Source organism: Camellia sinensis, chromosome 3, assembly GCF_055761805.1.
Source record: "Camellia sinensis isolate YWXY chromosome 3, ASM5576180v1, whole genome shotgun sequence".
NCBI lineage: Eukaryota > Viridiplantae > Streptophyta > Magnoliopsida > Ericales > Theaceae > Camellia > Camellia sinensis.
The window spans coordinates 51,967,966-52,040,054 of NC_138963.1; the positions used below are offsets into that span (position 1 = coordinate 51,967,966).

The following is a 72,089-nucleotide window of genomic DNA, read 5'->3' on the forward strand; positions in this document are numbered from 1 at the left end:
AGAAAAGAAATTTGTGACTACCAGGAACATGCACATTATAACACGTGCCCACTTCTGGTAGTAATCACATTGCTATTTTATCAGGTGATATATGTTTGGTAGAACATAGATGCTTTTTGATACAGTTGATACTTGCCCTTTGAATAACAAATTTTCAATTTATAGGGTAGGCCAGTCATGTGGCTTGAACTAGTTTTTTAATAATTGCCTACTTGTTAGTCAATCTGTTATTATGCAAATAAATGAGTTATACACTTGTCATTGTAATACTTTGCAAACTTACTCTTTTTATTGATGTGTACAAAAATAGTTAAAGAAATAGAAAGATGAACAAAAATTGGATGGATTTGTCAAATCGGATGTCAGTTGATTATGTAAATAGGATTGATAACTTCTTGAGATTTGCGTACAACAATGAAGATGAAAGTTCATCGATTAGTTGTCTGTGTCGATTTTGTAATAATTGATACAATTTTTCATGAGAGGTTGTAAAGGAACATCTTATTTCTAATGGGTTTGTAAAAAAGTACAAAGTGGATTCATCATGGGGAATCCTATGTTCAATTACATGGTAACCAAGAAAATCAAACATTAATGGTGAATTCAACAGCTAGAGATGATGTGGTTGGGATGGTACAAGAGGCCCTGGAAATTCCACATATGGGTGTTGAGAATGATGAATCAACTGCAAGTGATCCAGCCCAAGCAGGGCAAGTGATCCAAGCCATGTAAAAGAAGATGATCCGGTTCGGATAGGGGCAAATGACGAAACTTTGAAATATTTTAAACTTTTGAAAGATGCACAAACTGATCTGTACCCAGGATGTCACAAATTTACTTCACTATTATTCATTGCTCGAATTTTGCATACGAAGGTGCTCAATCAATAAACCGACAAGTCCGTTGGCATGTTACTTAAGCTTTTGAATGAGGCTTTTCTTTCAGGCACAAAACTTCCAAGTTCATATTTTCAAGCTCAAGAGGTTAATACATATTTGGGTTTCATGTATGAGACTTTTGATGTTTGCCCCAATAGTCACTACAAGAAATTTCACTTTTGGCGACTAAAATTTTAGTTGCCAATCACTTTTGCCGACTAATATATTTGGTCGCCCGTTTGGTCGCCAATAGATCGTCGGGGAAACAATCGGTGACTAAATTTTTTTTGGTAGCCAAAAGTGACCTATTGGCGACTAAAACTTTGGTCGCCATATATTTTTTTAAAATTATTAAATATATATATTTTTACTTTTAGCGACTAAATTATTTAGTAGCCAATTGAGCATGTATTTTTGACGACAAAAATTTTGGTAGCCAAAAGTTTCACTTTTTGAGAATTGGTTACTAAACATTTAATAGCCAAAAGTTTCCTTTTTACAATTGGCGACTAAAAGTTTAGTAGCCAAAAATTTCACTTTTTCACAACTGGTAACTAAAATTTTAGTAGCCAAAAGCCAACCTGTAATATTTGTTTAGTCGCCAAAATGTCTCATTTAGTTTTCATAATTTGTTCTGTAATATTTTTTGCGCCACCTAAAACCTGTCCATATACAAAATTATTCATCCATTCATTCATTCATTCAATTCTCAACCATTTAATAAAAATATTTTTCCACAACTTATAGCATTCAATTTCCAACCATATACAAAATTTAACTATTAAAATCCATTCAAATGCCTTATTTCAACAAAATGTAATAAGCAGCAGGGACGGAATTACGGAGGGACTGTCAGGGGCCACGGCCCCCGCTTAAAAAAAAAATTTATTTATATATATATATATCTTTTATTAATAGTAAAATGGCCCTGCTTTGTTTTGTGGGATGGGCTAGGCTCAATCTCTTCGTTAGATGGCCAGGGAGGGCCATATGCCTTCTTTAAAAAAAAAAAAAAAATGAAAGCCTGAATAGAAATAGAAAAAGACAAAAAGAAGAAAGAAAGAAAACCTAATTCCTATGACCTGTTTTACGCCGTGACACCGTCTCAATTTATTGAAAGCAACCACAGGATTTTTTTTTTGAGTTAAATCAACTTGGGATATATATATAAAAAAAAAAGTCTTGCTTCTGCTATTAATCTTCTCATTATTATAGGTATGTGATTCATATTCTTTTTTATTGTTGTTTTCAATTTGTAATAGTTTTATTATCTTTTTTTTAATGTCATATTGATACAATTGTAATTTTTTTTAATTTTACATATTAAGAAAAAAAAATGAATTAGGACGTATGATTTCAACTACTAGGGGTTTTTTTGATCATATTTGGGCAAATTTAATTTTATTCAGATTAAGTGTTATAAATTCAAAATTAAAATGAATTGAGACTTGTATAAAATTTATGTGTTGAATCTGAATTCTAAATTTTTAAATTTATATGAAATTTGTTTTAATTACATTTGTTATTCTAGGCACAAAGATTTTCTATGTCCTGTGATATATATATATATATATATATATATATATATATATATATATATATATATATATATATATATATATATTACATTAGCAATTGGTTTTAATTTCTAATAGAATATTAACCATGTATGCAATGAATTCTATTTTGATTTGTAGATTATTATGGGAAAGCCATGTACAATTGATAGATTTTTTAAAAGAAAAAATGCATGTTCCTCAAAAGTCAATGCTGACAATACATCATTGCCAACTTCCAATGTTGATATCCCTGAAAATCCTCCCACAAAATCTCAAAAGATTGATGTTAAAGAAATTGATATTGGTTCATTGGAGCGAGATCCTGGATTACGTATACAGATTTGGGATTATCATGTTAATCAATGTGATGAAATTCGACAAGCTTATATTAAGGCTGGTCCATACCAACCTATACTTTCAAAGTATCCGAAATCTGGATCAACAACTCATCTTCGTAGCTTTCAACCGTCATGGTTCAAACTATTTCCGTCATGGTTGGAATATTCACCTGCAAAAGATGCAACTTTTTGTTTACCATGCTTTCTTTTTTATAAACCATGTGGATCTGGATATTATGGGCAGCAAGCATTCACTATTGATGGATTTCAGAATTGGAAAAAAGTTAGGGATGGAGCAAAATGTGCTTTTTTAAATCATATAGGAAAAGATCCTAATTCTTTTCACAATATTGCCGAGAGATCATGTGAAGACTTGATGAATCAATTTCAACATATACAAAAGGTATTGGACAATTTCACTTCTAAACAAATTGTAGATAATCGACTAAGATTGAAGGTCTCAATTGATACAATCCGATTGCTTGCTGTAGACGCGCCCGCGAGAGGCCTTCGTGCTACTACAGTTCGGACTCGATTTTGTTTGCGGTTCTAAGTCTGAACCAAAGAGTCCAAATCTGGCAAATCGTTTTGAGAAACATATTTTTTGAAAAGAAGTGCCAAACATGGACTGCTTTGCCAGATATAGAGTCGCCACCTAAATATTTTAAAATGGGGGAATTTAGGAAACCCTGACTCGGTGCCGAAGGCCACATGTCCGTCATCACCAGAGTTAGCTCGGCTCGGGAGCTAGGGTATGATTGGGGAAGGTCAGCTATGAGCACCCCCTCTCGCCCGATCCGAAGATCGGCCTCTACTAACCGTGATATCCGTTTTTGAAAACGTTATGTGTTCTTAAACCAATTATTAGCCTAGAATTACTATGTTATACGCACAGCAAACAAATATAGATTAGATTGCCTAATTTGGAAATAAGCACTGCATATCCGTTTGTTTTGAAAAACGCTTTGGAATTTGCTACTCACAAGTAGGCTAAAACACGGATTTTAACGAGTGTTTCCAACTCAGACAATCCAACCTTCACCCACAGGCATTCAAACAATTTATCACATAAGCATCTAGCCACATGGTAAGTATGCTGTCATGATAGCATTCACACGCATGAGATATGCTAAAGCATAAATGCTTACCGAGTACTCCGAGCCAAAACAATAAACTAGTTAGCCAACATGCATGGTCCTAGTTCATGTCAAATTGACTAATGCAACACATGCAGGATGCAATTAGAATAGACTCGGCTAACCTAAACATGGCATGCGAAATTGCATAAGTAGCATGTATTCAAGTTAGATCTGAAATACTAATGCAGTTAGCATGATGCGCCGAGCTCGGTGCATGTAATGCTGATGAATGATGCACGCATGCATAGCATAAGGTATGCTAAATTAAGCATGTCCTATTACTAACCATCAAAGCAGGTAAATAAAAGGGAAGAAAGACGTGGGGTTGGAAGACATACACACACTCACGCACACTTATTACATAATTGCCCTCACTTAGAGGGTCCAAATAAATATTACAGTCCGAATAATAAACGCATAAATTATTATAGAATTTCTAATTAACTAACAGAATGGATGCAAAAAGAAAAGGTGGCCACAGCCCCCGCCTTGGGATGCGCGAATGATGCATGCTCGAACCCGGCTCGCTCGGAAAGTCCGTACCATACCACTGCCGCCTCTGTTGACACTGCCCTGCTTCTCTGAAAATTGCCAAAGTCTTGGAACAGGTCCCCTAAACACTGTGGAACACCATCGGCTGAAGGAAATGTCCACCGGCCATTGCAAATATCCATCGGCTGTTTATGAAGTTATCGGCTCAAGAAGGATTGCCGGTCGACACTAAACACTGCCGGTCGGCAGAAACTTCCCTTGAAGAAACTTTGAAGAACAGATGTACCAGCCACCTTTTACTGATCAAAATCAGTCCAAAACCTCAAGAATCAACCCTCAAAGCTTCTCAATCTCGGAGCAAGGTGTAATGGTGTGTGTATTAGTGCAAAAGTAAGGTAAAAATGCACTTTTGGGCTACCAAACACACACTAAGGGAGGAGAGAGAGGGAAATATGGAGAGAGATGATATATCTAGCAGATATATGTATATAAGCTCTGGTTTTTAGGTTTAAAATTTTCAACCTTTTACAATGAAGGAGGAGGGCTCTATATATAGCCTAAGCAAATGGTTCTTGGCTTCTCCAAGAAGCCAAGTGAAAGGGGCAAAGGGTGCAAAGGAGTCTAGGCTTCTTGGAGAAGCTAAAACAGCTGGCCAAGCTTCTCCAAGAAGCTTAGCCAAAGGTTCATCCTTCTAGAAGGAACCAAGGGTTTCAAAGGCTCATACCAGCCAAAACTGCACGGGGAGGAGTGATGGTGCATTCCAGCTGGCACAGCTGGCATGCACCATGCCTCAAGGGTGCAAAGGAGTCATACCGGCCAGCAAAAGATGTCACCGGCAAAATAAAGTGCCAATCGGCAGTATACTATGCCGACCGGTCATTGATTTTAAGAAACCATGGCCGGTGGCACCCCTAAACAGCCGGTGATGCTAGGGGAAGGCCGGTGGAATGTGGGGATGGCCAACAAGCCATTCTCCTCCCTTCAAGGCAAAAACACAAGTGTTTGGTGTCAAAGCCAAACACGGAACAGTCAGGTCGAGAGATCCTGAGGCGAGGCGCGCGGCCAAGACTTCCGGGAACTCAAGACGTACACAAACATGGATAATCACCGAGTGTTCAAACGGTGACGTCCAAGTGTTGAGGACGGTAAAAAATGGGGTGTCTACAGTTGCCCCTCTTTAACAGAACTCGAAAGTCATAACAATGACGGGAGTGAATGTCAAAGCCCAGAGACGACCCATTTTTGACAAGGCCGAAGACTCAGACAAATATACAAGGCAAACAAGGTATGCGCCCAAAGGCAGGGACAAGATGCAAGACAATGCACAGAGCCGGACATAACTTATGATCATGCAAAGAAAACTGTAACGAAGCATACATGCGACAGTTTTAAGCTAGCATACTGTAGACACCCCATTTTTGACCGACCTTAAGACTCAGACGTCGCCAGTTGAGCACTTGGTGATATTGCATGTTGTGCTTGTTCAGAAGTCTCAGAGTCGCGGCTGCGAGCCCTGCCTCCGGACTTCCGAACCCTCTTCTGTGCCTTGCCTCGGTTTGCGAACCAGACTCGGTTTTCTCGATTTCTTTTCCTAAGGAAAGGGAGAGGTCCAGTAGACCATCTCTCAGTGGACGTGGGCTACATTTTGTGGCCGCAGGCCATTTTGCCCATTTCGGAGTCCGATTTCCGATTTTTCGGGACCGTTGGCCGTGTGCCTCGGTTCGGGACCGCTTAACCATCTCCGTTTACTCTAAATTTTGGCATACATCTTATTTTCTCCCCTTTAAGGGACACTGGGGTCTGAGAAACCCACTTCGTGGCCGAACGCTACTTTCGGTGCTTAACAGCCCATTTTCGGGACCCCGAACTGCGTGTTTTGGCCCCCGAGCATTCGTTTTGCATCGGTTTTTGTTCATTTTTGGCAGGTACCTCTGTTTTATCACCGGGAAGGACGTAGAAGGGTGGGAGGCCAGCAATTATCTTGGCAACCAGTTATGTTCCATTTTCGCCCTCCGACACCCGTTTTTCGCACTTCCGGGCCAATGTTGAACACCTTGGAGCCATTTTCTTCAAACCCAAACCACATATTTGTGATGCACACACATGGGAGGACCCTAAAATTTCATGGCCGGCCACTAATGTTTCTTGACCCTTTTGAACCCCTCCTTCCGAGCCAATGTTGAACACCCTTGGGCCACTTTTTTGAACTTTGAACCACATATTTGTGATGTACACACATAGGAGGACCCTAAAAGTTTATGGCCGGCCATTAATTTCATTTGAACCTTTTGAACCCCTCCTCAAAATGGCTTGTTCTCTCTCCTGTTTTAGAGTTTCCAAATTCGAACCACAGGGTTGTGAAGAGGGGACCTGGGAGGCCACCAATATATGGTGGCCGGCCACTAAAGCCACTTGGCCTTTTTGACCCTTGGCCGGCCGGCTAGGGGGGGTGGCCGGCCGGCCACATCCAAGTCCAATAATGGGCCGGCCATGTTCCTCTCTCTGCACACTTTACAGCTGTACAGCTGTTTCCCTCAGAAAATATCTATATCCGGGGGATATTTTATGGGGGAACAAGAGCCTCAATTCCCTCCACTTTGGCCTAGGGTCTTCTCTCCCTCTCTTGCATAGATTGCTGGCCTCCCAACTCAAGAAAGAGGGTTAGAAGGATTGGTTGGAGCATATACATACATATCACCCCATTTCCTTCAAGTTTTGGGCTCCATTTCTTCATCATCTTCAAGCTCTACCATCACCACTCCATTTCAGCAGCAAGGGGAGGAACTCCAGCAGCTTAGAGTCATCAAAATTGGTCCAAGGAGCAACAAAAGCATTGGTCTTCAAGGGTGAGTAGCATTCCCCCCCCCCTTTTTGGTCCATTTCTTGCACCATTTATAAGCTATACATGCTTATTGATTTGAGCTCCGACCAAAACTGAAAAGGTCATTTTTTTGAGCTCATTTTCTTGTTTCATTAAGGGCTCAACCCGGTTTGAGCCCTCCATATTGCACTTGCTTCAATATCCTCCTTGAATGCCATTTTCTTGCATGCTTTGGCAGCCTATCATGCTTCTGTTTTTGGTCTTTTTACAGGCCTAGAAATAGTCTTATTTTGACCTTATTAAGGGTCTTTGGCTGTTTGGTGAATATTTTGTAGACTTTGTGTTATAGCCTCTTTTGAGCCTCATTTTTGCATTGCATTTCTAGCATGTTTTTATATTGTTTTGGATTTTTTACAGTTCTGTAAATGTGCATATTTTTGGTCCCTCTTCAATGTTGTAGAAGGGAATTTTTCAGTTTGGGCTTTTCATATACCACTTACCTCTTTGGCCACCTTTTGGCCCTTTTTCTTGCATGGGAGTGCAGCCATACTTGTGTTTGTTTTTGAGGTTTTTACGGTTCTGTAAAGTGGCTTATTTTTGGCCCCTCTTCAATGTTGTTGAAGGGCCCTAACCTGTTTGAGGACAGCAGCTGTGAGTTGCTTCTTAATCCTATGTTTAGGGCCATTTCTTGCATGCTAGTTTTGCACTATTTTTGCTTGCTATTTGGCCATGTTTTGAACTGGAAAAATGCTTATCTTGGGATTTCCTTGCTTCTGTATTTTCATTGCATGTCCATATTGTGCATGTTTGGTATAGCTGTAGGCCATTTCGGGTGCCAAAATTCATATTTCGGGACTATTCCATGCATCGGGTGTGTTTTCGCCTCATTTCGGGGCTGTTTTCCCCCACTTTTCATTGCTGAAAATCCATTAGCATGTTTGCATATCGTTTTAGCCATATTGCATTGCGTATGCCATTGCCTCGGTTTGCGTGCCCGTGTGCACGCATTTCGAGGCACTTCATTTTCATCTATCGGCCTCTTATGTGAGTGCGGCTGAGGTTCTCTCATGTTATTATAAGTCCATGTTGCATTCTATATGTCATTTCCATGCCATTGCATTACGTATGCCATTGCCTCGGTTTGCGTGCCCGTGTGCACGCATTTCGAGGCACTTCATTTTCATCTATTGGCCTCCTATGTGAGTGTGGCTGAGGCTCTCTCATGTTAGTATAAGTCCATGTTGCATTCTATATGCCATTTCCATGCCATTGCATTGCATATACCATTGCCTCGGTTTGCGTGCCCGTGTGCACGCATTTTGAGGCACTTCATTTTCATCCATTGGCCTCCTATGTGAGTGTGGCTGAGGCTCTCTCATGTTGGTAAAAGCCCATATCACATTTCCATGTCATTTACATTGCGTATGCCATTGCCTCGGTTTGCGTGCCCGTGTGCACGCATTTCGAGGCACTTCATTTTCATCCATTGGCATCCTATGTGAGTGTGGCTGAGGCTCTCTCATGTTGGTATAAGCCCATATCACATTTTCATGTCATTTATATTGCGTATGCCATTGCCTCGGTTTGCGTGCCCGTGTGCATGCATTTCGAGACACTTCATTTTCTTCCATCGGCCTCTTATGTGAGTGTGGCTGAGGCTCTCTCATGTTAGTATAAGTCCATGTTGCATTCTATATGCCATTTCCATGCCATTGCATTGCATATACCATTGCCTCGGTTTGCGTGCCCGTGTGCACGCATTTCGAGGCACTTCATTTTCATCTATCGGCCTCTTATGTGAGTGTGGCTGAGGCTCTCTCATGTTAGTGTAAGCCCATATCATATTTCCATGTCATTTGCATTGCGTATGTCATTTTCTCGGTTTGCGTGCCCGTGTGCACGCACTTCGAGACATCTCATTTTCATAGCATTGTGCATACTAGGCTGTATCTTTGTTGCATTCATGCATGTCATGCATATTGCATCGTGTTCAGGATAGGAGTTAGCCTGGGCACGGGAAACGAGGTACGTTCCGTACTCCGAGTGACGGAACGTGTCTCAATTCCCTCAGCCACCGACACTCCGGATTATCTATGATGGAGTTAGGTTCTTGTTGTGTTTACATATGCATTCATTCTATATTGAGTTGCACATTTCGACCCCTCTGCCATCATGCATTGATATGCGTGATTGGTGGCACGAGGATCGAGGCATGCATATATCTATGAAAATACATTGCTATGCCCCTTTCCTGCTCTCTGTTGCAGCAAATGAAGAATCAGCAAACTTCCGGAGTTTGGCGCGCTTTCTAAGAAAAATCACAAAACAGAGGCTAATTGGGGCATCTCAGTGGATTTCCGCGCAAGGCAGCCCAGACATGCATCATTCATCAGAAGCAAGGCAGTCCCTGGCTTGCACGCCAGTTTTACAGCTTTCTTAGTTAATTTGCTAAATTAATTAGGAATTTGTATATTATTTGGACTGTAATATTTGGACTGTAATATTCTTTTATTTGGGATTGTATATTTATTTGGACCCTCTGCGCGAGGGCAATACTGTAATAAGTGTGCGTGTGTGTGTTGTATGTCTTCCAACCCCACGTCTTTCTCCCTTTTATTTATCCACTTATGATGGTTAGATTAGGGCATGTTTCAATTAGCATATAGTATGACAGCATGTTTGCATCATTCATTTGTTTTGCATGCACCGGGCTCGGCGCATCATACTAACTGCATCAGTATTTCAATTCCAAATTGAGTACATGTTAGTTGTAGCATTCCATATGCCATGTTTAGAATAGCCGAGCCTGCTATAGTTGCATTTTTGCATGTGTTGCATTAGGCATTTCTGTATACTTAGGATTCATGCATGATTTCTAATGTAGTCTCTGTTTTTGGCTTGGAGTACTTGGTGAGCTTTATGCTTTAGCATCCTTGCATGCGTGTGAGTGCTGCCATGAATAGCATGCTTACCATGAGGCTATTTGCTTATGTGATATAACTGCCTGAATGCCTGTGGGTGAAGGTTGGGTTATTTGGATTGGAACAAATCATCAAATGTGTGTTTTAAGCCCACTAGATAGTGGCAAAAATCATGTTTTCTAAGCCCACCTGAGGGTGGCAAATCCACGTCTTAGCCTACTTGCGAGTAGCACCATCAAACCATTTTCAAACAAACAAACATGAAAAGTTTTGTTCCAATTCAAGCGATCCAGTCTATTCTTATATGCTGTGTGCATCACATAGTAACCTAGGCTAATAACCGGAATAAGAACACACAAAGTTTTCAAAAATAGATATCATGGTTAGTAGAGGCCAGTCTCTGACCGGGCGAGCGGGGGTGCTCACGAAGTGACCTTCCCCAATCATACCCAAGTTCCCGAGCCGAGGCAACTTTGGTGATGACGGACACGTGGCCTTAGGCAAACGAGTCAGGGTTTCCTAAATTTCCCATTAAAAAACATTTAGGTGGCGACTCTGTATCTGGCAAAGCAGTCCATGTTTGGCACTTCTTTCAAAAATCTGTTTTTTCTCAAAACGATTTGCCGGATTTGGACTCTTTGGTTCAGACTTAGAACCGTGACAAATTTGAGAGTCCTGAGCTGTAGTGACCCCAATATGAACGGAACGGGAGCTCGTTCCTCCCGGGGCGTTCGGGGACGTCTACACATACACCAAACTACACTACAATGTAGAAAGGATGTAAGAGAATTAAGCAATTCTCGATACGTCTCACTCGGAGGATACAATACCTGTGCGGCTCATCTGGTTGCACCAGCCTCAAATGAACCGTACATACGATATCGTGTCTGCAAAGAAAACAAACTTAACAGGTACGATATTGTTAGCAACATGCATAATAGTGTGCTCGAAATGCGTGACAACGCAAAGCGAATGGGAAACATAACAATGCTGTGAAGGCACAGATGTATAAGTGGAGCGCGCGGTCTACGCGGGCAACGAAATTGATTACAAGGATGCGGTCTACACAAGCAATGAAATTGATTACAAACATGCGGTCTACGCAAGCAGGACATGCGGTCTACGCAGGTAATGAAATTGAATGCCAACATACGGTCTACGCAAGTAAAACATGCGGTCTACGCAAGTAATGAAATTGGACAATCATGCGGTCTACGCAAGCAAAATATGCGGTCTACGCAAGTAACGAAATTGAATAAACATGCGGTCTACGCAAGTAAAACATGCAGTCTACACAAGTAATGAATCTGAATCATAAGAATACGGTCCACGCAAGCAGAACAGGCGGTCTACGCAAGTAATGAAATTGATTACAAACATGCGGTCTACGCAAGTAACGTAACTAACATGCAGTCTACGCAAGCAAAACATGCGGTCTACGCAAGTAATGAAATTAACATGCGGTCTACGCAAGTAATGAAATTAATTACAAACATGCGGTCTACGCAAGTAACGTAACTAACATGCGGCCTACGCAAGCAAAACATGCGGTCTACGCAAGTAATGAAATTAACATGCGGTCTACGCAAGTAATGAAAGTAATTACAAACATGCGGTCTACGCAAGTAATGTAATTAACATGCGGTCTATGCAAGCAAAACATGCGGTCTACGCAGGTAATGAAATTAACATGCGGTCTATGCAAGTAATGAAATTAATTACAAACATGCGGTCTACGCAAGTAATGTAATTAACATGCGGTCTACGCAAGCAAAACATGCGGTCTACACAGGTAATGAAATTAACATGCGGTCTACGCAAGTAATGAAATTAATTATAAACATGCGGTCTACGCAAGTAACGTAATTAACATGCGGTCTACACAAGCAAAACATGCGGTCTACGCAGGTAATGAAATTGAATGCCAACATGCGGTCTACGCAAGCAAAACATACGGTCTACGCAGGTAATGAAATTAACATGCGGTCTACGCAAGCAAAGTGTATAAAGAGAAACTTGAACATATGTGAGTGAAAACATATCATTCATAATGCAGGGATGTAAAATACTGTAACACAGCATAATCGAAACGGTTTGTGGGAATCCTCAAGACATGAAAAGGATACGGGAAGGGACGTTCTTCGTACGTATCGAGCATCGTTCGCAGAAGTTGTGGCCTGAGGTCAACTCGAAGGTCCATGTTTCAAAAGTGTGCTTCCCCGCATGGTCTCAAGTAATGAAGGTGCCAAGCCATGTAGTTGACCCGAACAAAGGCGCGGAAGGTGCGTTGACCGTAAGGGGAGTTTTACTGGTATCAATTCCGACACTTTGCTACCCTGTCATTCTATGTTTTACTTTCCTTTTTACTGGTAGTTTAAGCACATTGCACTGCCTCGGGCAGGTTTTATTCTTTCTCAAAATTACACATTTTTCAAAGCACGTGACGGGAATGAAACAACCATTTTGTTCAAAAGATGTTGCATTTGTAAACTTTCTATGCATCGGATCGCAAGGTATCACACCACAATGTGAACGAAATTGAATCTATTTTGAACACCGAGTATGTGCATCGTAATAATCAGGTAGTGAATCGACTTACAACTCGATAAGCAAAACAAAGGCATGATATAACCAAACAAGTGTGAGTACAACTCGATAAACAAATCAAAAACTCAAAGAGAGTGAAATACAACTCGATAAGCAAATGTACAATAACCTGATAAGCAGACAGGTGTGACTTCGCAAAAATCGATCACCGAGGGGAGATTGGAGGTGGTAGAGTTCCCCAATCTCTAGCATAAACAGCTCAGGGAACCAGGAGGAAGCCCATCGGCCAGGGGTAGAGGCCATCGGCCACAAGGAATGGCCATCGGCCATAAATTTGTTCGGTCGGCAAAATATACTGGCCGGTCGGCAGAATACTTGGCTGGCCGGCTATGAATGAGGGAATCGCCAGAATGTTGACACCTGTCCTCCACCCAACCTTATCTCCTACAAAAGACCCCAGCTTCGTAGTTTTTCTCAATTCTACACTGATTTGCTCTAATGGAAGAGTTTCTTGCTCAAAATCTCACAACTTGGATTGTTAGCTTGGATGTCTCGGAAAAGTTGAATTTCTGGGGTTTCGGCATACATGCACTATTCACTTTGGGTCGTACCCCATTGCACCTCCCGTTTCTCCATGCCGCGGCAAGGTTTTGGAATCCGGTGACGCATGTCTTTAGCTTCACTGGGCAAGAGATATGTCCTACCTTTGAAGATTTCCGAGCCTTAATGGAGTCCGAGCGCGACGAGGAGCTCCTGTCCCAACTTAATTTTGGCCATACCCAATCCTTAGGGCGAATGTGTGGACTCAGCATGCGTGACGCTCGGTCTCTGATTTGTGATGGGATGCTGGATATTCCGAGTTTGATCTATCGGTTTTCTGATGCTAGTGATCGCAACAACCATCACTGGCAAGGCTTCTGGCGCCATGCCCTCTGTTTGTGCATGCTATCTCATTTTCTATTTGTCTCAGGCTCTGGAGGGTCTAATGTCCGGCTGACCGAGGTTGCCCAAGGCTTGAAGGAGGGCAAGAGCTGTATTGCCATGATTCTGGCTGAGACGTTGATGGGCTTAGACACCTTTTATCGTCGTGAGACGACCAGATTAGCGGGGAGTCCACTACTACTACAGGTAACGTTTCCCACCCAATCTTACATATGCATTGCTCACATCACTCGGCCCTCAAGCTCGGTCTTTTCTCACAAAACCCTATTCTCGCTTTTTTCTCCTCGTACATCTCTCTATTCTTTATTCTCTCATTTTTCATCCCTCCCCAAGTATGGTTGATGGACAAACTGCAGGTTGTGGACTCTTGCCCAGCATATTCAGCTCGCGGCTACTTCTTCCGACACCGTCTAGTCAATGCCCTGGATGAGGGATGGTGGTTCGCTTGGATGTGTCGCTTGTCCGCAGAACATATTGCTTGGCGGTGTCCTTGGCTGAGCCTTCCGGCAATGAGTTACAACATGTCCCGGCAGACTGGGATTCAATTGATTGGCCTCACTCACTGTGTATTCTACTTCCCATTTCGGATTCGACGCCAATTCGGCCATGATCAGACCTGCCCGCCAGAGGGGATAGAGTATCCTGTTGCGTTTCCAGCCCGAGGCGCACAGCTTGCTCGGCAGGCCATCGCGTGGAGGACGAGAGAACTCCTAACCCCTGCTCCCACTTTCAGTTATACTTTGTCTGACGAATGCGTGGATTGGCTCAATGAAGAGGCACAGATTGGGCCCAGCTTGGCATCAGAGGCTTCGACCAACTCTGGGAGGGGGCGCAGGAGCACCTGACTTGACTATGCCCCGGATTTATTGCTTTATTAGTACTTTCAAGTTTTCTTTATGAATGTAATCAAAAGCAACTTCGATTGTATGCAAGAGCAGGAGAACTCTGTTTTGAAATCAATGAAATTGAAGGTTGTGGTACTGAAAATTTTTCGCTTTGGTCCAAAAGTGGTCTTAGTTGTAAAAAGATTAATTTGAACAAAGTCAACTTTTATTAAAACTTTTCAGAATCATTTTCGATATGGATCAGAACTGGACACACCTGAGATCTGTCACTGAGATACACAACCCCAGATCCCTGCAACTGGAAAGTTGCCCCTAGTCTGAAGAGTACCGCGGAACTGCATGGCAACGGAAAGTTGCCCCTAGTCTGAGTAGCACTGCGCTGGAGATCATAACCGAACCTTTGAAAGCTGAATAGACAAAGGTGACCAAGATGATCAAATGGACAAAGTTGATCGGGGAAAAGGGTTATGGCTGAACTTCAGGATGAAGCTGCCTACGCATCCCAAAGATGGGAATCAAGCCTTACGTAGTTCAGGCTTAGGTTCACTCGAGTATTTTTACTCTCCTTTTGCGCTCTAACTTTTGCCAAAGCCGCCTTTTGCGGGTTTTCAGCCTTGCGAGCTCAGTTTTTATATTTTCCAATTTTTTGTGCTCTAACTTTTGCCTAGGTCGCCCTTTCGGGTTTTCGGCCTAGCGAGCCTCTCAAGGGTAATATTTCTTCAACTTGTCCATGTTGATCGGTTGGGAGAATTCCAGGCCATCTAGGTCCATCAGAACCACAGCTCCACCTAACCAGATAGTTTTGATGATGTAGGGGCCGGTCCAATTAGGTCTGAACTTGCCCCTTGGGTCGTGGATGGGAGCTCGGTTGTCCTTGAGCACCAAATCCCTTTCCTTTAGGTTCCTGGACTTAACCTTCTTGCTGAAAGCCTAGGCAATTCTGCGCTGATAACTTTGAACATGGTAGAGTGCTTTCAGTCTTCTCTCATCAAAGAGCATGAGTTCCTCAAACCTGCTCTGCTGCCAATCTGCTTCGGCTATTTGACACTCAGCCAATACTCGTAAGGACGGAACCTCAATTTCGATAGGTAGAACGGCCTCCATCCCATAAACTAATGAATACGGAGTCGCTCCGGTAGAAGTTCTAATTGAAGTCCTGTAGCCCCACAGAGCAAACGGCAGCTTATCTGGCCAATCCCGGTAGGTTTCCACCATCTTTTGCAGTATATGCTTGATGTTCTTGTTGGCGGCCTCAACCGCTCCGTTGGTCTGCGGCTGGTATGTGGATGACTTATGAAAAGCCACATTGTATTTTTCCAACAAGTCTATTACTTCCTTCTTGAAGTGGGAACCGTTATTTGAAATTATCTCGTTTGGGACCCCGTAGCGACAGATGATGTTGTTTCTGATAAATTTCGCGACGTGTGAAGCCTTCAACACCGCATAAGATTGGGCCTCGACCCACTTCGTAAAGAAATCTATCGCTACCAGGATAAACTCATGCCCATTCGATCCCTTCGGGGTAACAGCTCCGATCACATCGATTCCCTAAACTGAAAACGGCCATGGGGGCGTCATGTTGTACAGCTTTGATGGCGGGATGTTCATGCGGTTTGCATGGATCTGGCATTTGTGGCATCGCCGAACAAAGCCGATACAATCCTCTTCCATGGTGGACTAGTAGTAGCCCTGTCTGAGGATCTTTCTGGCCAGTATCACTCCGTTCATATGTGCCCCGCATTCTCCTCCGTGGATGGCCTCCATCAGGCGCTTCGACTCTTCAGCTTCTACACAGAGCTTGTGCATTCCCAGATGACCTCTCTTATACAGCTTACCCCCACAGATGATGAACTGAATAGCCATTCTTCTGATTGCCCTTTTATCCTTGGCATTTGCCCGTAGTGGATATGCCTCCTTCTCCAAGAAGTTCCAAATGTCATAATACCAGGGGTTTTCGTCTTGGACTTCGTCTATGGCAGCGATTGATTCATACGCCGGCACAAACTTCTGATCAATAATGACTGGACGCATCCGGACTCCGGATGAGATGTCTATCATGGAAGATAGAGTTGCTAGTGAATCTGCGAACCTGTTGTTCTCTCTTACTAGGTGGGTGAATTTTAGTTTCTCAAACCGAGGAATTAACAAATCCAAGGTCTGGTGATAAATTATCATTTTTTCCTCTTTGACTTTCCAGTCTCCTTTTGCTTGAGATACAACAAGGTTCGAGTCCCCAATGACGTCCAACCGTCTCACCCCTAGTTCTAGGGCTGCTTCTAGGCTAGCAATACATGCCTCATATTCTGCTTCGTTGTTCGAGACTTTGAACCGGAGCTTGAATGCTAAGGGGATACGGGAATCGTCAGGCGCTATCAGCAACACTCCTATCCCATACCCGTACTGGTTTGACGCTCCGTCAAAGTACATCGTCCAAGTTTCATCTTCGATGTGCAGAATGGCTTCATCTGGGAATAGGTACTCAACCGCTTCATCCCCCTCAACCGGGTGGTCCGCAAGGAACTCCGCTACCGCTCTTCCTTTTACTGACTTGCGTGTTACATACTTCAAATAAAATTCAGAAAGCAACAGCAGCCAACGAGCTAGCCTACCCGTAAGTGCTGGTTTCTCGAAAAGATATTTGATGGGATCCAAGCGTGAAACCAACATTACTAAGTGAGCTAACAGGTAGTGCCGCAGCTTCCAGGTAGCCCATACCAAGGCCAAACAAGCCTTCTCTAGCGGAGTGTAGCGGGTTTTGTAATTCAGCACCTTCTTGCTCAGATAGTAGATGGCCCTTTCCACTTTATCCTCTGACTCTTGTGCGAGCATGCAGCCCATGGTAGTCTCAGTTACTGAAAGGTACAATATCAACGGTTTCCCCGGCTCTGGTGGTGACAACACGGGCGGGTTCTGTAAATATTCTTTGATCTGTTCGAAAGCTGCTTGACATCGGCCGTCCCATTGGAATTTCTTTCCTTTCTTCAGGAGACCAAAAAGTGGTTCACAAGTCAAGGTTAGTTTTGAGATAAACCGTCTTATGAATTGCACTTTACCTAGGAAGCCTCGCACCTCCTTTTCAGTCATTGGTGGTGGCATTTCTAAGATGGCCTTGATTTTGGAAGGGTCGACTTCGATGCCCCTTTGTGTAATCAGAAACCCTAGCATTTTTCCCGCTGTAACACCGAATGTACACTTCTGAGGATTCAACCGCAGCCGAAACTCTCTGATCCTTTGAAAGAACTTTTGTAAAGCAGTATAGTGGCCCTCTCTTTCTTTGGACTTGACAATCATGTCGTCCACGTACACCTCAACCTCTTTATGGATCATATCATGCAATATTGTGGTTGCTGCCCGTTGATAAGTAGCTCCAGCATTCTTCAACCCAAATGGCATCACTCTGTAGCAATATGTACCCCACGGGGTAGTGAATGCAGTCTTCTCCCGGTCTTCGGGTGCCATTACTATCTGATTATAGCCTGAGAAGCCATCTATAAACGAAAGCAAGACATGCCCCGCCGTGAAATCTACTAATTCATCAATGTGTGGCAAGGGAAAGTCGTCATTCGGACCGGCCCTGTTCAAATCTCTGAAGTCTACACATACCCGAATTCTGCCATTCTTCTTCGGCACCGGGACAATGTTGGCCAACCAAGTCGGGTATTCGGATACCAGCAGGAAGCCTGCATCGATTTGCTTGGTGACCTCTTCCTTGATCTTAATGGACCAATCAGGGTGGATCCTTCTGAGCTTCTGTTTGATCGGTCGGGCCTCGGGGTCAAGAGGGATCCGGTGCTGTACAATCTCAGGATCGATTCCAGGCATGTCTTCATAGGACCACGCGAAAACATCTTTGAAATCCTTTAATAAAGTGACTAGGCGCTCGCGTTCCTCTGAAGACAACGTGGACCCGATCTGGACTAGCTGCGGGTCCTTCTCAGTACCAACGTTCACAGTAGTGATTTCATCCATTAAGGGTTTAACAAATCTTTCCTGCTCTTGATCAATCAATCATTGCAAAACCGGAAGAATTTCTTCCTCGTCGTTTTCATCAAAATTTTGAAAATCCTGATTTAAGCAATAAATCAAAGGCACAGAAAAATACTCAGAAACCACATTCACATCATTCTCATTAAATACTTCCGAGCCGTCCGATTCTTTTGTTACAACAGACTCAAAAGAAAAATAAAATGACGACCTAGACAGGACTGTGGCATCCGGGTTATCACCCATAGGAATACCAGACTCAGACTCAGTCGAGTTGGAACCTGATTCCGACTCACAGGACTCGGTGGAATCAGATTCCGGCTCACTACCTGACCCGGTGCTGCTGGACAAAAATCCTTCCTCGTACTGCCAAATGAGAGAAGGTGCGATGGATGCATCCAAAATAGTTGATGGTAGGCCCGCAGCCGTTGCATTCCCGATCATGCATACCGAGGAGTTATCCCCCAAGCACTTCTGTTCGATCGGAGGATCTGAAAGTAGACATGCCAGTGCTACCCCCATTTCGTTTTCAGCGTCCTCAGACTGCACTTCCTTACTTTGTTCAGTCTCAGCCGACAGATCTGCCCGCCCTTCGGCGATGTCATTCTCAGGTAGCTGCAGGTCAAAGAAAATCTCAAAACCTGGCACGCGCTTCTTCTCCGCGTTCAGCCATGGTTCTGGGAAGCCACAAAATGGAAAGTCCTTCCCCTCCCGGACGAAGCGTCCGTTTAAGGTACCCTGAATGGGCCTATGCATCAACTCAAAAGGCTTCCCAGCCTTCTTTGCTCTGGCTCTTCCGGCCATTTCCTTTCCTTTCCTTATCCAGTCCTCTTTGGTGGGTAGATAACCCAACCCAAAGGTATGAGGGTTGTGTGGCACTTCGGCCAATGCTGCGACGCCCTTCCGGCCGCTCTTGCCCAATCCCATCTCGGGGATGTGTTGGAGCTTGTTCATGAGATAGACTGTCTGAGCACTGATATATACCCCTTCATTAGCAGCCATGATGTCCTGTACAGCCCGAGCCTCAGCCAAGGTAAAACCCGATATGAACACATCTTCCATACCGTGGTCAATTTCTAGAACAGGCGTAGATACTTCCGGCGGCGGATGAATCGATGAATTTCCGAAAACGATGGCTACTCCCTTTCCATAGGGGTATTTCACCATTTGATGTAGGGTGGAGGAGACTGCCTTTACCTGATGTAGCCACGGCTGCCCTAAAAGCAGGTTGAAAGTTGCAGGAACCTCCAAGACATGGAAATCTATCTTATGCTGTCCCGGCCCAACCTTTGTTTGAATCTTAACTGTTCCCATTACTTCCCAGCTTGTGTTGTCATACGCCCGAATCACCTGGGCCGTTGGCACAAAATTCGCGATTTTCAAACCGATCGCATAGGCTGTCCTTGCCGGGCAGACGTTGATGGCGGACCCTGTGTCGACAAGCACCACGGGTATCCATTTATCTCTGCACTCCACAGAGATGTAGAGTGGCTTGTTATGGTTCGCACCCTCAGGTGGCAGTTCTTTGTCAGAAAAGGTCAACATCGGGGTAGTCCCTCCCGAAAAAACTAGGCCCACCAGCTGTTCAGGCGTGGTGTCTATAGAAAGCTTGGCTTTATCCATGGCTGAAAGGACAGCCTGTCTATGTACTCGAGAAGCCATAAGCAGTCCCCAGATGGAGATGTCTGCTTGTATCTTCTTCAATTGCCTCAATACGGCCTCATCCTCGAGTTGCTTTTCCTTTTGCTTTTCTGCCTCCTTATCTTTTCCAGACGCCTCTGGTTGATCTAGGTGTGGAGGCTTGAAGTACCGTCCACTTCTAGTCATGTGATCGACTTCACCGATATACCAGGTATCATCTGGTTGGTTACTCCCCCAATCCTCGTCTGTGTGGGCAAGACATAGATCATCGTCCTCCCACCACATTCCATCTGCAGCTGACAGGCACCTGTCCGGTTCTGGCATGACTGTTCCGATACTTGCAGTACCTTCTATTCCTATGCTCACGGCATTTCCCGTTTCTGTACTTGCGGCGGTCTCAACCCCCACGTGGGCTTTTGCCTTCCTGATTCTCTTAGAATCTTCGAATCTTTCCTGTCCTGACTGTGTCAATGCGGTTAATTGTTCAATAATCCCTGTACTCAAAATGCTCCAATCCCGAGCGAAATTCTTGACACCGGCGTTCTCCGGCGATGTACTCTGTTCTTCGACCTTCCCGGCGATGTACTCTGTTACTGACATTCCTACCCCTGCCGGGCCTTGTCCTGACTGAAACTCTCCTACCACATCTGGCTGATCGTCCAACCATCCTGTGGCCTTTGTTGATTCCTCATAATCGAACCAGTTGACGGCTGAGTCTCCTGGATCTTGGTTACTGTAAAACTGGAGCTTGGCGAGGTCCTCTTCCACAGCCGTTAGATCATCCGTTTCCTGTCCTGGACTGTCCCCTTGGATCGCACACAGCTCTCCTCCTGCTGGAAATTCCACATCTGGTCTATTCTGGCCTATTGGCGAAATGTAGTCACTTGGACTATAAGCATTCCCAACATCACTCCCAGAATTCGCAGATTCTGGCTCAACAACCCCCTTCTCCTTCGGAATCTTCTCTTTCCTGCTCTCGGTAGTCACCACCGCTGGCTTGGGTTGGGTTATGGAGACATCCATCATGCACAAATCGGTGCAATCGGGAAGGAAAACCTCCGTCTTAGGCAGATAGGAAGGTGTGATATAAATACTAGGATCGTAGGACACGACCCCAGTGTGGATGAAATTGATTCTTTTGGGTGGTGGAGCTTGGTTATGTGTGGGGAGAGGATTTGTAGTAACGTTGGGTTTCTCAGGAGGCAAAATCACCCCATTATCAATGAGATCTTGAATCTCATGACGTAATCGGAAACACAGGTCAGTGTCATGACCATGCTGTTGGTGAAATGCACAATACTTAGCTGGATTGTGGGCAGCGGGGAGTCTTTCCGGTAAGGGCCGCGGCTCTAGGGCCTTCAGATGCCCTTTTCTAATTAGAACCCCCAAAGCTTTGCACAGGGGCATATAAAGCGGAACGAAGGTTCTGGTGTTTTTGGGAGGGTATTTGGCTGTTTGTGGGTTGCTTCCGGACGCACCGGAGAATGGTGCGGCTGCCATAGTTCTCGAGGGAGGGTTGGTGGTGACCATACTCACTTCGGAGGTCCTGGTAGTTGTAGCGCCACTCGGGCCTGCATTAGTATTACGATTGAAAGTTCTACGGGGTTGCTCCCGATCATTATCAATCAAGCCTTGCTTTAAGGCATCTTCAATCTGTACCCCCATTTCATGCAGATCAGAAAAGGTAGGGAAAGGGAGTACAATCATCTTTTGCATTAACTTCGGCTGAAGATTGCGCACAATCATCCGAATCTGGTCTTTGTCTGTGGGCCTTAAGGTCATCATCGAAGCCTTAGCCCGCCATCTGGTTACGAATTCTGAGAAGCTTTCTTTGGGTTCCTGCCTCGTTGTCTCGAGATCCCGGGTCGTGATCTCGATTTGCGTATTGTATGAGTACTGCAAGATGAAGGCCTTAGCCATCTCGTTCCAACTTCTCTTGACATCATCCTCCAATTTGGCATACCATATGGCTGCTACGCCCGACAGGGTCCGGCCAAATAGAGACAGCTTCTGTAGTCTAGTGAGGCCCATTGGCCTTAGGATGTCTGAAAACAATCGCAGGTGCACCATAGGATCCCCGGATCCGTCAAAACGATCAATTTGTGGCATCTTAAACCGATCTGGCAGCGCCACGGCTGCATCGGTGTATCCATCCTCAATGTCCGGAATGGACTTCACACCTTGAGATTTCTTGAACAGCTTTTCAAGCTTGCTCATTTTTAATGCCATGGGGTCCACCTCGGACTCGAAAGGAGAATCCGGTTGATTGATAGGAGTGGGTGCCTTGGATAGTTGAGGTAGAATCGGGGGCGGAGCCGGCCCCGCTGGGATGTCTGTATCTTCTTGGACATTCCGGGTATTCGGTGTTTCTTCGGGTATCGGAACCCTTAGTGGGGGAGGGACTTGCTGTGAAGCGGATGCTCCAGTTTGCTGCTGCAATCTTACGATTAACTCTGCTTGCTCGTTCATAACTGTGGCCTGTTGTTTGGCGAATTCTACCTGTCGGACAGCATCCTGCTACATCACTTTCATGCTTTCTTGGAGTTGGCACACCATCTCCTCTAAACTAGCCATACTGTTCTGTTCTGGCTGAATTATCGGTATATGCTCCCTTTCTGTGGGTGAAACGAAATCCTGATCCCTACTGTACACAGGTGGGGTAGATAAAGCCCTATGTGCTGACTGTTGAACTGATGCCCTCTGCCCAACTGTCCTCCGTCTAGTAACCGGGGGTAGAGAGTGGTGCACTGGTTGTCCGTCTACCAGATCCTCAGATCGATGGAGCCGACGACCTCTAATCCAGAGTGCTTGGGAAATATCTACCGGGTTGGAAGCAATGGTGCTAAACTACCTAGCAAAAAGATAAATAAAACAGTAAATAAACAAACAATCGGACAGCACAACGGCGTAAAATAAACACATACAACGCACAGTTGGGTATTCATAATACACAGTTGGTAAGCCGAACACACTGTTCCTCGATACTGATCACTGTTCCCCAGAATCACTGTTCCCAAAACTGAACCTGATACCCGCAGATAACTGATTCTCATAAACTGATACTGATGCCCTCAGGTCTAATACTCAATCTTGCAAACTGATATGTATGTTCCCTGTAGAGATACATTCTAAAAGCACATAGCAAGTAAAGAGAGCCAAAACACCCCGGTTTCCCTGTCCTATTTTGTCAGGAGCTAGGGTTTCACTATGCATGCAGCAGTTTTCAAACAACCTAACATCGGGTAAGCAGCCTGTCCTAATTTGGAATGGTCACTATGGATCCGAATATGCACTAGGTCGAATGGTCGAAAAGGGTGCCCCGGTAAAATCGGGGTTTGTGTTCCCATACTGTCAGAGCCATAACCGGTCAGCCTTATGGTCATGTCTTGACAAGACAAGCCTCCGGCAAACCGTTCAGGAATGGCAGATGGCAAACACTGTGTTCCTAGGCGCACCAATGTACATGCAATGCAAAGAAACACATAAATGGAATCAAAATAAGATATCACGAGTTCGAGTCAAGCTCTCTAAATCCCCAGCAGAGTCGCCAGAAACTGTAGACGCGCCCGCAAGAGGCCTTCGTGCTACTACAGTTCGGACTCGATTTTGTTTGCGGTTCTAAGTCTGAACCAAAGAGTCCAAATCCGGCAAATCGTTTTGAGAAACAGATTTTTTGAAAAGAAGTACCAAACATGGACTGCTTTGCCAGATACAGAGTCGCTACCTAAATATTTTTAAATAGGGGAATTTAGGAAACCCTGACTCGGTGCCGAAGGCCACATGTCCGTCATCACCAGAGTTGCCTCGGCTCGGGAGCTAGGGTACGATTGGGGAAGGTCAGCTATGAGCACCCCCTCTCGCCCGATCCGAAGATCGGCCTCTACTAACTGTGATATCCGTTTTTGAAAACGTTATGTGTTCTTAAACCAATTATTAGCCTAGAATTACTATGTTATGCGCACAGCAAACAAATATAGACTAGATTGCCTAATTTGGAAATAAGCACTGCATATCCGTTTGTTTTGAAAAACGCTTTGGAATTTGTTACTCACAAGTAGGCTAAAACACGAATTTCAACAAGTGTTTCCAACTCAGACAATCCAACCTTCACCCACAGGATTCAAACAATTTATCACATAAGCATCTAGCCACATGGTAAGCATGCTGTCATGATAGCATTCACACGCATGAGATATGCTAAAGCATAAATGCTTACCGAGTACTCCGAGCCAAAACAATAAACTAGTTAGCCAACATGCATGGTCCTAGTTCATGTCAAATTGACTAATGCAACACATGCAGGATGCAATTAGAATAGACTCGGCTAACCTAAACATGGCATGCGAAAATGCACAAGTAGCATGTATTCAAGTTAGATCTGAAATACTAATGCAGTTAGCATGATGCGCCGAGCCCGGTGCATGCAATGCTGATGAATGATGCACGCATGCATAGCATAAGGTATGCTAAATTAAACATGTCCTATTACTAACCATCAAAGCAGGTAAATAAAAGGGAAGAAAGACGTGGGGTTGGAAGACATACACACACTCACGCACACTTATTACATAATTGCCCTCACTCAGAGGATCCAAATAAATATTACAGTCCGAATAATAAATGCATAAATTATTACAGAATTTCTAATTAACTAACAGAATGGATGCAAAAAGAAAAGGTGGCCACAGCCCCCGCCTTGGGATGCGCGAATGATGCATGCTCGAACCCGTCTCGCCCGGAAAGTCCGTACCATACCACTGCCGCCTCTGTTGACACTGCCCTGCTTCTCTGAAAATTGCCAAAGTCCTGGAACAGGTCCCCTGAACACTGTGGAACACCATCGGCTGAAGGAAATGTCCACCGGCCATTGCAAATATCCATCGGCTGTTTATGAAGTTATCGGCTCAAGAAGGATTGCCGGTCGACACTAAACACTGCCGGTCGGCAGAAACTTCCCTTGAAGAAACTTTGAAGAACAGATGTTCCAGCTACCTTCTACTGATCAAAATCAGTCCAAAACCTCAAGAATCAACCCTCAAAGCCTCTCAATCTCGGAGCAAGGTGTAATGGAGTGTGTATTAGTGCAAAAGTAAGGTAAAAATGCACTTTTGGGCTACCAAACACACACTAAGGGAGGAGAGAGAGGAAAATATGGAGAGAGATGATATACCTAGCAGATATATGTATATAAGCTCTGGTTTTTAGGTTTAAAATTTCCAACGTTTTACAATGAAGGAGGAGGGCTCTATATATAGCCTAAGCAAATGGTTCTTGGCTTCTCCAAGAAGCCAAGTGAAAGGGGCAAAGGGTGCAAAGGAGTCTACGCTTCTTGGAGAAGCTAAAACAGCTGGCCAAGCTTCTCCAAGAAGCTTAGCCAAAGGTTCATCCTTCTAGAAGGAACCAAGGGGTTCAAAGGCTCATACCAGCCAAAACTGCACGGGGAGGAGTGATGGTGCATTCTAGCTGGCACAGCTGGCATGCACCATGCCTCAAGGGTGAAAAGGAGTCATACCGGCCAGCAAAAGATGTCACCGGCAAAATAAAGTGCCGATCGGCAGTATACTATGCCGACCGGTCATTGATTTTAAGAAACCATGGCCGGTGGCACCCCTAAACAGCCGGTGATGCTAGGGGAAGGTCGGTGGAATGTGGGGATGGCCAACAAGCCATTCTCCTCCCTTCAAGGCAAAAACACAAGTGTTTGGTGTCAAAGCCAAACACGGAACAGTCAGATCGAGAGATCCTGAGGCAAGGCGCGTGGCCAAGACTTCCGGGAACTCAAGACGAACACAAACATGGATAATCACCGAGTGTTCAAACGGTGACGTCCAAGTCTTGAGGACGGTCAAAAATGGGGTGTCTACACTTGCATTTCAAGGTTGTGCTTTTAGAGGTCGTGATGAAAGGCCAAATTCAATCAATCGTGGAAATTTTCTTCAAATAGTGAAATTGCTGGGATCATATAATGATAATGTTGCTAAAGTATTGGATAAAGCTCCGAAAAAGGCCTCTTACACATCACCAAAGATTCAAAAAGAAATTTTACATATTTTTTCAACCAAAGTGAAGAACGCAATTCGTGAAGAAATTGGTGATGCGAAGTATTGCATAATTGTTGATGAAGCTCGTGATGAGTCAAAGAAGGAGCAAATGGCTATAGTTTTGAGATTCGTTGACAAAGATGGTTTTGTGAGAGAGCGTTTTTTTGGGCTTATTTATGTCTCTAACACTGCTACATTAACCCTAAAAGATGGAATATATTCTGTATTGTCTCATCACAATTTAGATATTCAGAATATTTGAGGACAAGGATACGATGGTGCAAGCAATATCGAGGTGAGTGGAAAGGATTACAAGCATTAGTTTTGAATGATTGTCCATATGCTTATTATATTCATTGTTTTGCACATCATTTGCAGTTGGCTTTAGTGGCAACATCGAAAGATGTTATCCCAATTCATAAATTTTTTCCTAAATTGACTTTTGTTGTCAATATTGTTGGTGCCTCATGCAAGCGCAATGATGAATTAAAAGTTGCGCAAGCTGCTGAAATTGAACATATGATTGACATTGATGAACTCGAGACTGGAAAGGGACTTAACCAAATTAGCACTTTACAACGAGTTGGAGATACTCGTTGGAGTTCTCACTTCAAGTCAGTTTCCAGCTTAATAAAAATATTTAGTCCAACATGTGAAGTTCTTCTTAATATCATTAATGAAGGAACGACTTCTGCCCAACGAGGAGATGCAGACTCAGCTTATGAAACATTGACTTCATTTGAATTTGTCTTTATTTTGCATCTCATGAAAGAAATGTTGGAGATCACTGATTTACTTTGTCAAGCTTTGCAATGCCGATCTCAAGACATCTTAAATGCAATGAATCTAGTTTCATCTACCAAGGCACTTCTGCAAAAGTTTAGAAATGACAAATGGGATGCTTTACTAGCCAATGTGCAATCATTTTGCGAGGTACGTAACATAGATGTCCCGAATATGAATGCTCCTTATATTAGAACAAGAGGTCGAGCTCGTGATCATCAAGATGAATTTACAATTGAGCATTATTATCGAGCAGATATTTTTTATGCTGCAATAGATTCTCAACTACAAGAATTAAATGGCCGGTTCAGTGAACATGCAATAGAGTTGCTTAATCTTAGCTCAGCTCTAGATCCTCGAGATGTGTCTGAAACTTTTAGAATCGATGATATTTGTCGATTAGTAGAAAATTTTTATCTACAAGACTTCAAAGATCAAGAGAAAATACAGTTGAGAATGCAACTTCACCATTACGAGCATAATGTAGTTCAGCATGCAGATTACAAAAAATTGTCTACTATTTTTGAATTGTGTCAGTGGTTGGTAAAGACAAACAAATCTACGATCTATCAACGTGTTTATAGAGTGATTACACTTGTTCTTACTCTTCCAGTTTCTACTACAACTACGGAGCGATCATTTTCAGCCATGAAAATTGTCAAAAGTAGACTTCGTAACAAAATGGAAGATGAATTTCTTACAAACTCTTTGCTTGTGTACATTGAAAAGGAAATTGCTGAAAATTTTACCACAGAGTCAATCATTGAAGACTTTCGAGATATGAAAGAACGTCGAGTTCTACTTTAATAGATAATTGAGTTGATTTGTATAAATAATTTTTTAATGCATGACTTTGCTTTTATTCATATATTAAATTTAGTAAATATATGATTTTATTTTTTACGTACTAATTTAATATTAAATTTTAGTTTACTTTTTGAATTAAAAAAATAGTAATTTATATCAATTCATATAAAAAAATTTATTTATGTCTTGGCCCCCGCAAATGAATTCTTGGTTCCATCCCTGATAAGCAGTGAAGAACAGAGACATAGACATAGACATAAACAATGTAATAACCCTCAATCATCCTTAGCCCTTTGATCTCTTAGTTGCTCAAGCTCTTCAATCAACACCGGCAAATTTCTATGAGATGATCTACCTTCTTTAACAGCTTTCAATGCCATCTCTCCCAGCACTTTAGCCTTCTCTGTCATCATTACCGCCGTCCATCACCCTTCTCACGACGGCCTCTATATTCTTTCTCCTCACCACATTCTTTCCAGCATCAATCCACAAGTTCCAACCCTTCTTCTTAGTTTTATCCATGCAAGCATCTGGTATGAACATGCCAAAAGCAGACTGCCCAAGAAAAAAAATACAGAGATTTAACACTCTGAAATCAATTACAATAATTTACTTAATTAGGCAAGCCCAGACTACCTATCAAACGCAAGTACAGTAACAACAGAAGGAGCTGCTACTCGTGCTAAATGCACAAAAAGAGCAGCACTAACATGAAATTATACAGGAAACTTCCAAAATGTAATAATGATTTCAAAGACCCATAAAATGTACTAGCTAGTGGATCCTATTTGTCAGTCCATTAATGTCTCAATTATAGGTCATTCTTCGTGCAATACTATATCTATCCAATAATTTATCAACTCTCACTTTATAATGAATTTTCAAAATCACAAAATGTAAAAGCTCAGATTACCAATCTGACCAGGTTTACGACTTGAAAAGTTATTTAGCAAAATATGGAATGTCAGTCCTTTAAGATTTGAGCTAGATGATCCAATGCAGCCTAATGAAAAGAAAGGGAAGCATGTCCATAAAGATTTGATGGAATCAAAATGTATAAAGAAGATCATAACTGAATGAAAAATGTCAACTGCAAAACAAATCTGAGCATCCTTTGTGATACCATGTTGAGAAGGGTAGCCATCACTAGCCCCATAACTGTTTTCCATTGAAGAATATGAATAGTTTTCCAAATAGTTAGACAACCAGCTATATATATCAATTCAATTTCAGCTGCTATTATCATAACAAAGCCACCAAAAATATTGAGAATAAAGAAATGCAACAGGTGCATACCCTTTGTAGGAAAGCATGAAAATGTTACATTGTAATTTCTGCAACATTATGCGAACCATTTCAAGATGATGTGCAATTTCTGGAGGAAGCTAGTAAAGGACTCCAACACAAATAAGACCCATCAAAACTTCAAGTTTGAACTTGAGGCCTGGAGGGAGCACACCCCTAGGCCCTAAGTTTTGCTCTTTGCCCACTAGTTCCTCTTCAATAGCACTACAAAAATTAATGATGAATAAGAAGGAAGAGACCACAAAAAAAATCCCTCTACATATTCTAAGCCTCTTCGCAACTGAAATTGGGATAGTAGACAAAGGCATAAAATAAGTCAGCAAGCTATTAATTTTGATTAGTGTTAGCGCACCTCCTTTGGATAAATAATATTTCTTGCAAGTTCCAATCCATCAACTGTCCCTGAAATCTTTCAATGATAGAGTCTCACACATCCTCCCTTAAAGGAAGATCCCAAGTTTCGTATCTAATTTAAAATTTCAGAAATAAATTCTCTCGTTTGCATGGTGTTTTCGTCATTTCAAGTAGGAAAGGAAAGATACAATACTGCAAATATGAAACACGAAAGTATCCTTTATGAACCTTAGGCCTCTAGGTCGGGGGGACTAGGCAAAATAAAAAGGCATCTAAACAAAAGTAGTATCACAGAATAAAACCCAAAAAAAGAAAGTCCATTATCATTAAGATCACTTACTTCAATACAGTGTTATAGCCAAGCAATTCTAAATCACCTCCATAAAACCTTCTCCACCATTTGCATTTACCAAGGATCATATCTCTGACCCATCTGTATCTAAGAGTCAACCAACTTCATCCATGTTTCATTGCAAATAGCTTCACACTTTGTAAAATGGCAATATTCAGTCTCATTTAATTGGTTATGTTATCAATTTCAAGCTTTATTTGCACATTACCGTTTGCAAGATTTTTTTGCAATAATTTTTTTAAATGTAATTATAACTTTCCTTCAGTCCCAGCAACAAACGAATTCAATAAATTAGTCATCAGGAAAAGAGAGAAGATATAAAAATTAGTCATCTACTTTCCAGTCATTATTCGCTAGTTTGCAAGGATGTTGACAGACTCATCTATAAGATAAATGGTGAAAGAAAGGAGGAAAAAAGCTAGTTCACCAGCATCAGTGAAACTCTATTCCTTATAACAGTAGTTTCGCCAACAACTACACCCGTCCCATGATCTAACAGTATTCCCTCTCCAATTTTTGCAGCTGTACACAATTACCAGATATGAAGAAAAGATGGGGTAAATTTTCCCTCACAATGTCTTATTAGCAAGAAGCCTTTCACACTCTCAAATAGATACAAACAGTCAAATGAAGGGGGCAAAAAAAAAAAAAAAAAAAAAAGGTAAAGTGCATTAGTCTTAATTTGTGGCAGAAACAATCATTTTCTTTGCACTTGAATCTATAATCTATCAAAGTTTTACCAAAGTAACGCCTAACTTCTCTTCAATTGGTTCCATGAAAAAAATTCTAGAAAATAAAAATGTAAGAATTCTGTCCCAATAATTTAAAAGATAATTTCTTGCTGTTTTTAAACTGTGCCTGACATCTAAGAAGAAGTCAGTCTACTTCTCAATAAATTGACTAATGAGATAACTAACAGCACACAATTGGCAATAAATAGAATCAAGAAAAACCATACCTGGGTGTATGTCAACTCCAAAAACCAGAAAAATCCAGAAAAATCCACTACTTGGGGTTTCAATTTCAAAATCATTAAAACAGCCAAAATGTTTATTCAAACACAAATTCAGATTTACAGCAACAACTTCAATAACAAGCAATCAAACCCACAAAACAGAACAACTAATAAATAGATTGATTAAAATATAATTGACTCACTCTTGAGTTCATTGAGCCACCGCTTGATGCTATCGAAAGTAGTCCGACGAGTGATATCGTAGACGATGAGAGCACCAACAGCGCCTCTGTAGTAGGCGGAGGTAACAGCGCGGAAGCACTCTTAGCCGGCGGTGTCCCAGACCTGGGCTTTGATCTCCTTGCCATCAAGCTCCATCACCTGGGTCTGAAACTCTACTCCCACTGTGGCTTTTGAGTGCAAATCGAACTCGTCTCTCGCAAATCGTGAGAGCAAGTTCAATTTTCCCACCGCTGAGTCCCCAATCACCACTATTTTGAACAAGCACCCTTCTCCTTCTGATTTCTCCATTTTGTTTGGTTTGTTTGGCTTAGAGAGAGAGAGACAAACAGACAATCTGTTTTAAATATCCGTTTTGTCTAAAATTTTCACACCTTTGGTGACCAAATTGGTTTTTTTGTCGCCAAATGTTAATTAATTTCAATCCCTCCAAAATTTGAAATATTTCCCTCTAAATATTTTTAGTTCTTTGGTGACCAAAATAATTTTAGTTGCTGAAAATAAATTTTTGGCGATCAAATTTTTAGTCGCCAAAGATAAAAAGTAATTTTTTATTTTACATTCAGCGACTAAATGTTTTTAGTAGCAAAAACTCAATCCACGGCGACTAAAATAATTTTTTTGTCTCTAATTCTGGTATTTTTAGCAACTAATTTTTTTTTAGACGCCAATAATCAATATATTCCTATTAAAAAAAATTAGTAGCTAAATATTGTACTTTTGCTGATTAAAAAAATTTTTGATCGCCAATTTCACAACTTTTGGCGACTAATTTTTTTTTAGTCGCCAATTTTGGTCGCCAAAGGTGTATTTTGTTGTAGTGAGTTGTATGTTGTTCAGAAAAGAGGATGCAAAGCTTGATAAATGTGTTATATGCAATAGTTCTAAATGGAAACAAAATGGTGGTGTTGGAAATGATGAAAGGGAATCTGGTATACGGGTAACAGCAAAACAAATGAGGCATTTTCCTTTGGAACCAATGTTGCAGAGATTGTTTATGTCATCGAAAACAACCCCCTTATTTATTAATGCGATCAGATGACCCATGACACAAGACATTGGGTCTAGGTTCACTACAACGATTGAGAACTGGACGACACATGTTTTGTTCTTAGAGTCATAGGGTGTGGCTGGGAGTATGAGCTTGAGAGAGGTGCAATACTTACAAATTGATGAATTTTACTTTTTATCAAATTTATATATATACGTATGAAAATTATTAACACATTATACTAACATATTTTAAGTGCTAGATGCATCTAGTGGGCAACAAGCTTCAAAAGTGTTTCTCTAACTTTATTAGTTTATTCTGTTCACAACATTTTATCAGAATATATCTCACATCAATACTTTGAGGGTGACCATGTCATGACCCAACCCTCGCCCCACGGGATTAGAGACATAACTGGCCAGTAATTCGAGATTACCAAAGACCCACTTAACAGTAAATAGTATAAAGGGCTAACGGAAGCCAATGATATTACAGTACTTCGTCCAATGAACTGTGAAACTAAAATAAATAAGCAAACCTTTATATGCATCACTGTACAATCATCCCACTATATCATATACATGTACCAAAAATATATACAATACCTAGGGAATTAATCCCTTAATTAAAATTTGTAAAACAAAAGATCATTGCTATAAGTTACTTGATTACTTTACAAAAGGGTGAACTCATAATCACCCAAAAGCCTTGGAGTTGGACTAAAAGAAACCTCGAAGGGAGGCACAATGATTGGCTTTACAAAATAGAAGGTAGGATGACGTCCTTAAGTCCTTTCTTAAGTCCGATCACATACATAACAAATATAAACTGTGAGCTAAAGCCCAATGACTAATAAATGTATAAAGAGATTAGGAATAATGCTCGTTTAAACATTAAGGTCAATTTACATAGCAATATCATATTCGTTCAATAAAAGCACAGCAATGATAACGATCCACGTGCACATGTAGCAGTCATTCAAATCATAATCGGTATGAACAATCATATAACTCGATATCTTGTACACATTTGGCCATGGTATTATTATCCCCGGGCAAGGGCCACCTGAATATAGGTTACGGTATTGTTACTCCCGGGCAAGGACCACGTGAACATAGACCACGGTATTATTACTCCTGAGTAAGAGCCACGTGAACATAGACCATGGTATTCTTACCCCCGGGTGTGGGCCACATGAACATAACCACGGTATTGTTATCCTCAAGTATGGGCCTTGTGAACATATTGCATGAAGTGGGATACTCATTCATTTAGTAAATCATATCGCTGTAAAAACAGCCCTTAACAATAACAATAACAATAACAGTAAAAAATAAATATAACTCAAACATATGTTTACAATATTGTTACTCATAGTTAGTTCCATGGAGTAACTGGCTAGGATGCGGCGTCTGACCTACATCAACACATACAAGTATAATGGTTTAGTTTGTTCGTTACCGCATCACTAAATTTCTCTCTTTTGTTCTTTAATTCCCACCTTCATTATGAATACGAATGCACATGAAAACCACGTGAAAACCATGTAAACGGAGGCTCACAAGTCAGAAATATAGATAGAAAAACAGACAGAATCTGCCTTGTTGGTTACACATGCGGTGACCTGGCCATTCATGCGGTGGCCCTGGCCGCACGAATGGTGGTTAAGCAGTGTGCATTTTTGGGCAAAAGAGGCTCGGCCGCTCATGCGGTGGTCCGGGCTGCTCGAGCGGTCTGGGTGAAAAACAATTCAAAAATTCTGCTGAAAAATGGAGGTAGTGTTTGGTAGGGTTTTTAGAATTATAATTTGAGAATAGAGTTGTATTTTGAGTTTGTGAGTTTTTGAATTATGATTTGAGTGTGGAAAATTTGTTTGGTTATGAGTTTTGAAAAGAGTTTTAAATCGAGTTTGAATTGAGTGATGTAACATATGATATTTGATACAAAAACTTATAACTCATAACCAAACACACAATTCAAAATTCTATTCAAAGCTCATAAAAAATTTTAAAAAAAATTCACAGATGTTTATTTTTTTGTAATATATAAAAAATAAAAATAATAAAAAAAAACGGACATTGTTCCGGTCAATCGGTGGGACGTCCGGTTAGCCTAAATTTTCTCGCCTTGGAAAGAGTTTTCACAAGTAAATGTGTAATTAATTTTTAAAAACGCTAAACAAACACCACACTCAAAAGTGAGTATGAAACTATATTTTGAAAACTCCACCAAACGGAGCCGGAGTTTTTCCCTTTGCGAAAACCAACTCTCAATGGGTAACAATTAAGTTAAAACTCTTCAAAAACATGTTGATTCAAACTTTCTCAACTCAAGTAGAGGCTATGGCTTCAAATCAAAGCTCAATGCTAATACAAGAACTCAAAATCATGAACTTTGAGCGTAAAATCATACTCAATGCAAAGTGTGGTTGCCAAAGCTAAAATCAATACAATTTCTCCTCAAATTTGAGGAGTCATGCACAATCTCACATGTAACAACAAAAATGATGTCATGTGTGCTCAAATTAAAAGCTGTTTCCTACAATCTTCATCTTTAGGGTTCTTAACAACCATTAACTGTAAAACCCAAGTTTTAAATATTATTATTTTATTGGATAGATTAGTAATTAAATTAACTTATATGAGTCATTTATTAATATCAAAGAATTAGTTATGAGATGGCATTATATTTCCTATTACTTAGATGGGTAATTTTGTAACTTTGAGAAATTAGGTTAATAAGCCCACCTATTGTGGCTTTAAGTCTTGGAAAACAAACAAAACAGAGGCTATGAATTGCTCCATAGGCGGCTAGGGTTTGAGAAGGTAAAAGAAAAAAAGAAAAGAAAAAGAGAAGAGAGGCTTGTGCTGCAGAAAGGGTTTGGAAGAGTTAAAGGTGAAGGCAGCAAGCAAGGGTTTGGAAAAGTTTAAAATTAAAGAAAAGAAACCTAAACCAAGGAAGAGGGAGGATTTATAAGAGTGGTAGTTTTGCTTTATTCATCACTTAGGTAAGATTTATTTTATTGTATTCCTATCTATGATTTTAGTGTTAATATATCAATAGATGATTTTACGGGCATATATGATTAAATAGATATATTGATGTAGTCTATGTTGGGGGTCTCAATTTTGCTCAATTTTAGAGTGTATTTTGCATCCCATTTGGGTGGTTCATATTTTGAGATTGATATGTGATGGGTTAAGTTTAATGGTGGTGTATTTGTGGGATACACGATTGACTACAAGCAATTACAACTTTTTACGTGTATATAAACAACAATAGAATAATATGGGTTGAGAATTTCCGAAACCGTGATGGCTTTGTTTTGATGCTAAATTGTGGGAGTTCTTAATAGGCAATTGGGTTAATTTATTTTATTGTTGTTACAAGAAGAGATAGATGGGTGCACATAATAATTGTTTATGCGGTGTAATATTTTATTAGGTTTGTGAGATTGAGGTGGATCTTGGTAATTTGAGATTAGCTTGGGAAATATTATTTTAGCTGTTTGAGGTAAGTAACCCTCTATCACTGTTGGTTCATTTTTATTCCTATCGAATCGTTTAAAATCATAAATATTTATTTATAGCCTTTATGTTCTCTTAAAATAAAATATGGGTCAAGTATAAAACAACATTGAATATTATTATGAAAATTATTTGAATATTTGGTGAAACTATTCTGAAAATTGTACTAAACGTTTATTCTGAAAATATCGAATGTTTTATTTAAAAGTTGTGTATTGTTTGAATTTTGAACATCACTCTAGTCTGACTATGATTTGGACCCTAGCCAATGGGGGTTATTTATTGGCACAGAAACTAGTTTCTTTTGGGGCTTTACCACCGGCCTATGTGTGGTTCTGGGCCTTGTCACGGGCTAAGTGACCGTAGTCATTAAGACATGGGTTTTGTGAATCAAATCATTGAACCATCTGAATATCGAACCATCGATTTGAACAACGAATTACTTTGAATTATCTTGTTGGCTTTTCATTTAAAATGTATTGTACATTGTTTATTTTTAGCTATGAAACCACCTTACAAATAATTGTTCATTTATTGAACTGTAGAAAAAAAATTATATTTATTGGTTATCGATTTATTTACTTATTTTTATATACTTGATCCAGCTAGTAGTGATGGTTGGTTATTTACTAGGCTATCTAGCTTACCCTTATTTTTTTTCAGATTCAGAAGAGTAGAGCTGCGCGGGATCTTTTTTTTTACATGTGGGAGTGCCGAGAGTACGACCATGATTTAAGTACTTGGATTATTGTTTTGTTAGTGGATTAAATTAGTGATTTGGTGGACATTTTCATATGAGAACTATTTATTTTTATGGATTCTGGCATTATGACAATTAAGGATTTAATTTGAGTATTTTATTTTGTGGGTTATGTGATTGGATTCTTAGCCTTGCATGCTCACTTATATGAGTGTGCGGCGTTGTCACAGAGCTTGGGGCGTGACATTAACACTACTCTACTTTTTTATTCAACTTATTTCATGATGAAGACAACCTTAATTCATGAGATTTAAGGAAAATTTCTTACCTTTGCTTGATAGTTTGATGAAGATTGCTCAATTCCCCTTTTCCTCTTCTTGAACCCTAGTTCTCTCTCTCTCTCTTTCCCTTTTTGGCTCTAGAATTCTCTCAGGTCTATCTTTACAAAATATCTATATACCCCCTCTTAGTTGATGATTTAAGCTAATACATGACTTAAGCACTAATAACTCTGACTAATCCTAAATGTAACTTCATGAATCAAAGTCATTTAATTAATACTCTTCTCCACTCATACTACATCAAATTAACCATACTACTGTGATTTAGGCTCTAATTGTCTATTCTAATTATTTAATTTTAATCTTATGGTTTACTGATTCAGAGAGGTTTATTTCTTAACTCGCTCTATTTGTTCTCCTTATGCAATGAACACATGGCACAAGAGCACATAACACATGTCATATAATTTTGCATATAAACACATAATTAAGTTAAATCACATAATTTAACAATTAATTAAGGAGGCGGATGTTACAGACCATTGATGACATTCCTGTTCAACCTCTTATATAACTTGCATGCCATTCAAAAGCTGCATTGCACATGATTTTTGTGTTCTAATTATGAATTTCTTACTGTTTTGAATGCTGTATGGAGTGATTTTTTGTTGAATTGTAGAAAGTTCTTGTAATTTGTCTTGTATTGAATTTGGGATTAGATCAAATCTGTTACTAACTTTGATTGGATTAACTCTACTTGAAGGATGAGCATAATATGGATCAAATCTGTTATGAACTTTGACTGGACTAACTCTACTTGAAGAATGAGTTGATATTTGGGTTGGTTGTTGTGGGTTGATTTAGGTATATGTGAGCTGGTATGTTTTGGGAGTATTGGGTTGAGTTTTACCATCACAGATTTGCTTGAAGTAGGTATTATTGTTTAAATTTTGATGAGTTTGTTTTGTATAATTTTTGCTTTGATTTTGCTTTAAGATTCTTGATTTTTTCTGTGAGATGGTTAAATGATTAACTCTTTTCAAACTAGTATTGATTCTAAGAACAATTTTGAACCTCTTTGTACCCCTGTTGAAAAAGATTTTGGCATCCAAGTTAATTAACTAATATATTGATGTATATTTTTGCAGGTAGTGTTAAGGGAGTAGTCGATATGATTGAGTGGGTGATATTGAGAGCTAAACTAAGTTTTTTTTTTTTTTTTGAATCTATTAGTATTTTGTATAAATACTTTTAAGGATGGTTGATGGATATTTGTTTTGCATGTATAGAAGTTTATATTTTGTATGCACACTTTTTTTTTTTTTGGAAGAAAGATAATTTTGTTGAGGGAAGAGATAGAAATAATACATGAATATTAGAATTTTTGCAAATATCATTTTACATTTATTGTATATTATATTTGAATATATATATATATATATATATATATGAGAATATAGGTTGCTAAAATATTATAGGTATTTTTTTTAAAAAATATTTCGACAGTAACAAGATAGTCATTAATACATTGTAGGTTTTTTAAAAAAAAATTCCGGACGGCAAAACATTAGTTGCCATAAGTAAAATAGGCGGTCGCAAATAGTTTGCTACTATTATTTTACGGTCACAAAAAGAATTTGTCACCTCCACATTCGCGTCCTCCATTTACCGTAGCATGATTCGTCGCAAAAGGTTTTTTGCTACTGTATTTCTTTATTTGTGACGGCTTGTAACGGTCGCAAAAAATAGATTTTTATTTGGTAAACATGTTGGGCTAAAAAATCACAAAAAGACACAAAAAAATCAAAAAAATCACAAAAAGTCAAAAATCACAAAAGACAAAACAAATCCACTATTCCAAAGTCAAAAAATTAAAAAAGTCAAACAAAAATACCAAATGAACAAAAAAATCTCAAATTAAAAAAATCGAAAAATTAACTAAAAACGTCATTCTCAAACATCATTCTCAAACCAAGGCTTAACAATGATTCAATTATTTGAAGTGAATAGGGTTAAGTTCAATTGAAGACAAACAAGAAACAAACATCATTTTGTCTTCTTCCAATGCCTCGTGTTGACTCTTTGACATAAAAATAATAACTATGTATCAAACAAAATTGTTCCTATGCATTGCTCTCCTCTCAATTGACATTTTTCTCGGCAATTTTGGAACCAGCGTTTTAATAAATGTGTGAAAATAAATTCTAAGCGTCATATTTTAATATTAAAAAATATATTATATAAAATAAAAATGTTAACAAGTGTCCCTTAAATATTGTTTAATATTAGAAAGTGTATAAAAAAAATCTTGAAAATATGTAAATATATTAAAAAGTGTATTAATTTCAATAAAAGTATATTAAATTTAACCCAAAAGGTCTTGTGTCCTTTAATTTTTTTATTTTTTATTTGTGTCTTAGGAGCACTTGTTACTAAAAGGCTTTATAAAATTTGAATTAGAGTAGGATAAAACAAGATAGGTGAGCAAAACTCATTTCTATCCCACCTTTTTGGGGAAAAAAATCCATATAAACGGAGCAACGGAAAATGCAAAGCCAAGAAAATTGAAGTGATTTTTATATGTGAATATGATATATTTATGTAGTATTTTCTAGTATTATTATTAATTGAAGGTAGTGGAATATAAATCATATTATTAAATATTTGGAGAACATTATAAAATATAGAAAAATGTTTGAGGGCTACAATTTTTGTGGCTCAAATGGCTCAAAATTGTCAAAACGACGTCGTTTTGGCAATTTTGAAGTTGTTTTGTACTCAAAACGACGTCGTTTTAGTAATTTCGAGCTATTTGAGCCACAAAAATTGTGGCCCTCAATCATTGCTATAAAATATATATATTTATGGTTGATATACAAAACTTTTTCAAAAAATTGACATTCATGATTGTCAGAGAATTGATTTCCTTGATAAAATACACGTGCCAATAATAATACTACTAACACTAATAATAATAAACACTAATTTAAAAAGAATTTTTGCGAACAATAAGTTTTAGGACTGTTAATAAGAAATATTAAATATTAAAAATTTGTAATTTTAGTATAATCTTTACCTATGTCAAAATATTTTTTATATTTTAATACATTTTTATATATTCTGTAAAAAAAATTTAACACAAAACAAATAAGATTGTTTTTAACATTTCTTATTTAAAAAAGAATTACAAATACACCATCCGATATTGATTTGAAATACGAATTGTTTATTACAGTTTTAGAAATTACATCCTGTCTCTTGAAATTTCTAATTTCATAACAAATAATTTTTTTTATTAATAAATTATTAAATCAATTAATAATTTTTAATAATGTCAAAATTTTATTTTAATTAAAATTTAAATAATTTTATTTTGTATATGAGTACAATTAAGAGTTTTATTTTTTTAATTAATTTTGTTTAATAAAAATTTTTAATAAGAGATAATTTAAATAATTTTTAGGGGATATAATTATAATTTATTTTTACAAAAAATGCAGAGAGGATGGGGGAGGGGAGGGGTCAGTGTGAGGGGTCCAATCACCATTCAACATGATATCTCACTTTCACTGTCTTTTAAATCTTTAATTTTAATTTTTTTTTTTTGAAGGTAGTACTGAAAAGTGACTAGACAGTTAAGTTTGCAGGTATGTGGTGGAATCTATACAATTGTGTACAGTAGAGTCTACGTTGTGCAGTCCTTGAGCTTACACTGGCCTCCATTTAATGAGTTTTTCTCGATCCTCTTCATGCCCCCACCCCCCAACAGTTCTTCAAATTCCTTACTCTAATATCACTGCACCATATAAAAGTTAAAAGTAAAAATTTTATTATAAAAAATATTTAAAGATTAATTTTTATTGTTACGAAGATAATTGTTAAAAAGTTATTTTGAAAAGTTAAAAATAAGATACTTAATAATAAAATTTTGAAAATATTTTTAATAAATAGATTTTTAGGGATAAAATAATTTAGTCTCAAAATAGTTTATTATTTGAGACAAAAAATTTTGTCCCAAAAGAATAATAATTCACCACTAATGTCTAATTTTCGTTGCTAATAATATAATAATGATATTTTTCGCAACTAAATTATTTGGTTCTTAAAAAATAATTTTATCCATAAATTTTGGTTTTTAAAACCTTAATTTTTTTTTTATAGTTTATATATGGTAAATTATAAATACACTTTTGAGATTTAGTTGAAGTATAGATTATTTTATATGATTTAGAAAATCATAAATATTTTTTTATTAGAATTTTTATTTAACAAAATTAACTAAAAAAATAAAATTCATAATTGCTCTCCTATACAATAATAAAATTACCTAAATTATTAATTAAAACGTATTTCTAATATCATTAAAAATTATCAATTGACTTAATGATTTATTAATAAAAGGGCGATTTATTATAAAATTAGAAATCTTAAGGAGTGAATGTAATTTTCAAAATTACAAAGGACGATTCGTATTATAATCAAACCTCAAGGGATGTATTTGTAATTTATCCTAAGATATAATATATTTGCGATGTTTTGTTTAGTAGATTAGGATGGAGGAGATTAAGGTTTATTTTGGTAATTAGAAAAAAAAATTATTAACTTATTTGAGTCATATTATTTGTTTATTTTTTTGTACATTTTTTTTCCAAAAAGAGCCAATAAGTCAATAAAAAAAATAAAATAAAATAATCACTTCTCAGAATAGGCCTAAGAGTATAGTAAGATTGAGTGAGGAGATTATTAATATAATAGTATTAAGTCGAAGATATAAAATAAAAAGTGTTTATTTATACACTACTAGATTAGTAATACTATTGATAATATTATATATTTTTAATTTTTAATATTTTTTTTGTTCTAAAAATATATAATTTAATTTTATAAAATATTCATTTTGTATGGTTAGAATAGCCAAAGCAATTTCTAGGTGAAGTTGCTAATTTTGGTACAACGGCCGAACAAGTGATATATATATATATATATATATATATATATATTTGAATTTGGTGTAGCGACGGGTTGTCCTCCAATATTGTATAGTCCACAGATTGATTTTTCAATCTCACCTTAGGGAAAAGTAATTCGGTTGGGGGTGTGAGAGTAATAATTCAGGTGGAGTAAACAAGTCAATGTGATACCTACCACATTAATACTCTAATCTCACCCCTCAATCAGCTAAACAACACGAGGGGAGAATTTTACGGGATACACACAAAAATAGTATGTGTTATATGTTTTATTTAAGGTAAATTATAAATACATTCTTTGAGATTTGATTAAAATACGAATCGCCCTATGTGATTTTAAAAATTATATTTTATTTCTGAGATTTTTAATTTCATAATAGATTACCAATTTTATTAATAAATTATCAAGTTAATTAACAGTTTTTAATGATATTAAAAATATACTTCAATTAATAATTTAGATAATTTTATTATTGTATATGAGAGTAATTATGAATTTCATTCTTTTAGTTAATTCTATTAAATAAAAAATTATAATAAATGGGTATTTATAAATTTTCAAACCATATGAAACAATCTATATTTTAAGCAAATTTTAGAGAGTGTATTTGTACTTTACCCTTTATTTATTATTTTAATAGTCTTAGTTCTGATATATTGTGTAGTTAGTCATGACTCAATGTTAGTAATGATTTATTGCAATATTGTTATGACATTATCTTTGTTAAGGTTTAAAAGGTCAGTTATGGTTTATTATAATATTGGTTATAACATTATTTTAATTATGATTTACAAAATCTTTAATTATGCCTCATATGATAGTTAATTATTATTATTTTTAATTATAATTAAAGAGGATTTAATTATAACATTTTGTATATGGTATATACTATTTTTGAGAGTGTGTATTATAATGTTACCCTTCTATTATATAAACCGTATACTTTCAAAAACTTTGACAATTTTTTTAATAATGTCCACAAAATAACTGCTACATTTTTATAATGATAGAGAATTATCAAATAGTTTTCAAATTCATCTCACCATCTCCATTTATCGAACTTTTCAAAAATGTAATGTACAATTACAAATACATTACACCCACTGCTAATATATATATATATATATATATATAAAGACTGATTTATAAAACATGCAACAATTTATTGTACTTAAAAGAGCACAAGTAAAAATTAAACTTTCTAGTATATATGCTCATTTATGCAATAATTCATTGTTTAGAAGTTAAATTGCAAGGAAAGACATATCTTTGTTGTACATGTAGTTTTTTTTCAAAAAATTGTTTACTTTTTAATCAAAGCTCAATAAAGAAGACCTTTCTAAAAATTCATATTTACATATGATATATATACCTTTTTTAGAGTGTCTACTGTAGAATTCTTTATAATAGGCATTATAAAAAATTAAAGTTATTGGAGATTAAAATTTAAGGACAAAATTATTTTTTAGGGATTAAATAATTTTGTTGCGAAAAGTATTGTTATTATATTATTAACAACAAAAATTGGATATTAGTGATAAATTATTATATTTTTTGGATCAAATTTTGTCTAAAAAAAATAAACTATTTTGAGACTAAATTGTCCCTAAAAGTCTATTTATTAGTGACATTTTCAAAATTGTCGGTAAGAGCCTTGTTTTTTATTTTTCGGGACGACTTTTTAACAACTATCTTTACGACGAAGAAAATTGGTCTCTAAATGCCTTTTGTAATAAAATTTTCACTTTTAAAAACAAAAACATTTACGTTGTGTTTGGTTGAAGGATTTGGGAAGGGATTTGGAAACAAAAAAGAAAAAAATGTGTGAAATTAGGTGAAATATAAGTATGTTTTATTTACATTTCACCTACCTTTTTTATTTTCTTTTCTAAATCCCTTTCTCAAATCTCTCAATCAAATACGGCATTAGTCTCTAATACTTTTATATGTTGTAGTGAGAATATATATGTTGGCAGGTGTTGTGTGAATTTGTGAGGGTTATTAACGGTCACATTTTGATAATTTAAATTATTAATTTTGTAAGGTTATTCATTACATTATTTATTAAAAAAAATAATTTAAGTCAATCCGATAATCATAACGTGCTTGATTTATCACATTTGCCTAAAAAAAATAAATGATAAATGTATTTTTAAAGATAATTTTTTTCGTAATAAACGTGATAAAATAAAAATATTACAATTATTAAATCACTTTATTTTTTAAAATTTATGAATAATATATATAAAATCTTATAAAATAAGCGATTTTTATCGTTAAAACAAAACTCGATGTAAGTTAACTCGTTGTATGGATCCAGACAGCATAGACCTTGAAATTTGGTAAGTAGGATGGGTGATTCATGCAATTTGATTATTTGAGTGGAGGACACTGCTTATCGCTTACTGCTTAGTGTTTTGGACACAATAACGGTTGAGATTTATTATTGTGTTTGAATGAGAGAGAGAGAGAGAGAGAGAGAGAGAGAGAGAGAGAGAGAGAGAGAGGGAGAGGATAAGGCCTCACTAGACAAAAAGAGTGGACAGTAGTGAATCTGCATGCATTTATGGAATGTATGTTTATCTTTTATCACAGTGATGAACTTATTATATGGATGTCTAAACCCTACCTTTTGGTCACAGTGAACTTATGGGGAGAGAGAGAGAGAGAGAGAGAGAGAGAGATTTGGCCATTCCCAACAAGGAATGCTCTTCAATTTGGTGCTCATGAATGGGTTGTACTGAGAATGATAAACTGCTAAGTGCCAAGGTAAGGTTGAATCAGGACCATTTTTTAAAAAAAAAAAATTAAAATGGACGAGGGGGGGCATGGGGAACTAGAAATTAACTCGAGGACAAATAAAATAAACAAAGAATTATAAGAAGAAGAATTGCAAATGAGCATAGAGGTCTGTTCGGATAATTGTAAATTTTAAAGATGTGACCATAGAAGATATATACATTATGGGCATGTTTGTTTGGGCGGACTGAATTAGCATTCCCATGACTAATAGTCCTATGACTACCAATCCGTTGGATTATGTATCCTATCTTAACTAATAATCAAGTTTAAAATAATTAGTCCGTACTTCAATTGTTTAATCAAAAATCGGATTAATAATTTTATTGAACTATTAGTCCAATCTCAAGTTCATGTCCACCCAAACAAACATGGCTTATGTTCCTTATAATTAGAAGGATAATGATTTCAAATAACTAATTTTATATAGTGATTTCAAATCTATCATACAGTTACTCAAACTATCACATTTAAATTTAAGTTATTGTTTTTTAATAATTAAAGTTAAATCTCCTTATTTAAAATTCACATCTATTCAAATGAATTCTAAGTGTTTTTTGAATTGGTAACTACTAATTCATCCAAAAATTTAAATTAATAGTGGTCAGTGTCCAACTTCCCCTCGAAGTCTTACTTCATGAGACTCTATCCTTTATAAGGATAAAATTTATCACAACTCACACTATTCAGATTAAGATGAACTCCCTCAAGAGTCCCATCTCTATCCAAATAGGTAGCTTGATGTCATCTAGAACTCTAGTTTTCTATCCAAATATCTTGAATTCTGGTATTATCACACCATATCTCGACACCATGGTCCGCCCACGTGGCACCTGAGCTAACAATCTCGGCCACACGGACTACCTAAAAATATGTCCCTACAACTGCCTCATAGGTTCTATTACCTCGGCAGACTGAGGTGATGGAACCTATACATGTACTTCCCCGACCGAGATCGTGACTCGTTGGCACCAAGAAAAAAGAACTCAAATGTTCACTCGTCAAGAATCAAGAACCAAGAACCATGAACCATCATGTTCCATTTCATCTTGGTCCAACATCTCGACAGAGATCGCACTGCTAGCAGAGATCATGACTTGCTAGTTCAAGAACGTGAAGATCCTAGTATCAACTCATCAGAAACAAAGAATAAACAAGTTTTGCCCTTATCCAATTTCAACATCTCAACCGAGATCAATATCTCAACTAAGATCGCACTTCTTAATCAAGATCATCATCAGATTGGAGCATACCAATCACGTCTCTATTGTGTCGCATTAGTTCTACCGCCCGCCGCTTGATGTCAGTGCGGCCACGTCGGGAATCGAAATCTTAACTTTTTGCCATCTTTTTCCAATTCTAGCAAAACCTTTTCATTTTCCCATTTCGTGTCTACTTGTGCCTTAGACTCTCTTTCTCTTGGCCTCTGCAAACCATCATCGCTGTTCTTGAAGCATTCATTCCTATTACAACTCTGGTCACCACTTCTGGCGTGCATTCAGCAGTTCTGTTCCAATCATAACATTGTTTGACTCCGGCAAATCCCTTTTCGACATTTACTTCCTCGGCTTCACTTTGTAAGTCCTTGATTTCTTTTATTTTAACTTTAGTTCTCCACTATTTTCAGATATATTCCTTCTGTGGATTGTTACACATCACACACGGTATCTGTATCTACATTGCTATCTTGTATTCATATTCGAATCCCATTGTTCTACATGCCTTTGCTTGCTTTGACTCATATTTTGTCCTTCATGTTCTTGAGCCCATCTTCACATTTTTTCTGTTTTTGACGCATATCTTCTAGCACACTGTCATAAAATTTTATCAATTTTGTTCATTCCTTGAATCTATCAATGCTCTATTTTTCTCGTGTTCTTGAGTCTTTGATCACTGTTTCATGTTTTTGAGACCTGTTTCTTCTGTCTGTTCTCGCTTGTTAGTAGATTACTGTATCTGAATCTTGTACATTTGCATAGACGTAGGTTTAAGATTTGCTAGAATCCACACTTATGAAAACTAAAACAAATTTTGCCTCCAAACCTTCCTCAGAACCCTAAAACTGATAATCCAGCAGTTCTTAGGGTTTCGCCGAGGACCTTAACCCACATAGTCCAACTCTCCTTGCCAAATTCACCCTAGCTGAGGTCATGGGGATATTCAAATGGAGGGTAAACTTTTCCAATAAACTAAAATGCTTCTGTCAGGAATTCTTCATTCCAACCGATGTTCATCTAAGGTTGGCTGGGGAGGAGGATTCCATGATGCCTGGAGAGACATGTATGCCCTTCCCTGTAGTATCTATCATTTGAGGGTGGGGTCAGATCCCATCTTGATATCTTGTTTTGCTTTGGGCCTAGGTGCCTTCTTTTGTATCTAAACAAGTTTTTTTTTTTTTAATGCAAGTCCTTTTTTTGACTAAGTGTTCAATGATTGTCTCTGTTTTTACTGTCTTGTATGATTCCATACTTAGAATATTTTTGTACTTCTCCCAAGTATACTTTAACTGTGTAATCACTTCGGGTTAGAACACATCTGACACGTACCACCTCGGATCCACTTCATCTCGGGTATACCCTTAGTTGGCCACCTCTGACCAACTTACCTTGGAGTTCACCTTTTACGGTGATCTCGACCAACGGGCATTTTATAAAAATTCTTTAAACAACATTCAACAAGTATTGTTTCCTTACTTGTACTTACTATCTTCCAATATTTCCAGGTTTGACGAACTGGTTGGTGATCTCGCGTAACCAACAACTCGAGTGTCCCCTCATCTGGATACCTCGGTTGACTTCAACTTTTAAAAAATTTCAACAAGTGTTAAGCCTATTCCTTATTCCTGTTTCCTGCTCCCTAATGTCAACCCAAGTGTTACTTATGTTCACGTTAAGCATGCATCTTCAATTTCGCTGAAATCTGATTTAAACAAAGACTAGCCAAGGTGTTCAACCTTGGTTTCTCTAAAGTAAACTTAGTTCCATTCTGAGTTTAACTCTGCCGACATGGCAATTCTAGGTGAATTCAACTTAGTTTAACTCTAGTATATACAAGTATAATTCAACTACCATATAAAAAGTCTAAGTCACTTGTCATGTTTCATTCATAAATATCGCCAACTTAGTTCAACTCTATTATATGCAAGAATAATTCAACTCTGTCATATAATAAGTCTAAGTTTCTCGTCATGTTTCATTCAGAAATATCGCCAACTTAGTTCAACTCTATTATATATAAGTATAATTCAACTCTTCCATATAATAAGTCTAAGTTTCTCGTCATGTTTCATTCAGAAACATTGCCAGCTTAGTTCAACTCTATTATATGTAAGTATAATTCAACTCTGTCATATAATAAGTCTAAGTTACTCGTCATGTTTCATTCAGAAATATCGCCAACTTAATTCAACTCTATTATATGCAAGTATAATTCAACTCTGCCATATAATAAGTCTAAGTTACTTGTCATATTTCATTCGGAAATATCGCCAACTTAGTTTAACTCTATTCTATCCAAGTGTAATTCAACTCTGCCATATAATAAGTCTAAGTCATTCGTCATGTTTCATTCAGAAATATCGCCAACTTAGTTCAACTCTATTATATGCAAGTATAATTCAACTCTGCCATATAATAAGTATAAGTTAGTCGTCATGTTTCATTTGGAAACATCGTCATAGGACTGGTCGGTCCTATCACATAGATTTCAAATTCACAAAAATCAAACTAGCACTTTATTATTACTTCAGCCGATATGTCCCATTGTCGGCAACCGAAATGATTCTATTTGGGCCAAGTTTGGCCTCCCTATGATTATTCTTATTGCCGACAACCTTTCTCAAGATGAGGTCTCTAACTTTGAACTCTTTTGGGCTGACCTTCTTGTTATAAGCCCTAGTAAGTTGTTGCTGGTATGCCCCCAGCCAAATTGTTGTTCTTTCGCACGTTGCAGGTGGATTTCAACAACATTTTCACGTTTTTTTAGATAGGCTTCAGCTTCTTTTTGCATGTAAGGCCAAAAGAATCCTTGCGATATTGCTCTATGGGCAAGGGACCTACCCCCTGCATAGCTTCCACATACTCCTTTGTGGACCTTATATAAAAAGTCTTTAACTTAGGCTGAGCACTTTTCTTCTCGAACTTAATTATCTAGGCCGAGATCTTGTCTTCTGGAATCTGGGATCTGCTCACTTTAGGCTGAACTCTTCTCTTCTCGGACCTAATCATCTAGGCTGAGATCTTGTCTTCTGGAATCTTTGATCTGCTCATTCAGGCTGAGCTCTTCTCTTTTCGAACCTAATCATCTAGGCCAAGATCGTGTTTTCTGGAATCTTAGATCTGCTCACTCAAGTTGAGTTCTTTTCTTCTCGGACTTAATCATCTAGGCCGAGATTATGTCTTCTGGAATCTTGGATCTGCTCACTCAGGCTGAGCTCTTCTCTTCTCGGACCTAATCACTAGGCCGAGATCGTGTCTTCTGGAATCTTGGATTTGCTCACTCAGGCTGAGCTCTCGTCTTCTCGGATTTAATCACCTAGGCCGAGATCTTGTCTTTTGGAATCTTGAATTTGCTCACTCAGGCTGAGCTCTTTTCTTCTCGGACCTAATCATCTAGGCCGAGATCGTGTCTTCTGGGATCTTGGATCTACTCACTTGGGCTGAGCTCTTATCTTCTCGGACCTAATCATCTAGACCAAGATCATGTCTTCTAAGATCTGGGATCCAGGATCTAGAATCCGGGATCTGAGCTCTTGTCTTCTCGAACCAAATCATCTAGGCCGAGATCATGTCTTTTAGGATCTGGGATCTGGGATTTGGAATCCGGGATCTGAGCTCTTGTCTTCTCAAACCTAAGCATCTAGACCGAGATCTTGTCTTCTAGGATTTGGGATCCGAGATCTAGAATCCGGGATCTGCTCACTTTGGCTGAGCTCTTATTTTCTCGGACCTAATCATTTAGGCCGAGATCTTATTTTCTAGGATTTGGGATCCGGGATTTGCTCACTTGGGCTGAGCTCTTGTCTTCTCGGACCTAATCATCTAGGCCGAAATCATGTATTCTAGGATCTGAAATCCGAGATCTGAGCTCTTGTCTTCTCAGACCTAATAATCTAGGCCGAGATCTTATTTTCTAGGATTTGGGATCTGAGATATGCTCACTTGGGCTGAGCTCTTGTCGTCTCGGACCTAATCATCTAGGCCGAGATCTTGTTTTCTAGGATCTGGGATCTGAGATCTGCTCACTTGAGCTGAGCTCTTGTCTTCTCGAACCTAATCATCTAGGCCAAGATCATGTCTTCTAGGATCTGGAATCCGGGATCTGAAATCCAGGATCTGAGCTCTTGTCTTCTTGGACCTAATCATCTAGGCCGAGATCATGTCTTCTAGGATCTGGGATTCGGGATCTGGAATCCAGAATCCGAGATCTGCTCGCTTCGGTTGAGCTCTTGTCTCCTCGGACCTAATCATCTAGGCCGAGACCATGTCTTCTAGGATCTGGGATCCGGGATCCAGAATCTGGGATATGCTCACTTGGGCTGAGCTCTTGTCTCCTCGGACCTAATCATCTAGGTCGAGATCATGTTTTCTAAGATCTGGGATCCGGGATTTGGAATCCGGGATCTGCTCACTTCGGCTGAGCTCTTGTCTCCTCGGACCTAATCATCTAGGCCGAGATTTTGTCTTCAGGGCACCAGTTTTGGTTGTTGGTGCCGACATGTCCTGTAATGGGGATGTTCGGTTGTATCACGTTGTTCTGCATCATGAGGTTGACCACTGTCTGTAGATCTGTCAACATATTTGCCATGTTTTTCAGTTTCCTTGTCTTTTCTCCGGCATCTGTCCCTCCATACCTGAAGGTCCCTTTCACAGTAGTACTCATCTTGGCTACTATTCTTGTTCCCGTCCCGGCCTTTGGCGACATTATTCGCCTCAAGATTCATTTCTTGCACTTTTCCGTTATGGTCCCTTCCTTCAGTGTTAGGATCTACATGCTCCTCCTCCTTACTGTGGATGTCGTCTCCAATCCTCACTTCTTGTTCGTTGTTGGCCATCTATCCTTACTAAGTTCTCACAAACGGCGCCAAATTGTGGGTGCTAATTTCCGATCACACAACCAAAGTGGGAACTCAGCTGGAGAGCACCGACAGAATAAATTAAGTCCGAACAACCTGTCACAGAAAGATAAGAATCCGGCGGTGGTTCGTCCACCCGAGGGCACTCCGACACTCAAGTCAGTAATCAAATATCTCTCAAAGATAACTAATAGTACTTAACTCACTAGACAGAACATAAAAATCATACCTTAAATCCATAGGGGTGCCTCTCTTTTATAGTGGTCAGTGTCCAACTTCTCCTAGAAGTCTTACTTCATGAGATTCTATCCTTTAAAAAGATAACATTTATCACAACTCACACTATTCAGATTAAGATGAACTCTCTCAAGAGTCCCATCTCTATCCAAATAGGTAGCTTGATGTCATCTAGTCTTCTATCTAAATATCTCGAATTCCGGTATTATCGCACCATATCTTGACACCATAGTCCGCCCACGTGGCACCTCAGCTAACAATCTCGGCCACGCGGACTACATAAAAATATGTCCCCACAAAACAAATAATGTTGTCAGATTTATCTTTAAAATTATGATCATCATGTTATTTAATCAACGTGTAATCAGTTAATTATAGTTGTTCTTACATATATTTATTACGAAATTAAGATTTTAACTCAAAGCTCATTTGACAATTATGGATTTTAGCTACAAAATATTACAAATTATGATATCACTCTTTTTTTTTTTTTTTTTTTTAGTTAAAAATTAAAAAATCACTAAAATAATTAATTCTTAAATGAGCCCTCAATATATTATGTATTGATTTTCTCACCCACCTTAGGTTTTGTAAGGGAGAATTACAGATAAGTGGAGTGTAAAAAAAATTATTTTAATTATTAATATTTATAATATTTATTACTTTTTATAAATAAAATTTCTAATCTCTACTAATCTGTAATTCTGCCTATTTGTAATCCATCTACCAAAATAAATAAATAAATAACTATAGTTAAATTGGTTGTACTAATAAAGTGGTTTATTACTTACGTAGATAGTACTCTCTCTCTATAGATGAGCTGAGATGAGACTTATCATCTGTCCGACGCTATTGTTTTTCCACGTGAACAAGCCATATCTATAAATTAATGTTATTGGCTTAGAGTGGTGGTCCATCCTACCACTCTGCACCTTCAAGCACAGGTGTATTCAATCTCTGCATGTATCAGGTACCCCTTTTTATTTATTATTATTTTTTTAATGTGAAAAAAAATCTTTAATGTAAAATTGATAAAATCGGATCAATCTTATATAAGGGTAGTAATTTCTTATAAAGAGATAACAATTTTTCATAGGAGGAAAAACCCTAGCATTCATAAAGGAGGGGAAAAAAATCCTCACAAAGAAAGGACAAAACCTCTACATAGAGATAATTATTATAGCAAATAATAATAATAATAAAAAAACTGAAAGCAATCAGATCCAAGTCACTAAATGCATCCAAAGCTCCATTACACCGCAATCTTTAACTTGAAATCTGAAGACCCCATATCCTCTGGTCAAGATGGAATATTGAGGTTGAGCTGGTCGCCTAGCGTAAAACGAATGCGTTAAACAGTATCAATCTTTGAATTGGGAGAAGATCTGAAACCAGATCTTAATGTTTTGGACGCGAGGTTAAAAGTTTGAGTACAAGCCAAATATCAAATTCGGTAGATTAGAAAGAGGGAGAGGCGACGCCAACACCGGTAGCCAGAAGTAGATCTGAAAGAGATAAGGCAGATCTAGTGAGGGTGGATTCATGGAGATTTAATGGTGGTGTGATGACGGCGGTGTGGAAAAGGGTTAGAAGGACAAGTTTCTAATATTATTAAGTAAAAGGATAAAGAAAAGAATAAAAATGAAGTGGATAGAGGAGAGAGGAGGTCGGCGGTTAGAACCCCTTTCCACCCCTGGTGGCACACCCAGCAGAAGGCTTAGAGAGAGATATCCCCTAAAAATTTTTTGAAAAAAAAATCACAAAAATAGATAGAACTACACACAAAATATATATGAATATATACTTTTTATTTTTTTAAGGGAAATTATACATAGGCAAAGTTTTTATAAAATATTTACAAATTAATAAAAAAAAATATTAATATGTATATAATTTTCTATTGATTTGAATTTTTTTTTTAAAAGTATCTTGATGTGTAGTTTTTCCTTCTTTTTTTCCTTTTTTCTTTTTTCTTTTATTTTTTAAGACCCATTAACAAATATTATAAGGGTGATTCTACTTAAACTCAAAATTAGACTTATTTTTAAATTCAATGGTGTGACAACTTTTTCTGTTATATCTTTTTTAATTATTAATTAATTATCTCGCTCACACATTTTTGGGTTTAGAAAGTGGGTTTAAAAAATGAACTTGCATATTATTTTTCATATTGTAAAATTTTGATTATTCATATATATATATATATATGAAAATCCTAAGTGATTTGTGATTAGATCAAGATTCAAATATTCCAAATCCCAAAAATCTAAAACACACAATCTAAATCAACAAGCACTTACGAAAGTGATTTAGATTGTTTGTTTTTCAGAATAAATAATAAATCGACACAAACAATTTTAACGTGGAAAAAACCACAATTGGACACCTCCAACTGTGATTAAAAAACTACGGGCGAAACACCACTAATCAATTCACTACTGAAGTAAAAAAGATTACAAAGATAACATACAAATTACCCAACTCAGTCAATTTGTCTTCGAATCTTCTGTAACTCTTTCTCCACGACTTCGTCTCGAAACTGATCAATCCTGAAGTTGATTCCACAACCTCACTTGTCGAATTAACGACTACGTATAAGATCAAACGCCTTTTGAAACTATACGCTTGACTCTTCGGAATCCACTGAAGAGAACTCTCTCTTGAATTTAAAGTAACCAACTCCTTGATGTATGTATTTTAGATCATGAGTGAAAAAGTCTTCTCAAAACATCAAGGAAAACTCACCAAAACTTCAGAAGTACACCTCAAACAAAACCCTAGGACTCTTGAATAAGATTTAGGAAAAATAAACCTAAAACAGACCCAACAAGCGAATATATAGAATCTGGGATCGCGCGGTCCGCTCGAGCGTGGGTCATCCCGCTCAAGCGGAGACTTCAAATTCTGCGATTTCATACAGGCTCCACGCTCGAGCGTCGGTTTTGACGCTCGAGCGTCGAATCACACCATCCAGTATTTTTTCAGGCGACTGCAGAGATGCTGAGAGCTTCCAATCCCCGCTCGAGCGTATCTTTCCCCGCTCGAGCGGGGAGACCAAAATTTGAAAAACTGGAAAACTGAAACCTGTAACAATCTTGATTTTGATCCATGGATTTTGACAACAAAGGGTCCTAACAATATATATTGCGTGTTTATTTCTATGATTGGTTTTACTATTCATAACTTAATAAACAAAAGAATAAATAGTATCATCTAACTTATTTTATCACTATTTGGTGCATCTTGTTAAAATTGCTTAGAACTTTATTTATTTATTTTTATTTGAATTTGTGTTTAGTATGTGGTATAATTTTTTTTTTATAACTTATGAAATATAAATTGATTAGTTTTACTATTCATAACATAATAAACAAAAGAATAAATAGTATCATCTAACTTATTTTATCACTATTTGGTGCAGCTTGTTAAAATTGCTTAGAACTTTATTTATATATTTTTATTAGAATTTATGTTTAGTGTTTAGTATAATTTTTATGGGCAAATTATAAACACCCCCTTGAGGTTTGGTAAAAATAAAGATTTCCCCTTGAAGTTTGAGAAATTACAAATTGCCTCCTGAGGGTCAAATTTTCATAACAAATTAGGAAAAATTAAAGGGAGAATCTGTATGAAAATAAAAATTTCAGTGGTAATTTGTTATGAAAATATAAACACCAGAGGGCAGGATGTAATTTCTCAAACCTCAGGAGGGAATCTGTATTTTCACCAAATCTCGAGGGAGGTGTTTGTAATTTGCCCAATTTTTATTTATAACTTATGAAATATAAATTTAAGTAAGTTGATTATTTAAAAATTAAGAAAATAAAAGTTTAATTTATACTTTTTAATTATTAATTTTCAGTTTGAAAAATAAAACATATGTCAAAATCTTAATAAAATCATATATTTCACATGAATGTGAGTATAATGAAAAAATATATAATATTTAAAAATTCTTCTCAAGTTGTAAGAATACACATAACAAAATTTTTAAAAAAAGAATAATGTTTGGATTACTAAAGTAGCAATTATAAGGATGCACTTAGGGTTGGTTTGGGAAGTGGGTTGATTTTTTAGCTTTTTTATTTTTTTGGCTATTTTAACTTGGGCTAAAAAGTTTGGTATGTGAAGGATTTTTTGGCTTTTTGACTTTTTTGTGAGAGAAGAATGCAATGATTATGGGTTAGATGTGATATTGTGTTTGTTGTGGCTAAAATAACTTATTTTGTCTTTTATGACTAAAATAGCCAAAAAAACCCACAACCTATCTTCTCAAACGGAACCTAATAAGGTAATATTGTTGTGGATTTTATCTTAATGTGATAGTTTGGCCTTTATTTTTTTTCTTATACTATTAGGTCATGTTTGATTCACAATATTAATAGTGAAGTATTAATAGTCCTAGTAAATTAGTGTGGTATTCATTATCCAATTGGATTAATATCCATTGGATTAATAATCCCACCCCTACCTTATTATTAATAATCCTACAAATTTGTTGGATTAATTATCCATTGGATTAATAATCCTAAACAAAAATGTTAAAACAAATATAGGATAATTGGGCCCACGGATTAATAGTCCTAATCCCACACTCTAATCCACCCAATCAAACATGCCCTTAACTCATTAAAATTAACATTAGTACTATTAAATTAATAGTCTGTATCACTACTGTTAAAAAAAATAAAACCAAACATGGCCTTTGTGTCAAATGTATCATGGGGATGGTGAAGTAAATAATAATAAGGTGATGATGACAGAATCATTCAAAGCCACCCAACCAAAAAGTCTTCACTCTCTCTTTCACACAGATTCTCTCCTCTCTCTCTCTCTCTCTCTCTCTCTCTCTCTGCGTGTGTGCGTGGACTGAAACCTTCACTGAATGCCTCTCTGAAGAGAAACATCAGCATGATGCAACAACCAGCACAAGTCCTTTTCTCTCTTTTAACCTCTCCTTTTTGCTTCTCTCTCTCCATCTCTTTTGTCTCTCTCCTCTCACTATCTCACACACTGGAAAAGCTGCTCCTCTCTCTCTCTCTTTCTCTCTCTCGTCCATCCATCTATTTGTACCCTCTTTGAAGCTCTCAAATCTTTCTCACACAAACACTAGGAAACTAAAACAAGTGAAAAGAAATGTCTCCAACAGGTTCATCAAGGTGGTGTCCAACACCAGAACAGCTCATGATCTTGGAGGAGATGTATAGAGGAGGGTTAAGGACACCAAACGCAACTCAGATACAGCAGATCACAGCCCACCTGTCTTACTATGGGAAGATTGAAGGTAAGAATGTGTTTTATTGGTTTCAGAACCACAAGGCAAGAGATAGACAGAAGCTTAGAAGGAAGCTCAGTAGGCAACTCATGATTCAACAACAACAACAACAGTTTCAACAAAATCACTTTCTTCCTCAATTTCCCAACTGTACAACAACCCCTGTTTGGTTTCTTCCTCAGGTACTCTTTGATTAATTTACTTTGTATAATCCTAATTGCATGTTTGTTGTTCTTTATATATTATGGTAAAAATATTTCAGATTATTTTAATTGACTGTTTAACTTTCTTGAAAAAAACGAAAAATTAGTAACTCAAAGCATTTGTTCAACTAGTAACACAAAATAAAAATAAAAATACAAATATAAGCTTTGAAACATATATTATTTTTGTTTCAATTCAAGTAAACCATTTTATTAGTAGCTTTCCTGATTCTACAATGGTGTTTTGGGTTAGGGTGGAGTTGAGGATGTATCCAGGCCAATGGTGAGTCACTCATGGAACGTGGATTATCATCATCCAGCAGAAAGGTGCGAAGCGGACAAGTCAACGACCAGAACGTACAGTCGTGATTGGATGATGATGATGGATCATGAGGGTCCAACAAGTCCTTGTTGCAATAGACCCCTCAAAACCCTAGAACTCTTCCCCATCACAGCCACTAGTCTCAAAGACGAGTGCACCACATCTAACCACATCCCTTCCTCCACGTCCACCAACTAACCCTAATTGCATGCATCTCTCTTATTTTCTTCTATGTCTTCTATCAATATCTAGAAAAAATATTTAGAAAAGTGTTCAAAATTTAAATTGTGTGGATCAAATTTAATGTAAGTGTGACTCACATCACATTAAATTTAAATCTACAAGTAAGACTTGTAACTAGACCGTGTTAACTAGCCATGTGAGCACACTATAAGTCTCATTTTGATAATCTGATTTGTTCAATTTTTAGGTCATTGTGTAAATCATCTATTAAAAAAATCAAATTGATCTAAAAATTATAATCACATAATTTTATCATACTGGTCTTAAAAAAAGGCGATTTACTTTTCCAAATAACATTTATCATTCATTTTTTTAAGACAAATGTGATTATAATTATTGGTTCAATTTATTTTTTTATGAATAATTAATGCACAATAACTTAAAATATAAATAAATTAAATTATCAAAATAAGATCTATGATGTCCTGCATACCCAAATAGCATGGTTGAGAGACCAGTCTTACTCATATTTAAATTTTCAATATTTTTTTAAATATTTTTTTGAATACATAATATTACTACTGTATCTATAGTTAGGAACTAGGGTTTGGCAACCTATGACTTGCTCATTGTCTTGGTTTCTGTTATGTCTATAGGCTCAAAAGTGAGAAAGATCTCAATTGTCTAATTAGTATATGTAGCACTGGTGCTAGTACATCTGTTACCACTAGCACCCACCCATATATATTGAAACTACTTATTACCAAATTAGAGTCTGCATCGGGCGTCACAAAGTGTCTTTTGTTTTGCGTTGATTTTTAGCATACTTCTCTCTCTCTCTCTACATATTTTACAAAAGCTGCCAACTTCAAAAACATATCAGTCCTTTACAAACATGAATCTGGACTAGTCATCGATGCAAAATCTTTTGTCCATGATATAGCATGAACCAGAAAAGTCAAGAATATTATAAAAAAAAATTGTGATACACCGAAAAAATTTATTTTGAATCTTATTTAAAAATAATATATATAATGTAAATTTAAAATTAATAAAATATAATTTGTAAGTCATTTATTCATTTTTTTTGAATAATTTTTTTTTTAAATCTGTAATATTTCTGTATTATAATAGAAGCAATCAATCTACACGTTTTTTTAAAACAAAAATATAGTGATGCTATATAAACAGATTTTTGTACAAAATTTCAATACAAAATAATATAGATTTTTTTGTGTCCTTCCACTCTAATAAAAATAATCACCACTTTAATTCATAATTAATTTTTAAAATGGCAATGTCAAATTAATGAATTTTCTGTGCGTATCCATTCCGCTTCTCATACTACATTCATCACCCTAACTAATGACAAATTTCCATAATTAAGAGTTAGTTTGAGATGTTGATTGATTTTTTGGTTATTTTAAGTCTTATTTGGAAACAAATTTTTTAAATAATTATTTGATTTTTTGACTAAAATATAATGTAAAAAAATTAGTATGTTTGTGATGACTTTTTAATTTTTTATGAAAAGATGTGTAAAAAATAGAGAGAGAAGAGAATCTTAGGCTCTGTTTGGTTGTGTTTTCAAACTAGTTTTTTGCTTGATGGTTTGACTATGATGTTTGGATAGAGTTGTGGAATTAATTTTTCACAACTTTGTAGAAAATTCTGTCAAACAGAGCGCGTTTTTCAATTTTTTTTTTCAAAATTTGGCCTAACCGATCGTCCGGCCGGTTACCCGGAATAATGATTTTTTTTTTTTTTTGCAATTGATATGTTAATTTTTATATATTTGAAAAAAATATTTTCTAAATTTTTAAAAAAAATTTATGTGCTTTAAAATAATTTTGAGTTTTATGTTTGGTTGTAAATTGTAAGTTTTTTTTATCAAATATCAAATGTCACATAAAATATTCCCCACTTAATTTAAAACTCTTTTCAAAACTCTCACCAAACAAATTTTCCACACTTAAATCATAATTCCAAACCTCAAAAACTCAAAATACAACTCATACTCTCAAATTATAATTATAAAGCTCTACCAAACGCAACCTTAGATTTTTTGGTATAGGTTGTTGGCTTTTTGATTTTTTTAGTGACTTTTTGACTTTTTAACTAAAAAAGCCACTTGCCAAACGAGCCCTTAGTCTGGGCCTAAAAAGTCTCATTTGGGATGGGCTTTTTGATTTTTTTAAACTTTTGTGAGAGAAAAAATGAAATAATTATAAGTTGGATGTGACATTTTATCTCATTTAGCTAAAATAACATATTTTGTCTTATATGATTATTTTAGCTCCAAGGGGCATGCCAAACGAATCCTAAGAACGAACATTTTGTAGAGTATAAAAATAATAATTGCACAAAATTAAAATATATATAAAAATATAAGGTGTGGTTAAAATTCTTTTTAAATATTGGTCTTGTTCGAAAACATGACTATTTTAGTTAATTTTTTAGCTATTTTATGAGATGAAAAAAAGTTGTGTTTGAAATGATTTGTGAATTTTTTGTAGTTGAAGATTGTGAGAGAAAAAGTTTTTGATTAATGGGTACGATCAGGGACGGAGCTACATAGGGTCTAGGGGGCATGTGCCCCCTCATTTTTGAAAATTGCATTTATACCTCTAATTAGAATTTTTTTTATTATCATTTAACTCCCTTTCAATGTTCAAATATGTTTCAAAATTATAATCTTTCTTTTCTCTTTATTTTTAATAAATTACTTATAATTTACCATTATAAATGCTTAATTTTATCAAAATATTCTCTTATAATTATTTCTATCTGTCTCATTTCTCTTTTGTTTTCCTTCACATCTATTTTCTTTTTTCATTTTTCATTTTTTTATGCATGTTAACTTTTTAAATTGTATATTATCATCATATTTAGTAACTAAAATAATAAATAAATAAGGCATTGTTTAATTAAAACATATCTAAGGCACATAATTTTGACATCACGCCGATCTTTGGTTATTCTATCTCCAAATAAAAATAAGATTTGGTTAAGTTTTGTAATTGACATATCGCTAAGGATTAATGGTGTTCCCCATGAATCAAAATCTTGACTCTGCCACTAGTTACCATGTGACATTTTATCTTATTAATTATTTTAGCATTTTTTGTCTTTAAAATGACTATTTTAGCCAATTTGTTTTGGCAACTCAAAACCTTTTCGCTCGTCCCCTCCATTTACCAACTAAAATTGGCTTTGGGAGCTACCTACAACCCCTCGTATCACTCACTTCCTTTTGTTAACACTCCATCGTAGACTTATCACCAAAATTCTCCTACATCGTAGACAGGTGGTTGAGGACAACGTCTGCCCTTTGTGCCACTGTCACAACCTAAACCTACCCCTATAGATTTAGCATTATAACCGGCTGTAGACGTCCCCGAACGTCCCGGGAGGATGAGTCCCGTTCTGTTCATTTTGGGTCACTACAGCTCGGACTCAAATTGTCACGGTTCTTAATCTGAACCAAAGAGTCCAAATCCGGCAAATCGTTTTGAGAAAACAGATTTTTAGAAAAGAAGTGCTAAAAATGGACTGCTTTGCCAGATACAGAGTCGCCACCTAAATATTTTATTTTGAAAAATTTAGGAAACCCTGACTCGTTGCCTAAGGCCACGTGTCCGTCATCACCAAAGTTGCCTGGGCTTGGGAACTTGGGTACGATTGGGGAAGGTCACTTCGTGAGCACCCCCGCTCACCCGATAAAAGATCGGCCTCTACTAACCATGATATCTATTTTTGAAAACATTATGTGTTCTTATTCCGGTTATTAGCTTAGATTACTATGTGATGCGCACAGCATACAAGTATAGACTGGATCGCCTGAATTGGAACAAAACATTTCATATTTGTTTGTTTGAAAATGGTTTGAATGTGCTACCCGCAAATAGGCTAAGACGTGGATTTGTCACCCTCAGGTGGGCTTAGAAAACATGATTTTGCCACTATCTAGTGGGCTTAAAACACACATTTGATGAATTGTTTCAATTCAAATAACCCAATCTTCACCCACAGGCATTCAGGCAGTTATATCACATAAGCATATAGCCTCATGGTAAGCATGCTAATCATGGCAGTCACTCACACGCATGCAAGGATGCTAAAGCATAAAAATTTACCGAGTACTCCAACCCAAAACAGAAGCTATGTTAGAAATCCATGCATGATCCTAACTATACAAAAATGCTTAATGCAACACATGCAAAAATGTAACTAAGATAGGCTCGGCTATTCTAAACATGGCACATGTAATGCTACAGCTAACAAGTATTCAACTCGAAATTGAAATAAAATGCAGTTAGTATGATGCGCCAAACCCGGTGCATGCAAGACAGATGAATGAATGCAAACATGCTATCATACTGTATACTAATTGAAATATGCCCTAATCTAACCATCATAAACTGGTAAATAAAAGGGAGAAAGACGTGGGGTTGGAAGACATACATCACACTCACGCACACTTATTACAACATTGCCCTCGCGCAGAGGGTCCGAATAAATAATATACAGTCCCAAATGAATAATATAGTCCGCATAAGTACAAAACCCTAATTAATTAACAAATTTAACTAGGAAAGCAATAAATTGGCATGCAAGCTAGGGACTGCCTCAACTCTGATTCGGATGATGAATGATGCATGTTCAGGTTGCCTTGCGCGGAAATCCATTGCGATGCCCCAATTAGCCTCTGTTTGCAATTGTTCTTGGGATGCGTGCCAAGCTCCAGAAGGCTGCTGACTCTTGATTTGATGTAACAGAGAGCAAGAAAGGGGCATGGCAAACTATTTTCACATATGTATGCATGACTACCCTTCAGGGAGTGTAGTCCTCGATCCTCGTGCCACCAATCACGTATCTCGATGCATGATGGCCGAGGAGTTGAATTGCACGACTCAATATGAAATAAATGCACATGAAAACACGACAAGACCTAAACTCCATCATGGATAATCCGGAGTATCGGCGACTGGGAATTGAGACACGTTCCGTCACTCGGAGTACGAAACGTCCCTCGTTTCCCGTGCTTGGGCTAACTCCTATCCCAAACACAATGCAATATGCATGACATGCATGAATGCAACTAAGATACAACCTAACATGCACAATGCTATGAAATGGCATACACGATGCACGAGGTAACATGGCATACACAATGCGCTAACATACAACCTAGCATACACAATGCTATGAAATGAAATGGCATACACAATGCACAATGGACTTACACCAACACGAGTGGACCTCAGCCACACTCACATAAGTAGCCATTAGATGAAGATGAGACACTTGAAATGCGTGCACGCATGCACGCAAACCGAGGACCGAACTTAAGGCACCAATGCCACTCTATCAAAGCATGGCAAGGCATGGAATATGGTATGCAAACATGCAAATTTCAGCACTGAAATATGATACAAAATAGTCCTGAATCATGGAAATATGGCACCCTTTGCATGAGGTGAGCCTCGAAACTCAAAACTAGGCATGTGCGATGACTTATAGCTATACAAAGTATGCAATATTTGATCATGAAGTCTAAAGACAGAGCCAAAGCAGTCCCAAAACATGCACATTTCCAGTTTAGAGCATGGTCAAAAAGTGCTAGCAAGATGGACTAAAATAGCATGCAACTTTGACTAGCAAACATGGTTTACATAGCATGTATATGAAGCATATGGAATCTCACCAAACCAGCAAAAATCAGGGAATAAAACATGCCAAAATACGCCCAAATAACCGCTGATATGCAGCGAATGCATGCAAAAATGATGAGCTCCTTTAGAGGGCTATGCAAGGGATTCTTAAGCACATACAAGATGGACACTTAGCAAGACCAAATCAAATCTGGAAATGGAATATGAGGGTCCTAAAACCCACTGAAAAAAGCCACTGCAAAGAAGGAGATGACTCCAAAAAGAAATGGAACCTCAAACAAACTTGAAGAACAGGTCAAAACAAGATTTTTTTCAGTTTAGGTCGAGGTCCAAAACAGCTCACAAATAAGGCTAATATGTCATGCAAAAACAGCCTTAAAAGAGAGATTAAAGACAAGGGGCAGCAGATGGCCTCGAACAGGAAAGAGCCCTTCAACAAAGTTGAAGAGAGACTCAAAACAAGGCACTTCACAGTTTATAGAAAGTCTCGAAAATGATCACAAGTAGGGCTAAAATAGCATGCAAAAATGGCCCTACGAAGAGAAATAGGAGACAAGAGGTAGTAGATGGCCTTAAACAGAGAGGATCCCTTCAACAAAGTTGAAGAGGAGCTCAAAAAAAGTCACTTTAAAGTTTGGGTCGGAGTCCAGAAATGCTTGCAAGTACGGCTTATAAATGAAGCAAAAAAAAAAAACGCAAGTTTGAGGGGAAAAGAGACTTACCCTTGAAGACCAACTTTCCAGCAGCTTTTGGTCCAAATTTCTGAGCCTTCAACCTCTCCAAATGTCCTCCAAGGTGCTGGAATGAGTGAAGGAGGTGTTGTGCTATGGGTTGTAGTGCAAATGGTGCAAGGTCAAGGGTGTTTCGGAGCTTGGATGGAGGAGATATGGAGGATTTGTATGCAATGCTCCAGCTGGTTTTTCTAACCCTTGCAAATGGAGAGGAGGGTTTGTTTTATAGAAGACCAAGAGCCAAGGCTTCTTGGAGAAGCCTCAAGAAAGGGTCAAAGCTTCTCAAAGAAGCTTAAGCAAAAGGGTCAAGCTTCTTGGAGAAGCTAGAGCAAAAGGGTCAAGGTTCTTGGAGAAGTTAGAGCAAAAGATTCAAGCTTCCTCAAGAAGCTAAAACAAAAGGTTCAAGCTTCCTCAAGAAGCTAAAACAAAGGGTTCAAGCTTCTTGGAGAAGCTTCAGCCGAAAAAAAAAAAAAAAAAAAAAAAAATTGATGGCCGACCGACCGTGCCAATCGACCACCAAGACCGACCACCAAAGGTGCCAACCGACCACCAAGGCCGACCACCAAAGGTACCGACCGACCACCAAGGCCGACCACCAAAGGTGCCGACCGACCACCAACGCCGACCGCCAAAGGTGCCGACCGACCATCAAGACCCACCACCAAAGGTGCCGACCGACCATCAAGGCCGACCACCAAAGGTGCCGACCGACCATCAAGACCGACCACCAATGGCCGGTGGCAAGAAAAAAAAATCTGCTCTGAAGGTCCAACTTCAAACGGATATAACTCCTTCATGTGAACCTCTTTTCAGGTCATTATTGTGTCCAAATTGAAGCCCCAGAAGTTAGCTTTCCAATGGCGCAAACCTTGCATTAAAATGCCAACTGTGAAAAACGTTATGCTCATTTCGGTGAAGCCGCACAGATGTTTTCTCTCCTTCCAGATTCATGCTGAACCACTTTTGACCAAAAAATGCTGGTCGGCCATCTGATTTGCTGGTTTTCCATGTGGCCACATTGAAGCCCCGGAAGTTATCTTTCCAATGGAGCCAACCTCGCATCAAAATTCCAGCTGTGCAAAAAGTTATGCTTGTTTTGGTAAAGGTTGCTCAGTTTCGGTCCAACCGGGATGATGCCCAACTTCAACCAATCATATTTCCCCCATCCGGACTCAGCTTTAGGATATTCTTGAATGAAAAATAAAGCCCCGGAAGTCTTCTTTCCAACGGTGGTGGACTCATAGCTTAACTCCAAGTGCATAGATAGATAAGCCTGATTTAGCGAGGACCACTCGACTCTCTCTTAGCGATTCATACCCAACTTCTTCCCCAGCTAGGTTTCTTCTCTCTTCTCCTCTTTTCTTCAACTCTAAACCCCTAAACAAAGTGTTTTGAAAGATTTTTCAAAGATTTCATCTCTCTTTCATTCATCTCCACTTTTTCCTTGCTCGGTTTACCGAAAAGCACAACATTTACCGAAATGCGAGCGTCGGAGCATCGTAGGAACTTTATTTCAAAAAAATGTTTTGAAAGAGAGGGTTTTAAGGTCTAAAAACCATTCAAAATAGTTTTGGTCCAAAATGGGGTGTGAAGTTGAGATTTGTCTCTCTCCTTGCTGAAGAAACTAAACCTTGGCCCTGCACACCTTTCTCCACCAAGTAAATCATCAGTAACGCCCAAGTCTTAAGGGTGGTCAAAAATGGGGTGTCTACAGTTGCCCCTCTTTGACAGAACTCGAAAGTCAAGAAGTGACAGGAGTGAATGTCAAAACCCAGAGACGACCAATTTTTGACAAGGCCGAAGACTTGGACAAACAAACAAAATACTGATAAATAAATGGTTGTGCCCGCAGGCTGCCTACGTATCCCTTTGCAAGGAATCAAACCAGCGTAGTTCAGGGGCAGGATGCAAATGATATGCAGGAAGACTTTGATAATTGGACTTATACGCTACGCGAAGCCGGTTTGATAATTGGACTTATACGCTACGCGAAGCCAGTTTGATAATTGGACTTATACGCTACGCGAAGCCGGTTTGAAAATTGAGGATTCATGCAATGCACTGTAATGTAGTGGCTAAAATGCAATGTAATAGCTAAGAGGTAAAGGTACCTTACAGGGGCAATTGGCAATGACTTACCTCATGCTGCTGGGGATCTTTTGTTTTTTTTTGGTTGAACTGCAGGTACTACTTTTCTCCCTGACTATGGTCGCAGCTTTCCCTATTCTCCAACAGGGTGACAGACTAGGTTGATTCAGTATCCAAAATTGAGGCGCATACACATGCTATCTCAATCTATGGGGCTGCCATACAGATTTCAAGCCGAGGATACACCCCTGGGTATTTAAACCAGACTTTAGTCTCGGAAATCCCGAACCTTTGTGTTCTAGGCATGAGCAATTCGAAATCTAGTTTCCACCGTCTCAGTTGGTCTCCTAGGAACTCACCGCAAACACAGGCAGGTGGCTATACCAGACCACCGGAAGTCGTTTCAGGCATGAGAAACACCAAAGGAATTGCACCTTTAGAGGATTTAAGGTCTTTTAGACCAGCGTATGTGTGCAAAATAGCGCGATGAACCGCATGCACAATACAGGACTTGGTACATAACTTACGACACAACATTCCATTCATTTGGCACACAGCTCATTTTCCGGGCAGGCAGCTCGTTTTCGGGCACACAGCTCATAACACTGCTCAATCTGAACACTCAGTCCATAACTCAGCATTTGGTTTGCATTTTGAACACACAGCTCAAGCACTTGAATTTCTGAACACGCAGCTCACACTTTTTGTCTTGAACACACAGCCCATCTTTTCTGACATCTGAACACGCAGCTCAAACTTTTTGTCGTGAACACGCAGTTCATACTTTTTGAAAGTTGAACACGCAGCCCAAACTTTTGAATTTCTAAACACGCAGCCCATTTTGATTGTGAACACGCAGCACACACTTGTTGAAAGAAGTTGAACACGCATCCCAAATTTTGATGATGAACACGCAGCCCATTTTGAAGGTAAACACGCGGCACACACTTGTTGAAAGTTGAACACGCAGCCCAAACTTTGATGATGAACATGCAGCCCATTTTGAAGGTGAACATGCGGCACACACTTGTTGAAAGTTGAACACGCAGCCCAAACTTTGATGATGAACACGCAGCCCATTTTGAAGGTGAACACACAGCACACACTTGTTGAAAGTTGAACACGCAGCGCAAACTTTGATGATAAACACGCAGCCCATTTTAAAGGTGAACATGCAGCACACACTTGTTGAAAGTTGGACACGCAGCCCAAACTTTGATGATGAACACGCAGCCCATTTTGAAGGTGAACACGCAGCACACACTTGTTGAAAATTGAACACGCAGCCCATTTTAAAGGTGAACACGCAGCACACACTTGTTGAAAGTTGAACACGCAGCCCAAACTTTGATGATGAACACGCAGCCCATTTTGAAAGTGAACACGCAGCACACACTTGTTAAAAGTTGAACACGCAGCCCAAACTTTGATGATGAAGATGGTGATGATGGTGCAGAGGCTATTCCACAGAAGAGGACGGAGAAGGGCCTTTCACTCCTGTAGTTGATAGCACTGATGCAGCTGTGTCCGGCTTTATTTTCCTTTTTTTTAAAAAAAAAAAAAAAAGTGGTTTAAGCACATTGCACTGCCTCAGGCAGGTTTTATTTTTTTCAAAAGTGTGTATTTTTGCAAAACACAGAAGGAAAATGAAACAGCTATTTTGTTCAAAAGGTGTTACATTTGCACGTTCTATGCATCGCATCGCGTGGCATCACATAACAATGTGAATGAAATTGAAATTCGTTTGAAAATTGAGCACTTGCATCGTAATAATCAGGTAGTGAACCAACTTACAACTCGATAAACAAAACAATGAAACTCGATAAGCCAAATAAATGCGAGTACAACTCAATAAGCAAATCAATGACTTAAGGAGAGAGAAATACAACTCGATAAGCAAATTTACAAGAACTCGATAAGCAAATGGGCGTGACACCGCAAAAATCATCATTGGAGGGCATTGGAAATTATGGCATTCCCCAAATTCTCAGCATGTTCAACTTCTAAACAGCTAATAGAGCAAGAGGGGAGACCCTCGGCCATAAAGAAAGGACACCGGCCTCGAGAAATGGCCATCAGCCAACAGATTCGACCAATCGACCAAAAGTTGACATCTGTCCTCCACTCACACCTTATCCCCTACAAAAACCACCAGAATGTTGACATCTGTCCTCCACTCACACCTTATCCCCTACAAAAGCCACCTGAATGTTGACATCTGTCCTCCACTCACACCTTATCCCCTACAAAAGCCACCAGAATGTTGACATCTGTCCTCCACTCACACCTTATCCCCTACAAAAGCCACCAGCTTTGTAGTTTTTCTCAATCCAACACTGATTTGCTCCAAATTGAAGAGTTTCTTGCCCAGAATCTCATAGCTTGGGTTGCCAACTTGGACGGCTCAGAAAAGCTGAATTTTCGAGGCTTCGGCTTGAATGCACTATTCACGCTGGGCCGTACTCCGCTGCACCTTCCGTTTCTCCATGCTGTGGCAAGGTTTTGGAATCCGGTAACACATGTCTTTAGCTTTGGCGGGCAAGAGGTGTGTCCTACCTTCGAAGATTTCCAAGCTTTGATGGAATCCGAGCATAACGAAGAAGTCTTGCCTCAGCTTCGCTTTGGCCATGCCCAAGCCTTAGGGTGAATGTGTGGGCTCACAATGCACGATGCTCGATCTTTGATTTGTGACGGAATGCTGGATGTTCCGAGTTTGATTTGCCGTTTTTCTGATGCCGGTGACCGCGGCGATCATCGTTGGTAGGGTTTTCGGCGACATGCCCTTTGTTTGTGTATGCTATCTCATTTCTTGTTTGCCTCGGGCTCCGGAGGATCCAGTGTCGGGTTGATCGAGGTTGTCCAAGGCTTGAAGGAGGGCAAGAGCTGCATTGCCATGATATTGGCTGAAACATTGATAGGCTTGGACGCTTTTCATCGCCGAGAAACGACCAGATTTGCGGGGAGTCCACTACTGCTGCAGGTAATGTTTCCCACCCAATCTTATATATGTATTGCTCACATCACTCGGCCCTCAGGATCGATTTTTCTCACAAAATCCTTTGCTCACTTTTCTCTCATCGTACATCTCTCTATTCTTTATTCTCTCATTTTTCGTCCCTTCCCAGGTGTGGTTGATGGATAAATTGCAGGTTGTGGACTCTTGCCCAGCATACTCAGCTCGCGGCTACTTCTTCCGACAACGCCTAGTTGATGCCCTTGATGAGGAATGGTGGTTCGACTGGATGTGCAGCTTGTCTGCAAACCGCATTGCTTGGCGGTGCCCTTGGCTCAACCTATTGGCAATAAGTTACAGCATGTCCCGATAGACTGGGATTCAGTTGATTGGCTTGACTCACTGTGTATTCTATTTCCCATTCCGGTTCCAACGCCAGTTCGGCCATGATCAGGTTTGCCCGCCAGAGGGGATAGAGTATCCGGCTGCCTTCCTGGTTCGAGGCGCACAGCTTGCTCGATATGCCACAGCCTGGAGGACTAGAGAGCTCCTGGCCCCCGCTCCCACTTTCAGTTGCACTTTTCTGACGAGTGCTTGGATTGGCTTAATGAAGAGGCACAGATTGGGCCCAGCTTGGCATCAGAGGCTTCGACTAGCTCTGGGAGGGGGCGCAGGGATACTTGGCTTGACTATGTCCCGAATTTATTGCTTTATTAGTACTTTCAAGTTTTCTTTATGAATGTAATAAAAAGCAACTTCGATTGTATGCAAGAGCAGGAGAACTCTGTTTTGAAATCAATGAAATTGAAGGTTGTGGTACTGAAAATTTTTCGCTTTGGTCCAAAAATGGTCTTAGTTGTAAAGAGATTAATTTGAACAAAGTTAACTTTTATTAAAACTTTTCAAAACCATTTTCGATATGGATCAGAACTGGACACGCCTAAGATCTGTCACTGAGATGTACAACCCCAGATCCCTGCAACTGGAAAGTTGCCCCTAGTCTGAAGAGTACCGCGGCACTACATGGCAACGGAAAGTTGCCCCTAGTCTGAATAGCACTGCACCAGAGATTCCAATGGATGCTGATAGACAAAGATGACTGAGATGATCGAATGGACAAAGTTGATCGGGGAAAAGTTTATGGCTGAACTTCAGGATGAAGTTGCCTACGTATTCCAAAGATGGGAATCAAGCCTTACGTAGTTCAGGCTTAGGTTCACTTGAGTATTTTCACTCTCCTTTTACGCTCTAACTTTTGCCTAGGTCGCCCTTTGCGGGTTTTCAACCTTGTGACCTCAGTTTTTATATTTTCTAATTTTTTGTGCTCTAACTTTTGCTTAGGTCGCCCTTTCGGGTTTTCGGCCTAGCGAGCCTCTCAGGGGTAATATTTCTTCAACTTGTCCATGTTGATCGGTTGGGAAAATTCCAGGCTATCTAGGTCCATCAGAACCACAGCTCCACCTGACCAGATAGCTTTGATGATGTAGGGACCAGTCCAATTGGGTCTGAACTTGCCCCTTGGGTCATGGATGGGAGCTCGGTTGTCCTTGAGCACCAAATCTCCTTCCTTTAGATTCCTGGACTTAACTTTCTTGTTGAAAGCCCGGGCAATTCTGCGCTGATAGCCTTGAACATGGTACAGTGCTTTCAGTCCTCTCTCATCAAAGAGCATGAGTTCTTCAAATCTGCTCTGCTGCCAATCTGCTTCGGCTATTTGACACTCAGCCAATACTCATAATGACGGAACCTCAATCTCGATAGGTAGAACGGCCTCCATCCCATAAACCAATGAATATGGAGTCGCTCCGGTAGAAGTTCTGATTGATGTCCGGTAGCCCCACAGAGCAAATGGCAGCTTATCTGGCCAATCCCGGTAGGTTTCCACCATCTTCTGCAGTATGTGTTTGATATTCTTGTTGGCGGCCTCGACCGCTCTGTTGGTTTGCGGCCGGTATATGGATGACTTATGAAAAGCCACGTTGTATTTTTCCAACAAGCTAATCATTTCCTTCTTGAAGTGCGAACCATTATCTGAAATAACCTCGTTCGGGACCCCACAGCGACAGATGATGTTATTTCTGATAAACTTCGCAACGTGCGACGCCTTCAACACCGCATAAGACTGGGCCTCAACCCACTTTGTGAAATAATCTATCGTGACCAGGATAAACTCATGCCCATTCGACCCCTTCGGAGTGACAGCCCCGATCACGTCAATTCCCCAAACTGAAAACGGCAATGGCGAAGTCATGTTGTACAGCTTCAACGGCAGATATTCATGCGATTTGCATGGATTTGACATTTGTGGCATCGCCGAACAAAACTAACACAATCCTCCTCCATGGTGGACCAATAGTAACCCTGTCTGAGGATCTTTCGTGCTAACATTACTCCGTTCATATGTGCACCGCATTCTCCTCCGTGGACGGCCTCCATCAGGCGCTTCGATTCCTCGGCTTCGACACACAACTTATGCATTCCCAGATGACCTCTCTTATACAGCTTACCCCCACAGATGATGAACTGAACGTCCATTCTTCTGATTGCCCTTTTATCCTTGGCATTTACCCCTAGCGGATGTGCTTCCTTCTCCAAGAAGTTCCAATTGTCATAATACCAGGGGTTTTCGTCCTGAACCTCATCTATAACAGCAATCGACTCATAGGCTGGCGCAAATTTATGGTCAATGATGACTGGACGCATCCGGACTCCAAACGGGATATCTATCATGGAAGATAGAGTTGCTAAAGAATCCGCGAACCTGTTGTTCTCTCTTGGAAGATGAGCAAAGTTTAGCTTTTCAAACCTAGGAATTAACAAGTCCAAGGTCTGGTGATACATCATCATCTTTTCTTCTTTGACTTTCCAGTCTCCTTTTGCTTGAGACACAACAAGGTTCGAGTCACCGATGACGTCCAACCGTCTTGCCCCTAATTCCAGGGCTGCTTCTAGACCGGTAATGCATGCCTCATATTCTGCTTCGTTGTTCGAGACTTTGAACTGGAGTTTGAAGGCTAGAGAGATACGGGAATTGTCGGGTGCTATCAGCAACACTCCTATTCCATACCCGTATTGATTTGACGCTCCGTCAAAGTACATCGTCTAATATTCGTCGTCGATGTGCAAAATGGCTTCATCTGGAAATAAGTACTCAACTGTTTCACCTCCTTCGACTGGATGATCGGCTAAGAACTCTGCCACTGCTCTTCCCTTGACTGACTTGGGTGTTACATATTTCAGATCGAATTCGGAGAGCAACAGCAGCCAACGAGCTAGCCTACCCGTAAGTGCTGGTTTCTCGAAAAGATATTTGATGGGATCGAGTTGTGAAACCAACATTACGGAGTGAGCTAACAGGTAGTGCCGCACTTCCTAGTAGCCCATACCAAAGCTAAGCAAGCCTTCTCTAATGGTGTGTAGCGAGTCTCATACTCTAGCATCTTCTTGCTCAGATAGTAGATAGCCCTCTCCACCTTGTCCTTAGATTCTTGCACGAGCATACAGCCCATTGTGGTCTCAGTCACTGAAAGGTATAATATTAACGGTTTCCCCGGTTCTGGCCGTGACAACACGGGCAGATTCTGTAAATATTCTTTGATCTGTTCAAAAGCAGCTTGGCATCGGCCGTCCCATTGAAATTTCTTTCCTTTCTTCAGGAGACCAAAAAGTGGTTCACAAGTCAAGGTTAATTTCGAGATAAACCGTCTTACGAATTGCACTTTACCCAGAAAGTCTCGCACCTCCTTTTCAGTCCTTGGTGGTGGCATTTCTAAGATGGCCTTGATTTTTGAAGGGTCGACCTCGATACCTCTTTGTGTAATCAGAAACCCCGGCATTTTTCCCGCTGTAACACCGAATGTACACTTCTGAGGATTTAGCCGCAATCGAAATTCTCTGATCCTTTGAAAGAACTTTTGCAAGGCGGTGTAGTGGCCCTCTCTTTCTTTGGACTTGACAATCATGTCGTCCACGTACACCTCAACCTCTTTGTGGATCATATCATGCAATATTGTAGTCGCGGCAGGTTGATATGTAACTCCAGCATTCTATAACCCAAACGGCATCACTCTGTAGCAGTAAGTCCCCCACGGGGTGGTGAAAACAGTCTTCTCCTGGTCTTCGGGTGCCATCACTAT

General features: G+C 38.7%; 2 protein-coding genes and 1 long non-coding RNA gene across 3 annotated transcripts; 2 read left to right on the top strand and 1 right to left on the bottom strand.

Annotated features, from left to right (window-relative positions):
* Positions 1–594: 594 nt before the first annotated feature.
* On the top strand, positions 595–27,738 carry LOC114298153 (uncharacterized). Its single transcript, XM_082918040.1, has 4 exons — positions 595–714; positions 2,576–3,178; positions 26,177–26,371; positions 26,527–27,738. Exons 1-4 carry the CDS (start codon positions 595–597, stop codon positions 27,736–27,738), a joined length of 2,130 nt encoding a protein of 709 aa, XP_082774166.1.
* Positions 27,739–27,865: 127 nt separating this feature from the next.
* Positions 27,866–31,288, bottom strand: LOC114265712 (uncharacterized). The gene is made up of 2 exons (XR_014363870.1): positions 30,908–31,288; positions 27,866–28,293 (listed from the first exon to the last, which is right to left on the bottom strand). It is a non-coding gene; the product is annotated as an uncharacterized LOC114265712 (long non-coding RNA).
* Positions 31,289–55,373: 24,085 nt separating this feature from the next.
* Positions 55,374–57,169, top strand: LOC114265793 (WUSCHEL-related homeobox 3). The gene is made up of 2 exons (XM_028206626.2): positions 55,374–55,980; positions 56,255–57,169. The coding sequence occupies exons 1-2, from the start codon at positions 55,660–55,662 to the stop codon at positions 56,519–56,521; spliced, it is 588 nt and encodes a 195-aa protein (XP_028062427.1). The 5' UTR covers positions 55,374–55,659; the 3' UTR covers positions 56,522–57,169.
* The last annotated feature ends 14,920 nt before the right edge of the window (positions 57,170–72,089 follow it).

What these genes read in the sequence shown, in the direction of transcription:
- LOC114265793 (XM_028206626.2), top strand. Translation starts at nt 55,660, where the DNA reads ATGTCTCCAACAGGTTCATCAAGGTGGTGTCCAACACCAGAACAGCTC. An exon ending in CTGTTTGGTTTCTTCCTCAG is followed by an intron (nt 55,981 to 56,254) that starts GTACTCTTTGAT and finishes GTTTTGGGTTAG; the next exon opens with GGTGGAGTTGAGGATGTATC.
- LOC114298153 (XM_082918040.1), top strand. Translation starts at nt 595, where the DNA reads ATGGTGAATTCAACAGCTAGAGATGATGTGGTTGGGATGGTACAAGAG. An exon ending in AATTTCAACATATACAAAAG is followed by an intron (nt 3,179 to 26,176) that starts GTATTGGACAAT and finishes ACCAAAGTGAAG; the next exon opens with AACGCAATTCGTGAAGAAAT. An exon ending in TAAAAGATGGAATATATTCT is followed by an intron (nt 26,372 to 26,526) that starts GTATTGTCTCAT and finishes CATCATTTGCAG; the next exon opens with TTGGCTTTAGTGGCAACATC.